Raw genomic sequence first — 59,142 nt, 5'->3', positions numbered from 1 at the left:
TGAGAAAGAAACTTGGACATAATATGTCAAAATTGATATTTTCAATTCTTGATATGATAAATTTCCAGGAAAAAAAATTTGAATGTGATGTTATTGTAGGTATATTGAGTTTCCCCCATTTTTCCAACACGAAGACCATCTCCAATGGTTGGGCTAAAAGCCAAATATTTTAGCCCGGAAAATTTAGCTTTTAGCCCAGAAACAGTTTTTCTACTCCAACCGTTCTAGCCTAAAATTTTAGCTCGGGATTATTAAAAAATGAATTTAGGCTATTTTTTTTTGTTAAATTAATTTTTTTAAAAAAATAAATATGTAGACTATCGTAAATTAAATTTATGAACATTTTAATCAAAAAAATTTAAATTCCGATAAATATTGGATGGAGTCCACTCCGATTTATTGGCTAAATTTTGGGGGGAATTTGGCCTTGGTTTAGCATTTAGCATTTAGCCCAAAATTTTCCTCTTAGGTTGGAGTAGGTTTAGCGGGAAATTTTGAAGAGTAATTTGGTTTTTAGCCCACCATTGAAGTTAGTCTAATTAGTATATATTACATATCTTTTCTTGTACTTACTAAATACGAGAAAGAAATTGATTTCTCATTTTTAAGCCCATTCTTTGTCCTGGTAGTACGATTTCAGTTCACACACACAAAAAAAAAAAAAAAAAAAAAAAAAAAACAGCCCCGGCTCTTTAAAATTTGAGGGATTAAATTGTTATTTTATTGGGCACTACTGTGAAAAATCCTCAATTTAACTCAACCCAAATCCAACTAGTAACAAACTGCGTAGTGGGTTACCTAAACTGATAGAGCTGGGCTTAAATACCTTTAGCCCGCACCATGGCTTAAAAGGATTGAACTTGCAAAAGTGGGCATGAGCATGATTATTTTTTGACATTATGGTAAAATGTCATCAAATTTATTTAAAAGATTAGTGCACCGTTCAAGGTAACATAACAACATTAATTTGGAAACCAAAAAGAAGAATTTATTCAAGGGGGAAATGAGAGATATTTTGTTCTACTACAGAGAATTATTTTATTTTTGCATTTAAAAGAATTTACATGATACATCAGTACAATCATTTTTAGGATTCCTAAGAATGCATTTATCCTTTATGTATGAAAAATAAATAAATAATAAAAGAAAGTGCTAGAATCTACATGTACACATTGGTTTTTTTCGTGATTTTTGTTGAAATGTATGCATCAAAAGGTGCATGTACGGTTTCTAAGGGATACAACTTTATCCCAATCAACCGACTTTAACGAGAAAGATTACTTTTAGGCCAAGGGGTTGATAGCAAGATCTCGAATCAACTTATTGGTCTTATGCTATATCTCAGTATAGAAGATGAAATAAATCAAAAATGAATTTTTGTTCAAGAATGAAATCTTATTGGAACTGTCAATATCCAATTCATCATTCGGAACCATATCACATGCATATTACATATTATCTAGTCTATTTATTGTGCAATATTTTTGTCAATATAAGCGGCATTTTAACCACTAGAGTAATTCACCTACTTATTTTTTATTTTAAGTTATGCAAAGAATAGTGTGCGGAAAGAAATCAAACCTAGAACCTCGGTTGAGAGGAACATAACTAGTACTATATTATATACGATAACATAATGAGTGACTAGTCTATGTATGATTTTTGTATATAATAATAGTAATAATTGTTTTCTTGTATAGTAATTTACGTACATTATACAATATACTTAGTTGTATAATTGGAATTTTGTTAATGAAATATAGAAGAAGGTTTGAACATGTAACCCTTACCTAACTTGCATGTGATATTTCTCCTTCTCCATCATTATTAGTGGACTTGGTACATATGACAACGACACAAATCATTCTTTAGTCATCAACTAACACGAAATAATTTATTTCTTTGACAAGAAGCACCATTATCGTTATCCTTCTTTTTATCACACAACAAAGTGCCCTTATTTTCTACCCTCCACTCATACATGGAGAAATTCTTAGGTCCGACAGTCTCCGTCAGCAATACAACCAAACCCAAAACCCTCCATCCGCGTTTATGGCCCACCCGCCCCACCCTTGTCTCCCACCGCCACTCTCGGACGCAGTCCACCCGGGCGAAGAGAAGGATTGCTCCATACATAAGGTGTTTTTGTTCCATCCCAGCGGCGGTATCCAAACAAATTGTACGTCATAATGTGGTTGGTTTGGATACGGCAACTGTGGCACCCTATGTACAGGAAATTTTTTCTAAAGAGGCGACGAAATGGGATAAGACTCACCACTTGTAAGCATATCGACAAGCTTAAAAAGTGGACCAACACAACATTTGCTTGTTCGATAAGTACAACATTTGCTTGAATCAACCATAACAGAAGGAAGACAGATTGACATTGCTTGGCAAAGGGGACCAACACAACATTTGATGTTATAAACTTATAAGCAATGCATAACCAACTGTTTAAACCCTAGAGGTTGCTTGTTCGATAAGTACAACGACGGTAAAAAGGTGTTCCTGTAAGTTTTGGACTCTAAGATGATATTCTAATCCGCCAGAAATAATAACATAAGAGTAGATCTGTAGTTTTTAATTAACTGATACAGGGTACTGTGGGGTTCTGTGTGTACTGGTGAGCAGCAATCTTCACAGCCTTCAGTCCTGTACCACATACATATACATTACCTGTATGTATGTAGTCTGTACAAGAAGCTATCTGATGAGATTTATTACCTCTTCTAATTCAAAAAACATTATGAAATACCTAAACTGTGGTTAATGACTTCAGCGAGAGTTTCTATGCCCTCCCGTTGAAGTCCATAAAGCTCGGGTGAGCCTGCCCATTGGCGACATTCTGGTTGTGATGCTGCTGGTGCTGGTTCTGCTGGTTGTGGTTCTGGTGGTGCTGGGTCTGACCATATTGAGGGGGAAGCCCTCGGTAAAAAGGGTTTCCATTCCCAGCCCCGGGTGGGATTTGGTTGGTTTCAATCTTAAGCCGCTGCACTTCCTCCTTAAGTTTCTCATTCAAAGCTGTAGGTGTAAAATAAAGCAAACGGAAACTATAACATAATTTTAAAAGAACTAATGGTTAAAATTTAGCACAAACTTATGAAATGAGATTCATACCATCTCTAAGCTGTGCTTGTTGCTCCAGAGCCTGTAGGCGAAGTTTGAGCTCCTTATTCTCAGCAGTTATGACAGTAGTGTCTCTCTGCACAATAGATAAGTTGTGTAAGCACAACAAGAACGTTTTGTATTGTGATTGTAACCTTTGCTTTATTTACCTTTCTAGTTAATTTTTTGTGGCGACTCCAACATCCAACTAACATAATAATTGGGGAAGACACAACATGAAAAACTCTGGTTTTAAGGTTGTACAGGTAAACTACTAAAGCTTGTGAAGAAATCAAATCTCTTATGACCATGACTATTTACAGAAACAAGGGCTGAAGTAGGAATACAATAAGAGGCTATTACCAGAAACATTGAACACCTAACATTAACAACCAACCAATATTTAAAGGGCAGAGACATGGAATATGCAGTCATGTAGCATGTCCAAAGTGTTTGCAAATTAAAGTAGATATAAATAGTTTCCATAACCAAAGAATACAGGACATGTAAATACTAAATAATAGAGACGATGTAAAATGCAAGACACCTACTTTGACATGTAAATACTAAATAATAGAGACGATGTAAAATGCAAGACACCTACTTTTCTACACATGGAAAACTAAGCAATAACAGATACAAATTTCCATCATTTAGACAGCCGCACAAACACGCATATCATTTACTGCATCTTCAGGAACCATGGTGACAATGGCTAATTTGTTGAAGAATATATAATTCAAGAAAATGTCAAATTTGAGTATCTTGGTTTGTACCCTTTCTCCCTGCTAAATCGACCAATAAGGATGCCGAGATATTGTTAGGTGTTAAACTAAAAACATTCGCCTATATTTAGGGAAAAAGAAAAAAAAAATTACTTTGATATCGGATCTGACACTTAGAGAAAAATCCTAAACTGAGACATCTGAATTACCTGAATTACGTGCTATACAAACTTGCTGTGTTTTCCAAGGACACATGCTATAAGTTAAGACTAGGGTCACACAACAAAGTCCCTTTAAAAACAGCATGGTTTTAAACTCTGCCAAAAAGCAAGGGTCCAAAACCAGACAACGGCCCTTAAAATGCTGTTCAACTGTGGCAAACTTGTTTGATTTCTTCCCAATCAAACAAATTAAGAAAAACATCCCAAGACATCTACGAGGGCTCAAGTGTCATTGTAACTTATGACTTTTCAATTCTCCTCGGCTAGTATGCATCTATTACTGTATTCATGGACATGGAGGCTGTGGGGCAGGTGTTGAGGGTTTGGACTCAAGTTCTTGGGGTTGTTTAAGTAGCTGCCCAGGTTTAAACTTTAAAGTAAAGTATTTGTTGTAGGTTATAACACCGTTTTCCCTTAATAATGTCTCTCTATTTACATCCTTCTAAATATGTAGCCGGTTCCATTTTGGATACACCAAAATATAATGCAATCAGAAGCAGACACCCAAAAAGAGAGAAAACACAAAAAAATTAACAACCACAGCAACGGCATACACAAATAGTTAGAATGTAATGGTGGTTTCTGTAGGTGATTATTCGCACCATGAACACATGATTTAAAAAAAAACGTTTCTTTGCATGTTAGGATCAAGCATGTCAAGCTTAGGGTTTATTGGAAAGATAATTACATGGAAGCATGCAATGACGCAGATTTTGACATAAGCAAATTATCACCACTGAAACCCAAAGAACACACATTATTAATGTGTACAGTGTACACTTCCTTCCTGGGTTGTCAATGTAAGTTCAAAATGTCACATCCCAGCCCGGGGGGGAATACTTCCCAGGCCCGCTCCACCACCGTAGCATGATATTGTCCGCTTTGGGCCCCGACCACGCCCTCACGGTTTTGTTTTTGGGAACTCACACGAGAACTTCCCGATGGATCACCCATCCTGGGAATGCTCTCGCGCGCTACTCGCTTAACTTCGGAGTTCCTATAGAATCCGAAGCCAGTGAGCTCCCAAAAGGCCTCGTGCTAGGTAGGGATGGGAATATACATTTAAGGATCACTCCCCTGGGCGATGTGGGATGTCACAATCCACCCCCCCTTAGGGGCCCGACGTTCTCGTCGGCACACCACGACCAGGGTTAGGCTCTGATACAAAATCATACCAAAATAAGGATCAGTCAAAGTTAAACTATCACTTAAACAAAGCACATTCTAAAAACAATAACGGCACATTTTTGTATCCTGGATCATTCCAAAATCACACCAAAACATTATCAAATCAACCATGCACCCAAACCAAACCACGGACACCAATAAACAATGAAAATAACTTCATGGCAAAAATAGCAAAGCAGAAAATACCATTTTTGCAATGACCATGCATAAAATATCCGTTAAGCCAAGCTGTGGGATCCATTGGTTTAGCGCGTAGTACTGAAAAAGTCTTGCCCAAATGATACTTCTAATTCTACAAAGCTACAAAAGTCAAGGTCTTAGGTATTATACCTGTAACAGAGTGACCTGCGCGGAGAGGGTGGTTGCCTCCGTCTGAAGCGTCTGCACCTTCCTCTCCAGCTCATTCGTATACCTCACCTTCCTCTCCTTTGACCTCGCAGCCGATTGCCTATTAGCCAATATCCTACAAAACCAAATAATTATAAAGCATCAATTTCTCATTTAATCAAATAATATCTACAAAAATAGTCCATAAATTCAACAAACACACACAAATAAAAATAATACTTGAATAATCTTTCCTTTCCCAACACAAACTTCAACCACAAAATTTAAGCAAATGTCATTTCTAACAAAAAATTTGGAGAATAGAAATACCAATTTATTTACGATAATTACAAAATAATTCAATTGCAAGCAATTTAATCGAAATTTGCAGAGTAAAAAAACAACAGAAAGCAAAAACATGATCCACTAAAGGAAAAGGGGCAACCTTTTGGCTCTCTTAGGGTCAATCAGAGAGAGCTCAGCAAGTCTCTCAGGAGCAACGGACTTCTTGAAGCCATTCAGCGTCATCACCGACGAGTCCGCATCGAAAGACGAGCCGTCTATCGAGCTACTGTGCCTGTGGTGGGGCCCAGACCTCTGCCCCCCGCTCACTTCCCTGGCGGAATCCCCCAGGCCCAGGCCGTCGAAGAAGTCGGAATCGACGGAGAGGCTCCGGAGGTGGGCAGCGGTGGCGGTGGAGCCGGAGGAAGCGGCGGGCTTGGGGGTGGAGGAGAAGGGATTGGGTGGTTGGCCCTCCGAGGAGTCGTCGGAGTCGAGGGACATGGGGATGTTGTTGTTGTTGCTGCTGTTGCCGCCACGTGGCAGGAGGGTTGGGGAGGGGAGACAGGAGAGGTCGAGGTCGGAAGGGTCGAAGAGGAGGAGGTCGTCGAAGTTGGGGATGCGGAAGGAGGTGTCGGAGTGGGCCCGGCGGTGGTGAGACCCGCGCTGAGGGGTCTCCGACATCTGCTCCATGTCAGTCGATGATGTCGGGGAGGGTCTGGAAGCAGCGCCGAAGTTGTTGATGTTGTTCGAATCCATTTTTTTGTCTTTTGGTCGTTTTTTTCGGTTGGTGGTAGCGAGTGGTGGCGGAGGGCGGTTGCCGGAGTTCAGGTTGTTGAAAGCAAAGGAGGAGAAGGGAGAAGGTTGGTAAAAGTGAGGAAAGTGCTTTTGGTTTTGGTTTTGGGTAGTAGGGTGGACTTGGAGAAGCTGCAGCTGCTGAGTAGCAAGTGGAGAGAAGGGGGGCCATTTTGGTTGTATTTATATCACAAACGCGATGCATGTGGTCTAGTTTGAGAAAGAAGTTGAAGTTGTGTGCTTGAACTGCAAATATTTGTAACTTTTTTTGTGCTTTTGAATTTTATTTTTTACCATTATTATTCTCATTATACAAAGGAACGCTCTCTTGATAATATATGAACTATATTCTACTTCAAACTAATTTAAATTTCATGAAAGAAGAATTTAGACGCAGAAAAACTACATCTGTTAAAGTAAATGTGACTACGTTTACGTTGCAATACTAACAGTTTGAGTGAAACAAAAAGCTACCATGTGGAGTGAGCAATGCATAATCCTTTAATTAACACTATTTGTTGAACGGTAAGTTAAACTCTATCCTTTTAAGAGAAATGCGTTATATTCATCAAATCGGTAAAAAGAGACATCGTACAAGAGGATACAATACAAATAGTAGGTTTGGGTATAACAACTTGTCGGAAAAAACATCATACACCAAAACTAAGCATAAGAGTTATCCCATAATAAAAGTAAATCCTCAATCAATTGGGTGGTTTTTCAGATCAATGTTGCAAGTTTTATTAACTTCAGAGATCTTGATTAACGAACTTTTGATCGAGTGACCAATTCCAAGCTAGAGTAAAAATTGAGGGACTAAATCTAAATTTTTCTTCCATGAAATGAATGTTAGGTTAAAAGCATCCTAGTGTAGATAAGCATTCCATACGAAATCTCCCTTGAATAGCTTTCCATTCTTGCATAATTACTTTCTCAATAACTTCCAAACTCTTGTCCATTAGGGATTTGGTTGAATAGCTTTCCATTCTTTTATAATTACTCTTAATAAATTCCAAACTCTTCCCATAAGGGATTTGGGTTGAATAGATTTCCCTTCTTGGGATAATCCTACTTGATTAGGTTATAATTGCTATTGGGACAACCTTTCCATCCTTGAAGATAAATTAAGAACTTATATTACAAGATACTTTAGAACATCATGGAAACAATAATCCTTACTTAAAATATCACAATTATTTAATTATTGGCCAAAGGAGACAAATCAATAAATGGACAATTTTAAGCCCAAATACATCGAATCCAAGCATTTAAAATTTCAGTCCATACTCTTACTTAACCCAAAAGAGATGCAAAAGGAATAAAAATGATTCTACTAAAATATCAGCCAAAACATCTAATTAGAAAACGAATAAATTATTTACACAATAATTTATTTCATTTTGGATTGTAAGGCCTTTAACTAAATTATAATTTATTTTTTGGGTTTTGGTTGCATGCAATTTGAGTAGTTTGCTAGTATAGTAATTTGTTATCCTAAATTTCAACGGATAATGAACTCTAACTTGTGCCAATTTTTGGAAGCGAAGTGGTAAACACCTGGATCCGGATATCCAGGAGCATACCCAAAATTGAAGTGTGCTAACCGATTATGTGTAAAAAGTATGAATAAATATTTAAAACCAAAGTCTAATACTAATTAAAACTAAGAGTGAGAATGCGCGCAGTGCGGATGAACCCGTATTATAGAGTATGTAATGTCAAAGCATAACGCAAGTATAGTAAATGTAACATCCTACATCGCCCAAGGGAGTGGAACTTGTTAGCCTTATATGCATATTCCCATCTCTACCTAGCACGAGGCTTTTTGGGAGCTCATTGGCTTTGGGTTCGGTAGGAACTCCGAAGTTAAGCGAGTTCGTGCGAGAGCAATCCCAGGATGGGTGACCCATTAAGAAGTTCTCGTGTGAGTTCCCAAAAACAAAACTGTGAGGGTGTGGTAGGGGCCCAAAGCAGACAATATCATGCTACGGTGGAGTCGAGCCCGAGATGTGACAATTTGGTATCAAAGCCAATCCCTGGCCGGAAGTGTGCCGACGAGGACATTGGGCCCCTAAGGGGGTGGATAGTAACATCTCACATTGCCCAGGGGAGTGGATCTTGTAAGCCTTATATGTATATTCTCATCTTTACCTAGCACGAGGCCTTTTGGGAGCTCATTGGCTTCGGGTTCCGTAAGAACTCCGAAGTTAAGTGAGTTCGTGCGAGAGCAATCCTAGGATGGGTGACCCATTAGGAAGTTCTTGTTTGAGTTCCCAGAAACAAAATTGTGAGGGTGTGGTAGGGGCCCAAAACGAACAATATCGTGCTACGGTGGAGTCGAGCCCGGGATGTGACAATTATCCGATGCATTGACTCATTGACCCGACCCCGTTGATTGTTGACCATCAATGTTGACTTGGGTTGACTTTTTTGGACTTTGACCAGGTCCTCTCCAATTCAGTAGATTGTTCGTTTTGGGCTCCTACCACACCCTTACGGTTTTGTTTCTAGGAACTCACACGAGAACTTCCCAGTGGGTCACCCATTCTAGGATTGCTCTCGCGCGAACTCGTTTAACTTTGGAGTTCCTACGGAACCCGAAGTCAGTAAGCTCCCAAAAGGCCTCGTGCTAGGTAAAGATGAAAATATACATATAAGGCTTACAAGATCTACTCCCTTGGGCGATGTGGGATGTTACAGTAAAAGTGAGAGTATTCACATCCTAGGTAGAATGGATAATGCTACAAACTATAGGAATAAGAATTCCTACATTGATTGGTGTGAATGTCAGAACCGCTGGAGAACCCTCACTCGCCGCAGAAATCTAGCCATAGAAGACTTGGAGGGGCGTAAAATAGAAAGTTGCGAGTGGGTAAAAAAAAGGGGTTTAATAAAACTTTTGTCTTCCATAAATACTAACCTCTCGATGTAAAACCTATATAGTTTTCAAAATTCATACTACGTATGGTATGAAAAACAAGTACTGTATGAAACAATAATTGTAAAGTTATGATAAACACAAGATCTCAACAATATAACATATACTACCAAATGTTCATCTATATACGATGATATACAAGCTAATGTAGGGATATTCTGACATGAAACAAGCTGGGTGTAATAAAGATCTAAACTATACTGCATTACAAGTGAAGTCGGTGCAAAGCGTGTCACATACAACTACAAGACATAACTGCCTAAAGCAGACTAGTATTTCTCTTAAATATCAACTAATTGTTTGTCGTCCTTTCATGCGTGCGAGAGCAAAGCTCATCTTTACGATGCCTTGAAGTAGATCCAACTAGCTGATTATTTATGTCACAAGGTGTAAGTTGGCTCTAACTAGCTGGCCTCACTAATTAAGCCTGTTTTTACTAGAAGCAGAGGTTGTGTTACTTTCCCATATTTTGTATTCGGACGATTCGTTTTTTGTACAAGTGATGATGTCTATCCGTAATCTGCAAAGTTTTCTAGACAATGACAGTTGGGTCTCTAGTCAATTTATTTACTCCGACTACAAGATGTTTAGACACTACTGGCATATTTTGCATCCAACTTGAGTCAAGCTTTTCAAGCTCAAAACGCATTTTCGAGTTCAAGTCTTCCTGCTGCGGCCTTGTTTGAATTGAAGAAGATTACTCATAGAGAAAATTCATAATCAATTAAGCCAAACAGTTGCAGCTCATTTCGAATCATGCTACATTTTTCTTAGCAATCCAAATTAAATACAATTTGGTAAACGTAATCAAGGTGAGTTGATTTCAGCAAAGTTTGGGGTTAAAACTCTTTAATCATGATCATTATCATGATTATCAATCATATACTGATATACATATACATATATGTTTATGTATAGTTCTCAGTCAATTAGTCAGCAGACAACAGCCAGATTCTGATACCTTTGGCCAGCAACAGCTTCTTTCATGGTTTCGCCCTACGCCACAACGCACATTGGTTTGATCAGATTCCAAAACAGCAGGAGCCATTCTTCCGAGCTGTGCAATTTTAAGAACAGAGATGATTTGATCTTTCACTTGTTTCAGACTTTCGGTTTCATTCTAAAACTAAAAGAAAAGGGGAAGAAAATAGTTTTTAAAAACAGGAAGAAAAGTATTGTTACCTTTTCAAGTACCGTTTGAAGGAATTGGATGGTTAACTGGGCGTAAGACAGTCATATTTCAACCCTTTTTGGAGTGATTCGTTGGAAGGGATAGATGAGCTTTCACTCGATCCTGCCCCATATAAATGTTCAGTTATTTTCTCCATGCTGATCGAACTTTGCACATGTGCTGAGTTGTCGATAGGCTTGTAAAGAGAACGACTTTTGATGGGGTTGTTGAGGTCTTGTGCATCTTGTTCATTCACCAACCGCACCCCACACTTCTTAGCTTCAAACATTTTTTGGTTTCTTCCCTCGAACAAAAGGTCTTGAATGAAAACTCAAATTTACGAAAATCACCTTTCCAGTAATTATTAGGATCATAGCCCTTAAAGCAAAGATAAAGTAACCAAAGGTGATCTGACTGAACCTGGCCGGCTTTGTAATAAATCCCTTTCACAAGCAAAGATGTTTTCGATCCGTCAATGTTGGGAAAAACTTTAGAGTATACAACTCTAACACAAGTGTTGGAGAGACAACACAAGTGAACAAATTACTTGTATTACACAAACAAAATATTACAACACTCTCAAAGGACACTCTTAAGAACAATGACACTCACTCACTTTCTAGAGACAAACTCTAGAGCACTCACACTCTTACAAGACTACTTACAAGGCTTCCCACTCTCTTACTTAGCTCTTCTTAATTGATTGGTTGCTTGTTGATTTCTTGATACAAATGGTGTGGATGCCTTCTCCTTTTATAGGCATGGATGGAACCTTGGAGAAGCATGGACACACCATGCTAGAAATATCTAGATAATTCCACTAACTTCCTAAGCTAGAATTATCTACACTAATCTTGCATGTTGGTGGAAACCTCACCATTCTTCTAGACTCTTCCACCAACTTAAGAAACAACATTCTAGTCATTTCTACAAAGGACTACTTTAACATGGATAATCTAGCAAACCAACCTTAGTGAATGTTCTAAAATTCTTTATTCTAGATTTGTGTAGGTCCTTTAATGAGATGGGGTTGATTTCTTTAACAATCAGCTCTCGAAAAACATTTAATTCCACATGCATCGCATCCTAAACAATCAAGTTTGAAGGCAGTTGGGTTTTCTTGAGGTGCAAAAACAGCAGATAAAGCAAACCTGATAGCACCAAGGCTCAGCAACCCCTTTCTTAACCTGCAAGTTACCAGATAGCAATGGAGGAAGATAGGGGAAGAGAAGAGAGAGAGAGAAATGTTTTTGTAATATATTGTATAGAATTTTCCAAATAACTGTTTGAGAACAACCCCGCCAATTTGATTACATATATGTTTCCACTAACACCAAATGCCAGCTGGCCATACGACTAAAACAACTTGATTACTACTAATTAAAGTACTAGTAAGCTACTAATTGCGATCAAGATAATCATAATCGTAACAAAACCCTTCAACTTGCTTCTAGTTGGATGTACGTCATTAGGCAGCATCACAACTACTGTATCTCCCACTCTTCTATCACTGAACCACTTTGGAATTTCACTTCCAGGAGTTATGATATTGAAACTGTGAACCACAAAAGGAGGGGTTCCCTGTAACCCAAGAAACAATTATATCAGCAAAAACAGATTTTTACACCGAGAGAGAGAGAGAGAGAGAGAGAGAGAGAGAGAGAGAGAGAGTACCTGAATGAACCGCTTTAACATTGAAAATATCATATTATTGCTGGCTTGATTGCCAACCAATCTGTAGCAATTGACTGCTCTGAAAAAAAACCACCTTAATCTTCTTATATTTGGTGGATGTGGCAACACTTTTAAGCTAGTGCAATCATCAGCTGTTACAGTTAACTCTTCATTTGATGGGAGGTCTGGCAATTGTTCAAGCCTTTTGCAACTCTCCAAGTTAAAAAATTGAGATTATTTAGCCATCGAATGCTTTTAGGAAGGCTAACGAAATCGTTACCCCTAAGAGTCAAGTCCTCTAAAGAGGACAAGCAGCCAATATCATCTGGGATTGCTCCTTCACAAAGACTGCAGTCACTTAGATCTAATTTGCTTAGGCAATACAAATAAACTAAAGTAGTCAGCACCAAACCCATAGGGTCATGGCTCTTTCCCGAAAATAAGCCTAAACGAAGGAACAAATTCCATGATTTAGGCGGTGGGCCTTCACATCCACGTAGAGATAGTACTTCGAGATTCTTCATACGAAAGAGAGATGATGGTGCCTCTCTTATTGTAGTTCCACTCAAATCAAGCTCCTCCAAACACTTAATTTCCTCCAAATTTTCTGGAATTGTCTCAAGTTTTGAGCATCCAGACACGTTGAGATTTTAAAGAGACTTCACACTGCAGATGGCAGTAGGAAGACATAACAGACTTATACAATCTTTGAGATCCAACGAAATAAGCCCAATCAGATGATCAATTGAAGAAGGTATTTCCTGAACACCAGTCCCCTCTAAAGAAAGCGTTGATAACATTTTCATGTTTCCCACAAATCCAGGAACCCTTTTCAGTTTTGATCAGCCTGAAAGAATAAGAACTTCGAGAGATTACATTTCTAGCGCAACGGGAAGACCCCGAAGACCATTACAGTTTCTAAAATTCCAAACTTTCAGCCTTTTAAGAACTGTAATGGATAGGTGAATCTCAACTAAATTCGTGCAAGATTCAAGCACCAGCCTCTCAAGATTTTGAACACCTGTAAAATCTGGGGTTGCGGTCAAGTTTTGAGAGTAACTAAGATCGATATGTTTCAAGCAGGACATGTGCTGTACAAAACATAAAAGGTGACATAACCATTAGCTTGAAAACACAAATGAACAAAAAAGTGTATAATGGCTTTTATCAAGTCTCTTACCTTTATTCAACTCCAAAGTCGATCAATTTTACCGTGATGCAAACAAAGTTCAGAAAGTTCGTCTGGTTGAAAAGTTGGTGGGAGGGAATTTGAAGGATAACAACTCCAATCAAGCACTCTCAGTGCATTGGAAAGATATTTGGGGCCAACAGAAAGGTTCAAATTATGAAGTTGGAGAAACTTTAGTCTACTTATCTTAGAGAAGCTTTCAGGATTCCACTGAGCTTGTTCTAATTCAGGCAAGCGTAAGACGATGCCTTCAATTGCTTCTGTTCCCTAATAAACAAGAAGATATGGAAAGTTAATTTCCCAAGGCAAGTTATATATATATATATATATATATATATATATATATATATATATATATATGTTGAAATAAACTACGGTGCTATCCATGGTGGTATTTCTCGTACTTACCGTATTCTTCATGAATACATGGAAGATGTCCTTATAAAGCCATAGCCTACTACGTTGACCGGGCTCTTCAAATGATTCTTGTCAAACAATTTCCCATCCCATTTCTTGTGTCAAATCATGCATCATCACATACCCATCCATAATAGTTGAAGGAGATTTCTCAATGAGAACATCTATCACAATACGAGCGCAAAATCCACAATTTTCTAGTACTTCAATTGCTAAGTGCCTTGTCATTCCCAGTATGGAAACATGCAACATCAAGAAAAACTGTCTTCTCCATCTCATCAAGGCCATCATAACTTATTTTAAGTGTTCGGAAAATTGTTGCATTGGGAGCTTTCTTTAACTTATCCAGTGCACTACTCCAGGCATCTTTCTTGCTTTTATACAAAGATGATCCCAAGATCGTAAGAGCTAAAGGATGACCTTCAGCATAATTTACGAAACACTTGGACGGCTCCACATAAGCGTCTTCTGGCTGATCTGTTTTGAAGGCTTTCAAACTAAAGAGATGAAGAGCTTGATCAACATTTACTCCCAAAACCTCATATATTTTATGTATACCATGCTCGATTAGCAAATCCTCATCTCTTGCTGTAACGATGATTCTGCTTCCCCGACCAAACCAACCTATCTTTCCAGCCAATATTTCAAGTTGGGTTAATTGATCAACATCAAGAAGAATGAGAAGAACCTTTTTATTAGATAAAAGTTTCTTTGTCATAGCACTTTCACTATAAACATCCCAGACTTGTGTAGTTTTCTCCTTCAAAACCAAGGAAATAAGTTGGTTTGTAGATGAGATAAACCAAATCTCGAGGAATGCTCTCTAATATTGGCAAGAAAGCTGCTAACTTGAAACTCATGGGAAATTCTATCATAAACTAGTCTAACAAGGGTTGTCTTACCCATCCCGCCCATCCCCCATATCCCTATAAAGCGAACATCATTTGCACAAACAAATAAAAGCATATCTATATATTTCAATCTAAAATCAATTCCGACTAAGTTCTTTGTTGAACCTGAGAGTGTGTATGTAGGATGCACCTTTTTCCATACGACTTCGACAACCTCTTTAATAAGCTCTGTTTCGTACCTACAAGAAATTCAAGTAAAAAAAAAAGTCACCAAAGGAGGTTCAAGGAACACGACACCCGAGTATATATTGATCATGGTAACTTTGCTTACCTATTGCTTACCTATTGTTTGAAGTCCACCTTGCGAGATTACTCACTTCCATTAAAGCAGCTCTCCACCGATCCAGCTTCCATTGGCGTATGTTAATAATGTCTTTTTCATGCTTTGCGAAAGCTTCAGCAAAAGCCCCCCTTTGATGTCGTACGTCAGAGGGATCAACATTGTAAAAGATTGGTAGAATTATCTCCCTCTTTGCGATGCATTGGAAAATCACTGCAAGTTCATCTAAGCACCAAGTTGAAGAGGCATAGTTTGGTGAAAGAACAACGATAGCATACTGAGATACTTTGATTACACTACGAAGCTCAGGAGAGTTAAATGTCCCTCTTTCAAGTCCTCGGTCGTCCTTGAAAGATTTGATTGCACGCCACTGTAATTTATCATAGAGATGGTCTGTGAAACCCTTGCGGGTGTCTTCACCCCTGAAACTCTGAAACACATTATATTTCCATTGACGGACTGAAGGGACATTTATCCTCCTTTGAAAAGGGAACCAATCCCTCTCCTCCATCTCCTCCTCCAAGAAGTTCATTACTACAAGCAGTTTTCCACGTTCTTCTTTTCTTTTTTTTCTTTTTTTTTTTTTTTAAACAAAAAAATTCAAACCAATCAACAAAAGAATAGAGATAAATGCAGGAGTTAATAGAACAAGGGAAGTTCCACTTTGTCTTTGGTGTGGTAGGTGAAACTGAAATAGGAGAGAGGACTTTCGTCAGTCAGATTAAACAGATTCAACGCTGCACGTGCAGCCAAAATTTTTATTTATTTTCTATTTTTTGGGGAAAGTTGACTTCTTTTGGTTGAACAAATTCATTGTTATCAATGAAAAATAAAAGAAGGCAACTATCTCACACACTACAGCAAACTAGTCATACATTATTAACCGTACATAATACAATACATGTTTGGATTATAAATAAAAATAAAGCCTGCTATGGGCTTTATTTATTTTTATTTACACAAAAGTTACATAACTTCGATCCACCAATTTCTAAATTGAAACTACGTTCAGACGATCATTTCATTTTGCCCCAACTTGTCCAAAGCATTGGATAGAAGTCTCTCATAAGCGTGTTTACGAGGCAAACGACCAAAGACTGGAATATCTTGTCCACTTAAATGCATACGTACACATCATCTGACACGCTGAGGTCACTACCGCGATTGTCTAACTGCCTCAAGACATAGTTGAAGGCCACCTACTAGGAATTACAGTCACTGTTAGTACCACATGAACGACCTACCCATGTTTCAACTTAATGATATGAGTGAGGTTGCTCCTTCTCCATTGTCTATAAATAGAACCAGGGACCTTCAAGCTGATGACCTTCGTCAAATTCAATCTCTACGATTACACAATACCTTGAATCAATCAACCCAACTTCTTTTTAGCACAAGCCTAATTGCAAACAATCCATGAGATCTTAAAATTTTACTGCTTGATTTGCCACTTCGTGGTATGATTTGTTTGATGTGCAATTCCAACCACTTGATTTCCTTGAGGCACGCGTTTTGCACTAAGTCCAATCTAACACCAGTGATCTCGGTGGACTCTTCTAGCATTATTTTGCCCTTCATGACTTGAATCTTGCTAGAGTTTTATTGATTTCATTACATTTCCCATCACTTTACATTTCAAGCTATATAGCTCGGCCCATCGGCCTAGATTTTACTTTTGTGAACGTTTGTAACTTGACTCCATCATGAAATAATTACATTCTGTTTCTTGTTTAAGTTTCTATTTCATCTTTATTTACTTTGTAGGCAAACATACATGAAGCTACACTGAATATTAAGTCGTCGTTTGCTAGAGGCACAAAAAGAACTTAACACAACCAGCGTCCCCCACTCAATGCACAATATTTTGGTTTAGAAGTCATATTAACACGCAACCTTCGCACATACTCAAACACAAACACTGTATGTTGGCAACCTCCAGCAGTGGCACGCCTATTATCTCTTTCTCTCGAGCCATCTCGTGACACTGAAATCGAAAACAAAGCTTTAGGCAAATGCATGTGGGACCCCGTGCCTAAACTCCGTCCGAGTTTTGGCACTAGCAATAGAATCCCATTATGTTGAAGTTATAGGAGAAGAAGGGAAAAAAAAATACAAACAAATAAACAAACTCAAAACTAATGACGAATAAGTCTCGCCTTGCAAAATCCAGAGTTAATGACATTATTAGTCAAAACTCAAAACTGAACATGAATAAATTGAATATCAAAGTGTGCTACGAACAAAACTACCAAATAATAAGAATATAATAAAAAAAAAGATGCCAAGATGGCTACATAACCCAAAGAGACTACATCGTAACTAACTTATTCTTTTATAGAGTTACAAGATGTCATATATATAGAAAATTGGCATAACCCTAATAGGCCCGAAAACGAAACTCTAATACTAAAGGGCTAGGCCCAAAAAAATCAACATTAACTAGGCCCAAAAAATCAAACATTAAAATAAACCTAAGACTAATATTTTCTAACACCCCCACTCATGACGGTTCATGATATGAGTTTGGCACTAGATCTGGATGTAAGCTCAATTATGCTAATTTCTAATGCCAACTCCAATACGAAATTCCATTGATGCAAGTGCAAGATTCCAAAGTGCCAGTGCAAGATTCCAATGCTAGTGTAAAATTCCAATGCCAGCCAGTGCAAAATTCCAATACAAGTGCCAATACAAAATTCCAATTCGAATTGGTGGCAACTAAGGTTGTCAATGTCGAACTTTGTCTTAATTAATTTATACCTCATTTCCTTGAACATGCTCTTACAATATAGAAAGAAACAAATTGGTGGCAACTAGCCAACTGCAACAGTGTAAAACTGAATAGATAGGAAGAGATAAAGTAATTCCGAGGTGTAAGATAAGAGGGAAATTCATTGAAAGTAACGCGAAAAAAACTGCAAGTTGTCAACTTGTCAGGATTCCTCCATTTATCTCGCCTTCTCTCATTTTTCTTTCTTGATTGGTTTAGAGATTGAGAAAAGAAAAAAGAAGTGAAAAACTGCTTGTCATTAATGACCTTCTTGGAGGAGTTGACCGTTGGAAGCGCCTCCGCATCTGCTCCGTCAGCTCGTCGATGGAAATACGATGTGTTTTTGAGTTTCAGGGGTGAAGACACCCGCAAGGGTTTTACAGACCATCTCTACGACAAATTGAAGTGGCGTGCAATCAAAACTTTCAGGGACGACCCAGAACTTCAAAGAGGAACTAGTATTCATCCTGAGCTTCTTATGGCAATTCAACAATCACGGTTTGCGATTGTTGTTATTTCGCCAAACTATGCTGCTTCCACATGGTGCTTGCTTGAACTGACAAAGATTCTTCAGTCCATGGATGAGAGTGAGACCATCCTGCCAGTTTTTTACGATGTTGATCCCTCGGATGTCCGACATCAAAAGGGGAGTTTCGCTGAGGCCTTCATTAAACATGAGGAGAAGTTCAGGGAAGACATAGAGAAGGTGCAAGGGTGGAGAGATGCTTTAACAAAGGTGGCTAATCTTGCAGGGTGGACGTCAAAGGATTACAGGTACGAAACAGAACTTATCAAAGAAATTGTGGAAGTAGTGTGGAACAAAGTTCATCCTACATTGACACTGTTAGATTCTTCGGAGAAGTTGGTCGGAATTGAATTTAGATTAAAGGAAATATGTTTGCTTTTGGATATAGCGGAAAATCATGTTTGCTTTATAGGGATATGGGGGATGGGAGGGATTGGTAAGACAACCCTTGCTAGACTTGTTTATGAAAAATTCTCTCATAACTTTGAAGTTAGCATCTTTCTTGCTAACGTCAGAGAAATTTATGCAAAACATGGTTTAGTACATCTACAAAAGCAACTGCTTTCACAAATCTTGAAAGATAAGGACGTACAAGTTTGGGATGTTTATAGCGGGATTTCTATGGCAAAGAGTTTTTTGTGTAACAAAAAGGTTCTTCTCATTCTTGATGATGTAGATCAATTAAACCAACTAGAAAAGTTGGTTGGAGAAAAATACTGGTTCGGTTTAGAGAGCAGAATCATTGTTACCACTAGAGATCGACATTTGCTGGTCGCACATGGCATAGAGAAACAATATCAAGTTGTAGAATTAGACGAGGATGAAGCTTATCAGCTCTTTAATTGGAAAGCATTCAAAGAAGATGAGCCTCAGGAAAAATATTTGGAGCTCTCTAAGCAGTTCGTTAAGTATGCTGGAGGTCTTCCATTAGCTCTTAGAACTTTGGGGTCTTTTTTGTATAAAAGAGATCCAGATGCATGGAGTAGTGCATTGAACAAACTGAAGCAAACTCCTAATTTAACAGTTTTTGAAACGCTAAAAATAAGTTATGATGGACTAGATGAGATGGAGAAGAGAATTTTCCTTGATATTGCATGTTTCCATAAGTGGTCTGACAAAGAGCGAGTAATTGAAGTACTAGACAGTTGTGGATTTTGCGCTCGTATTGTGATAGATGTTCTTGTTGAGAAGTCTCTCTTAACTATTTCTGGCAAGAGTGTCTGTATGCACGATTTGATACAAGAAATGGCATGGGAGATTGTTCGACGTGAGTCTTTTGAAGAGCCTGGTGCACGAAGTCGTTTGTGGCTTCGTGATGACATATTTCATGTGCTCACAAAGAATACGGTAAGAAGTTATTTGTAAATATAAAGTTTGGATAGCAGTATAAAACCTTAATGTTACACAGTACTATGAGACTAGTGGAATTAACTTTTCCTTCATTCCTGTTTATTAGGGAACAAAAGCAATTGAAGGCATTGTCTTACGCTTGCGTGAATTTGAAGAGGCACACTGGAATCCTGAAGCCTTCTCTAAGATGTGTAATTTAAAGTTGCTTGACATTGATAATTTGAGACTTTCTGTTGGCCCCAAATATCTTCCTAATGCCTTGAGATTTCTCAAATGGAGATGGTATCCCTCCAAATTTCTGCCGCCAGGTTTTCAACCGGATCAACTGACTGAACTTAGTTTGCCCCATAGCAAAATTGATTGCCTTTGGAATGGAATAAAGGTAAATATATGTATAGAATAGTATTCATTCAGCAATTTTTTATCTTTTTGGTTCGAATACTTTGTAAGGCTTTTTGGACGGTGATCTCTACCTTTTTCATGTTTTGTGCAGTACTTCAGAAAGTTGAAATCTATTGATCTTAGCTACTCGCAGAACTTGACAAGGACTCCAGATTTCACGGGTCTTCAAAATCTTGAGAAGCTAGTTCTTGAAGGCTGCACAAATTTAGTTGAGATTCATCCATCCATTGCATCTCTCAAATGTCTCAGAATTTTGAATTTTAGAAACTGCAAAAGTATTAAGATTCTACCAAGTGAAGTAGAGATGGAAACTCTTGAAGTATTTGATATTTCTGGCTGCTCAAAAGTTAAGAAGATTCCAGAATTCAGTGGACAGATGAAAAATGTATCAAAGCTTTATTTAGGTGGGACTGCTGTTGAGGAACTGCCGTTATCATTTAAAGGTTTGATTGGGAGTTTAGAAGAACTTGATTTAACGGGAATTTCTATAAGAGAGCCAGTTTCCTCGATCGGTCCTATGAAAAATCTCGACCTATCATCCTTTCATGGATGTAATGGTCAACCACCTCAGCCACGGTTCTCATTCCTCCCTTCAGGCTTATTCCCACAGAAGAGTCTTAGCCCCGTGAATCTGGTGTTAGCTTCTTTAAAAGATTTCCGTTCTTTAAAGAAACTAGATCTAAGTGACTGCAACCTTTGTGAAGGAGCCCTTCCTGAAGATATTGGCTGTTTGTCCTCTTTAAAAGAATTAAATCTTGGAGGAAACAATTTTGTTAGCCTTCCCACAAGCATTGGTTGTCTTTCTAAGCTTAGTTTTTTCAACTTGAACAACTGCAAAAGGCTTCAACAATTACCAGACCTTCCGTTAAACAACAGAATATATTTAAAAACGGACAATTGTACTTCCTTACAAATGTTGCCAGGTCCACCAGAGCTGTGCAGATTACGCCGGTTTGTCTTCTCTTCTGTCAATTGCTTGAGACTAGTTGGTTATCAAGGTTCGAACAATATTATATATTCAATGCTAAAGCGATTCCTACAGGTACTCTCTCTCTCTCTCTCTCTCTCTACCTCTCTTTATCTTCCTCCATAGTTGTGTGATATGGTGGTTAATTTGAATCGTACAGGAAATCCCTCATTTTGTTGACCGTTTTAGTATTATAATTCCTGGAAGTGAAATCCCTGAGTGGTTCACTAATCAAAGTGTTGGACACTCACTAACTGAAAAGCTACCTTTGCATGCCGGTAATAGCGAGTGGATGGGGTTTGCTTTGTGTGCTGTTTTTGTATCTCACGAGAATCCAGCTGTTGTTCGTGAAGTAGATTATTTGCAAAATTATGCAAACGAAATTTGTTGTCAATGGAAAATTCCTGGTTCTCAGTTTGAGGGTGTGTCTTTTTATAATCGTCTAGACCAGGTTGTATCAGATCACCTGTTGTTAGTCCTTTTGTCTAGGCAGCACTATAATTTTTTGGAGGAGAAACGCTGTCAGATTAAGTTTGGTTTCAAAACCAGACGTGCTGTTGGAAACAAGAAATGCTTGAAGGTGAAGAAATGTGGAGTCCGTTCAGTGTACGAGCAAGATGCGGAAGACCTCAACAGAACAATGAACCTGTCCAACAACAACAATTCTCTTCACGAGGATGTGCACATTCCACATTGTGATTTTTGACGTATCAGCAAACATACAAGCTGCCTCTGTTAAGTGAACATAAAAATCCAGGAATGAGGCAGGATCGAGCAGAAGTAGTAACTTCGACAAGGAAGGAAGCAATCCGGAAAAGATTAAAAGAAGGGACATGTCTCTGTATCTATTCGGAATCTTTTGTTCTTGTAAGTTCGTATGTTATGATCCTATGGAGTGAATCGTTCTTTCCCTGATGGCCATCTCGGAATCTCAGTAAACCTAATGCATTTTAGTTTTATCCTTGGATTGATGGTAAAAATGTTAAAATTTGTATTCAACGAATTAAGGGCTAAAGAGTACACATATTTTATTCATTGATAACAATGAATCTGTTCAACCAAATGAAGTCAACTATCCAACAAAAATAAATAAATTAAAGAAGAAAAGATAATTGGCAGCATGTGATGTGCTTTGGAGCATTGAATCTGTCCAATCTGACTAAAAAAGTCAAAAGAGCCTCTTTCTCTCCTATTTCAGTTTCACCCAACACACCTAGACCAACTGGAAGTTCCCTTGTTTCTGACACGAAGCTAGCCTCTCTCTACCTTCCTGTTTTTTGTTGGTTGTTTTGGTGTTTCTTCGTTTAAAGAAAAAACGAAAAAGAAGTTGTCAGTAACTCATCAATGAATTTCTTGGAGGAAAGAATGGAGAGGTGGGACCGTTCCCGGTTTCAAAGGGAGCTGCTCGATGGAAGCGCCTCCGCATCTGCTCCTACAGCTCGCAGATGGAAATATGACTGTGTTTTTAAGTTTCAGGGGTGAAGACACCCGAAAGGGTTTCACAGACCATCTCTATGATAAATTACAGTGGCGTGCAATCAAAACTTTCAAGGACGACCAAGGACTTGAAAGAGGGACATTTATCTCTCCTGAGCTTCGTAGTGCAATCAAAGAATCTCAGTTTGCTATTGTTGTTCTTTCGCCAAACTATGCCTCTTCAACTTGGTGCTTAAGTGAACTCGCAATGATTTTCCAATGCATGACAAAGAGGGGGACAATTCTGCCAATCTTTTACAATGTTGATCCCTCTGACGTACGACATCAAAGGGGGACTTTTGCTGAAGCTTTCACAAAGCATGAAAAAGAGCATAAGGAAAACATGCGGCTGGTGGATCAGTGGCGAGCTTCTTTAACGAACGTGAGTAATCTCGCAGGGTGGACTTCAAACGATCGGTAAGCAAAGTTAACATGAGCAATATATACTCGGATGTTGTGTTCCTTTTACCTTTTTATTTATTTTTTATTTTTTATTTTTTATTTTTACTTTAATTTCTTGTAGGTATGAAACAGAGCTTATTAAAGAGGTAGTCGAAGCCATATGGAAAAAGGTGCATTCTACATACACACTCTCAGGTTCAACAGAGAACTTAGTCGGAATTGATTTCAGATTGAAATATATAGATATGCTTTTATTTGTTCGTGCAAATGATGTTCGCTTTATAGGGATATGGGGCATGGGCGGGATGGGTAAGACAACCCTTGCTAGACTAGTTTATGAGAGAATTTCCCATAAGTTTCAAGTTAGTAGCTTTCTTGCTAATATCAGAGAGCGTTCTTCGAAATCTGGTTTAGCTCATCTACAAGATCAACTTCTTTCCCTGATTTTGAAGGAAAAAACTACACAAGTTTGGGATGTTTATAGTGGAAGTGCTATGACAAAGAACCTTTTATCTAACAAAAAGGTTCTTCTCATTCTTGATGATGTTGATGAACTAAACCAACTAGAAATATTGGCGGGAAAGACGGATTGGTTTGGTCCGGGAAGCAGAATCATTGTTACAACAAGAAATAAGCGTTTGTTAATCGAGCATGGTATAGATAAAACATATGAGGTTTTGGGACTAAATGATGATCAATCTCTTCATCTCTTTAGTTTGAAAGCCTTCAAAACAGATCAGCCAGATGATGATTATGTGGAACTATCGAAGTGTTTTGTAGATTATGCTGGAGGCCATCCATTAGCACTTAAGATTTTGGGATCTTCTTTGTATAAAAGAGGCCAAGATGCTTGGAATAGTGCGTTGGATAAAGTAAAGAAAGCTCCTAACGCAGTAATTTTTGAAACTCTGAAAATAAGCTATGATGGCCTTGATGAGATGGAGAAGAAAGTTTTTCTTGATGTTGCATGTTTTCATACTGGGAATGACAAGGAGCGAGTAATTGAAATACTAGAAAATTGTGGCTTTTGTGCTCGTATTGTGATAGAATGTTCTCATTGAGAAATCTCTTTTAAGTATTTTGGATGGGTATGTGGTGATGCATGATTTGACACAAGAAATGGGATGGAAAATTGTTCGACAAGAATCCTATCAAGAGCCTGGTCGACATAGTAGGTTGTGGCTTCATAATGAAATCTTTCACATATTCATGAAGGATACGGTAAGTAAGAGAAATATGCGTTCTGTATAGCAGCCAAATTAATTTGAATATGTATAAAACTTGCTTATGAAATTAACATTCCCTTTCTTCTTGTTTATTAGGGAACAGAAGCAATTGAAGGCATTGCCTTACGCTTGCCTGAATTAGAACAGGCTCAGTGGAATCCTGAAAGCTTTTCTAAGATATGTAATCTAAAGTTTCTCCAACTTCATAATTTGAGCCTTTCTGTTGGCCCCAAATATCTTTCCAACGCCTTGAGATTTATTGACTGGAGTTGGTATCCTTCAGAATCTCTTCCTCAAAATTTTCAACCAGCCGAAGTTTCTGAACTTAGTTTGCATCATAGCAAAATTGATCGGCTTTGGAGTGGAATGAAGGTTAGAGAATTGAATAAAAGACGTTATACATTTTATGTTTTTTGTTTATTTATATCTTACCAGCTAATGATTGTGTCATCTTTTTATATTATCTACAGAACATGTCCTGCTTGAAATATATCGATCTTAGTCACTCTCAAAACTTGACTGCGACCCCAGATTTTACAGGTATTCAGAATCTTGAAAGGCTGGTGCTTGAATCTTGTACGAATTTAGTTGAGATTCACCCATCCATTGCAGTTCTTAAAAGGCTTAAAATTTTGAATTTTAGAAACTGTAATGGTATTAAGAGTCTTCCAAGTGCTCTAGAAATGGAATCTCTTGAAGTTCTTGTTCTTTCTGGCTGCTCAAAACTGAAAAGGGTTCCTGAATTTGTGGGAAACATGAAAAAGTTATCAACTCTTTCTTTAGATGGGACTGCTATTCAGGATGTGCCTTCTTCGATTGATCACCTAATTGGGCTGATTTTGTTGGATCTCAAAGATTGTAAAAGTCTGTTATGTCTTCCTACTGCCATTTGTAGTCTGAAGTCTCTTAAAAATCTAAACGTGTCCGGATGCTCAAAACTTGAGACAATTCCGGAAAATTGGGAGAAAATTGAGTGTTTGGAGGAGCTTGATTTGAGTGGAACTGCAATAAGAGAGCCACCGTTATCTCTCTTTCTTATGAAGAGCCTCAAAGTACTATCTCTACGTGGATGTAAAGGTCCACCGCTTAAATCATGGCATTCAGTTCCTCCATTTTGGCTTATTTCCAACAAAAAACCCTGACCCCATGGGTTTTGCTTTGACTTCTTTAGATTATTTGTATTCTTTGAGTAAATTAGATCTAAGTGACTGCAGTCTTTGTGAAGGAGCAATCCCAGATTATATCGGTTGTTTGCCCTCTTTAGAGGACTTGGTTCTTCGGGGTAATGACTTCGTTAGCCTTCCTGCAAGCATTAGGTGGCTTGATAGTCTCAAGTTTTTGAACTTGGACAGTTGCAAAAGTCTTCAAGAATTACCAGACCTCCCATCAAATGAAGAATTAACTGTAACAACTGATGATTGTACTTGCTTAAAAGTGCTGCCGCATCCACCAAATATAAGTAGATTGAGGTGGTTTTTTTTCAGAGCAGTTAATTGCTACAGATTGGTTGGCAATAAAGCGAGGAATAACATGATATTTTCGATGTTACAGCAATTCCTTCAGGTACTGTCTCGCTCGCTCGCTCTCCATTTATCTTTCTAAAAGTTGTTTTTCCTGATATAATTGTTCCTATATATGCTACAGGGAACCCCTCCTTTCGTCATTCACAGTTTCAATATTGTAACTCCTGGAAGTGAAATGCCAGAGTGGTTCAATATTCAAAGAGCGGGAGATTCAATAATTGTGACGCTGCCTGATGATGTACATCCAACTAGAAGCAAGTTGATGGGATTTGCTTTATGTGCTGTTTTTGCACCACAAGAAAATCCAGCTGCCCTTGAAATTGATTCTTTAGAATGTCATGCATGTGGAATTAAATGTCTTTCGACAGTAACTGGATCGATGAGTGGCAAAACGTCTTTGCTTGTGAAAGGGGTTTATTATCATAAAGCCGGCCAAATTCAGTCAGATCACCTTTGGTTACTCTATCTTTCTTTTAAAGGCTATGATCCTAGGAATTATTGGAAGGGAGGTTTCCATCAAATTGAGTTTTCATTCAAGACCTTTTGTTCGGGGCCAGAAACCAACAAATGCTTGAAGCTGAAGAAGTGTGGGGTGCGCTTGGTGAAAGCAGAAGACGACGACAACTCCTACAATAGCATTTCTCTTTATGAGCCTATGGAAGACCCTCATTGTGCTCTCCCCGAATCAGCAAATGCAGAGAGTGCCATCCATATGAAGCGAACAACTGAACATTTTGATGGCGCGGGATCAAGTGGGAGCTCATCAATCTCTACTAAGGAATCGGTTAACAAAAGATTGAAATATGACTGATCGTCTTGTGCCTATTAAATCATCCGGTTTCTCCAAACAGTGCTTGGAAGGGTAAAATGCTTTTCTCAGAATTCATTTCAGTAAACCATTATCTCACTACTCGTTGCAGTTATTAGTACTGTACTGAATTTCCTGATTTTTAAATTTAAAAATTCATTTTCTGATTTCACAAGGTGATTTGCTACCTGCCCATTGGGGGCTAGGCAATATATAATTTCATTGCAACTTAAGTAGTGTTTAGTAGCCATATCTTCATGTAATTCAAATGCACAACCACACCTTTTCTCCCTCTACCTAATTGCTTGTTGACTTGCTCTGGCGCCCAAAATAAAGCAGCTTCCTTTAACAAATATAAATTCATTGAAAGAATCCCTAAGCAGTACCATTGGATCATGAAACTAAAACCAATGGTAGAGAAAATCATCTATGTTCTTAATGTATGCGAAACGATGTAGAAAATATGGCTCCTAGAGTTTCGGAATTAGATAAAACTAAAATATGTGTGTGGCGTTGTACAAAACCTGTGTCGTAACTTTGAATGACTTTGTTTGAGTTAATATTTGAACATTGGACTTCGATGAAGAAAAGCCCAAGAATACCTGATTAAAGGAGACTTGCCTGAAGCCTAACACTAAGCCCATAAGCAAATTGAAGCCTTCTCAGCCAAAATACAAGCCACGTGCTTGCCATTGAAGTGACAAGTGATAAAGACTAACCTACTACCAGCCAAAGAACACTTTTCAGTGGCATTACAAGTAAAAAACTGATGACTCACTACCTTTCAAGTGCTTTCGGGTAAGAACAAAGTTATAGCAATCGGGCTAATCTGCCTATAAAAGGAGGAAGAGGCCCCATAGACAAGGACACTCAACCAATCAAACAAACAAACATACAAACTCTGCTCTAAAGCCAGATTTGCATCCAAAACCTAATATCAACCCAGATTCAGTCCTTTTTAGCGACAAGCTATCTCTTGTTCAGTTTAAAGCTTTGCTATCTCCCTTAGTGGCGTAATATCGATTCCCTTGTGTAAACTTGTTTATCATCCATCCCTTTTTAGCATATAAACCCCTATTAATTCAAAGAGAAGCGATTGCAAGAGGTTCAACCTTGCCATACAAGGTGAAATCTTGCTCGAAGCTTTTTGCTTGTTATCTAAAGTTGTAGATCTATTACTTAATGCATTTTCATGTATGTATTCAAGCTATTTCCATCAGTTTTCCTATTTTAAGAGTTCCATTTGCATTTGGATCTGGTTAGTTTAATAGATATGTTATCATTAAAATCAATCAAGAACCAAGTAAATGACTTAAGGGGATCTGGACTCCCTTCATTCGAACATACAAGACTATGAACTAAAAGTCCTTATTTACAAGGCAAGAAAAAGAACTTAATGTGGACTTAATCCATCCACGACAATCCTTTGATAACAAGGAGTCCGAGTAACTTGGGGCGCAAGTAATCGACTTAAAACACACTTGTTCTACATCTTCTATACTGAGATAGCAGTGGCATACCTAGCACTCAGTTAGTTTTGATTGCGAGTCTCAAGGCCTACACCTAAGGCCCCACAAAGGCACCTTTCAGAACTAACTTTGTCCTCTTCTTATAGCACATCAACAAGCAAGAGCCCGACTACACCTCCAAAGTGCCAATCCTTTAGGGAGCTATGCTGAGGTCTAAGAAGCCTTCTCCAGAGAAATCTTCACCCAAACAGACTTCACAACAATTTGCTCAAGTCTTGGGGAAGAAATCAAAGATCATCCGCATCTTTCCTTGAGCTCTTGGAAATATGATGGTTTCATAGTGTTTTCAAGCCTTGCCATATTTCTCGGTGGAGACTGTAAATGTTTACGTTTGGTCTTCAACTTTTTTTGTCAATGCTCAAGTTCAACCATTTTCGATGTTGCAGTTTGCGGAAATGAAGTAACTAAGTGCAATATATAACAGTTCTACTTGAAACCTGCAACATATTAATGTAGGGCCTAGTCCTTTCTATTTTGCCACATCTTTCTTCTTTCCCTCTAGAATTCTCATCTCATGGATGGAGATATTGGACCCTAATTTCTTCTCTCTTTTTTGTGAGAAATGTGAGTAGGAGTTTTTGACACGCCCCGACCCCGATATTCCCCGAATACCAGGGTAGGCACGTGCTGGCCGACACCCGAGGGTGACGAAAGCCATTTATTGAGTACAAATGCTGAAAACAAGGGATAAATAAGGTTTATAAATATAAAAGAATAATGAATATGTAATTAAGGACCGTGTTCAGAGCACACCACTAATCTAGAACACTAAAAGAAAAATAATATAAAATTGAATGAAACAAAGAAGTGGGTCCTACACCGAGAGGACTCGAAGATGCTGATGCGGAAGTGCCTGGACGTCGGGATTGTATGCCTCGATTCTAAGTCCTGAAGGGGGCGCAAAACAAACATGAGTGGACCAAGTTGATATATATATAATAAAACAGTTATCAACATACTAACCCCCAGGTTTTATGAAAACACCTATATATAATGATAAACATAGGTTTTCCGAAACCTAGCATGTCGTGCAATGTCTCAAATCATAATTCGCATAAATAATAAACACTAGTGAATGTCCGATATAACACTTCAGGCCCCATGCCGACTCCCCGTCTCTGAGCACGTAGTCAGAGGAAAATACACTTCAGGCCCCGTGCCGGCTCCCCGTCTCTGAGCAGACAGTCAGAGGAAAACACACTCCAGGCCCTATGCCAACACCAAACCGTCGCCCGGGACGGACCGGATCTATCCCTACGTCCCGTAGCGGAAAGGACCACTAGGTAAGTACAAAACCAGTGAACATACATATATTGAAAATCAACTTCATAGTATAAAGTCATCCATCATCTATACTATAAAGAGGTGTTCTAAACATGTTCTAAATATCATATCGTCATCCATCAGATATTCTACAAGAACATGGGTTATAGGAAAAATAGTAATAATTCAAACTAGCCTCAGTAAGCATGTTATCTCAAAACGTTTCATAAAACATAATCGTAAAGTCATGCTTTTCTGTGTATGCAATTCTACCATTAAAACATGCATTTTTAGAAGGGGTCCACTCACAGTACTTCGCCGTCGAAAAGCCACGTCATCTAGCGAAGAAGGAAACGCCATCGATAATTGCCCCTAAGCACATAAATGGTATATTTAGTCAAACTCTACTCAAACGATTGAATTTGGGAAAACGGACATCGGAAACGGGTTCAGGACGTCGAAATTAGCCTAGGGGGGGTCCCGCACGAAAACCGAAAAAGTCAACCCCGAGGTCAAAGTCAACGCTGACCGTTGACCGGGTCAACGGTCAACGGGTCACTGGTCACGGGTCAACGGGTCACGGGTCATGGATCACGGGTCACGGGTCAGGGTCATGGGTCTTAGGTTATGGTTTTGGGCTAGGGTAATTGGGTTTTGGGTTAGAGTAAATGGGTTTAGGTAATTGGGTTAGGTTTTAGGTGGGTTGGGTTTGGGCTAGAAGGAAAATGGGTTTGGGTTGGAAACCTCACGGCCCAATGGCAAAATTAAAAAGGGTAATGGGTTTGGGCTTGGCAGGAAAGGCCCAAAGGCCTTGGGTTTGGAGTTCGCCGGATTTCCAAGGAGGGAGAAGGCCGGACTTCGGCCGGAGAATTCCCAAGCTCCGTTGGAGCTCAAAACTTAACCAAAACATGTCATTCAATATACCAAATTGAAGCCCCGAAGGTAAGGAATCGAAATATACCCTTGGTTCCCGTCATTGTGGCCGGAGTTGGCCGGAAAACAGCCTGGAAGCCACGGGTGTCCGCCGGAAACTGGGTAAGATTCAAATGAGCATAACTTCTTCAATACTCAATGAAATTGGGTGAAACAAAAAGGAAAGTTGTAGTACTCAGCGAGACGAAGAGATTGATACCTTGCATGCCGGCCAACTCGCCGTGGTTTGGCCGGAAATCGCCTCGAAAGGGACGGTGCTCGCCGGAAAACTGGGAAATGTCTCCGAGGTGGTTTCTTCGTGGTTTGACGTCCAAAACACAACCATGGGGTTCGAAAAGAGCTATAGGTGTGGGCTTGGGTGTGTGTGTGTGTGTGTTCTTGTCGGACCGAGAGGGGGGGATGGAGAAATCACAGAGGAAGAAAGAGAGAAGAGAGAAGAGAGACTTTCAGAAAAAAGGAAAAGGGAAAGGGATAGGGAACCGGGAACAAAACAGGGTGGGCCCCTTGGGCTCACCAATTAAGGCTCAAAAACAATTTTAAAAGGAAAGGTACCCTCCAAACTTAGTAAAAATACAAAAATACTCATTTTCTTACGTAAATCCTGGAACGGGATGTTACAGTTTTGCTGTTCGGTTGAGTTTGTAGAGCTGTTATTTGTTAGACATTCTCAGTTCCTGTCGTCGTCTTATATATCGTTCCTTCTTGTTAAGCATTCCAACAATGAAAGAAAATCATGGTTATTGTTGTGTTTCATATAACTGAAGAAAATAATGATGAAATGTGTTTAATTATTCTTCTTTGTTAATTAAGCTTAAGTTGATATCTGTTAATATGAAAAAACTAGCAATATTTGGAAGACTAAACAAATTTATTAGTGTTAAATTTGGATGAAGTGGAAAATCTTAGTTGGACATCTGAAAGATCGAGGAAGACTAAACAAAACTTGGGGACGAGTTATCGAGCAGTAGAAGCGTATGACATCAAATTTGGACTCGTCCAAATTATTACATGGTGCATCATCATATTTAATTCAAAGATGGTTCATATTTTCATTTAGGTCATGATTAGTATTAAATTAAGTTCATGCATAGTTTTAAGTCATGGTTCATGTATGAACTTTAATAAAGGTAGTTAACCTATTCATGGAAGGTTGTTCCATGTGTCGACTATTTAAAATCCCTACACATGTACGAAAATGAATGATTCAGAAATTAAGAATTACTTTTAAACTTGGTTTATTGAAGAGTGTTTTTCTTCCTATCCTCAAGCTCTTTGAGTGTTCACTTGTGGTTTCTCTTTGATCTCTATTATCCGATGTCAATGTTGCAGTGTGCGGAAATGAAGTAACAACTGCATTTTATAATAGTTGTACTTGGAACCTACATTATATTATGTAAGGTCTAGTCCTTTATGCTTTGCCACTTTTTTCTTCTTTCCCTCCAGAATTTGGTTCTCATGGATGAATATTGGAACCTAATTTCTTCTTCTTTTTTTTTTTTTTTTTTTGAACGTGAGAAATGTGAGTCGGAAGTTTGTTGTTATTGCATTTAGATTAGGGTTTAAATTTCTTCTATTTTTTGTGAGAAACGTGAGTTAGAATTTTGTTGTTATTGCATTTAGATTAGGTGACACACCCAACCCCGATATCCTCCAAATACCTGAGGTAGGCACATGCTGGCCGACACTCGAAGGTGACGAAGCCATGCTAAAATGCATGTGAAGTAACGAACATAAATAAAACTTATAAATTTAAATACAATGCTTATGCAATGGAGAAATGTGTTTAGAGCATACAACTAATTCGAGACACTAAAATAGGACTAAAATAAAATTGAATGAACAAAGAGATGGGTCATACACCGAGAGGACTCGAAGATGCCGATGCGAAAGTGCTTTGATGCTTGGATTATACGACTCGATTCTAAGTCCTGAGGGGGCGCAAAACAAAACATGAGTGACCAAGTTGATATGCAGGTAGTAATAAAGCAGTTAATCTTTAATGTACTAACCCCCAGGTTTAGAAAACTCGTATAGCATAATAAGTAATCGGTTTTCTGAAAACCCTAGTGACACGCCCCGATCTCGATGTCCAGGGGACATCGGGATGGTCACATGTTGGGTGACACCCGAGGGTGACGAAAGCCATTTAATGAATGCATGTGTTGAGAACATGTGAAACATGCATATAATTTTGCGCGAACCACTCAATGTAATATTCAAATACAAACCTTACTAAAATAATATAATAATTTTCAACCATCAGTAAAAATGATAGTGATAATGTATGACACGTTCATAGCATACATCTAATTCAGAATACAAGTGGAAGGTGCTATTACAAGTGATGTCAAAGCATAGAGGATGTCACGATATCACTCGTAGGGGAACGCCTCGTAGCTCGGATCGTATGCCTCGTTCCTATGTCCTAAGGGGGCACAAAACAAACATAAGTGGAACAAGTTGATATATAAATAGTACAAACATAGTTATTTCACAACGTATTAACCCCCAAAGTTTATGCAAACTCATATAGTATAATATGTAATAGGTTTTTTGAAAACCCTAGCATGCCATAAAACCTTTCATAAAACATATATTACATATGGTGTGCTAACTAGTGGTATCAAAATCGCATGAAGGCTCTACATCACGCGCCCGTAGGCAAGACATACGTCCGTAGGCAGAACCTACACCATGCGCCCATAGGCAGAACATACACCACTCGCCCATAGGCAGAACATTAACCACTAGATAAGCACAAAACATTGATAAAACTCTGATATAACGATTGCATTTCAGAAAACGAACTTTAAAAATGGATCTAGGACGTCAAAATTACCTTAGAAGGGGTTCTGACCGAAACCTAAAAATGTCAACAAAAAGTCAACTGTTACCGATCAATGGTCAACGTACAGAGTTGACCAGAAGTTAATGGTCAAACGGGTCAGGCCAATGGGCTAGGTTAAAGGCTAGTCAAAGGGCCGGGTCACAGTGTTTGGGTCACTGGCTAGGTTTGCGTTTAAGGCTACCAAGCTGAAGACCCAAGTTTAAACGGCCTAAGGCCTAAGTCCAAAAGGATTTGGGTTGACTTGGGGTTAAGGTTCGGGCTCACACGGGCTTGGGCTTAAAAGCCTGACCCAAAGTTTAGATTTGGGTTGGGCTGCAAGGTTGGGTCGAGTCCCAACCTAGGTCCAGATCTAGGTCTGAGGGATTTGGGTTGGGTTGACTTGTTTTAAGGCCGCGCTTTGGCCGGTTTTTGGCTAGTCTTCAAACGCTTGTAACTTTTTTGTTGCTAAAACAAATTAAGTGATCCAAACATGAAAGTTGTAATACTTTATGAGATAAAGAGAATGGCACCTTGCACGACGGCCAACTCATTGTGGTTTGGCCGAAAAATGGCTCGAAAAGGGCGGTGCTTGTCGGAAAGTTTGGAAAAGCTACTCCGAGCTATTTTATGCAGTTAACACGTACTGTACAACTTCAAACAAACTTTTATCTAACCTTAAAACACATCCCAAGAGTTTCTAGAAGCTTACCAATGTCGGAAATCATGAAAACATGTCGGGGAAGATGATGAATAGTGACAGCATTACTAGAGGGTTCTTCAGCTTGTCATGAGGTTCCCGAAGCTTTTCTGTCCACGTTGCATTGGTTTGGGGTTGCTATGTATATGTGTGAGTCAGTCACAGAGAGGAGAGGGAGAGTTTGTCTAGAGAGAAGGCACGGGAAGAGGGAGAGATAACGAGAAAGAGGGAAAGTGAAAGAGAGAGAAAGAGAGAGAGAGAGAGAGAGAGAGAGAGAGAGAGAGAGAGAGAGAGAGCTTTTTCAGAAAAATAAAAGAAAAGGGAGAGAGGGGGACTCACGGGTCCAAAAGGAAAAGAGGAAAGAGGGGGAACCAAAAAGGAAAATGGGCGCTTTTTCAGAAAAATAAAAGAATAGGGAAGATGAGGACTCATGGGTCCAAAAGGAAAAGAGGAAAGAGGGGGGGAACCAAAAAGGAAAATAGGCCCCATATGGCACGCAAAATAAGATCCAAATAGTAACCCTTTTGAAATAAGTATCCCAAACTTAGTGATAAAACACAAAATTTGGGACAGGGTTTCACACCTAGCATGCCATAAAACCTTTCACAAAACATATAACGTATATAGTGTGCTTAGTAATGGTATATATATATATAAGGCATATATATATATATATATATATACAATATTTGATTCGCCCGAAGGCATATAGAACACTTCTTCATTCATCTGAAGGTTCTACATCATGTGCCCGTAGGCAGTATCATTCACTCGTATGCACTACATCTCCCAGCAGAAGCCAATATAAGTATCTTTCGCCCGTAGGCCTTCATTTGCCTGTAGGCTCCTATAGCACCCACCTAAAGGCATGTAAGTATCAATCACCAGTAGGCTTCTACAACACCCACCCTAAGGCATATAAGTATCACTCGCCCGTAGGCAGAACATACGCCCTTAGGCAGGACCATTCGAATAACCACTAACTAAGTACATAAGGACATTAACATAATATTTCTAATATATATATATATATATATATATATATATCTTAATCGGAGTTCAGTAGCTAAAATGTCATATCGTAAAATCACGTTCTCAAGTATGTATATAGTCATCCATCATATATACCAAAAGGAATGTAAGGTTGATAAAGCATGTTATTGATAAAGCATGGTAACCAATTCACTCATAAACGTTGCATAAAACGTAATAAAAAAATCATGCTTTCCATGTATACATTTCTAATAGTAAAATATGTATTTTTGGAAGGGGTCCACTCACCTTACACCGTTGGCGAAGAGCCGTGCAAATAAGGGTGGATGGAAACGTCATACACAATTGCACCTAAGCACATAAAGGTACCAATTAATAAAACTTTATCATAATATTTGCATTGGGGAAAATAGACGTCGGAAACGAATTCAGGACGTCGAATTACCCTAAGTGGGGTCCCGGGTAAATTTCATAAAAGTGAGCACAAAGAATATTGCAGAGAATATTCCTTAACAGAATATTCCATCTGGGTTGGGCTGGTTCTAATTAGGTTTTGGGCTTGGGTTGTTAGCACTGTTTGAAGGGAAAACTATAATTTACTTTAAATGAGGGCAAATACAAGAAAGACTTACATGTCATGGGTACACTACTTGATAACCATTCCTGTCAATAAAATCATGACATGTGTAAGTTTTGTACATATGTTAGGGTGTCATGGTGGTGGTGACATGCCGTATAAGTTGTTCTCCAAAACTAAGGAGAAAAGGAACGCAATATTAGTAGGGGTAAGCATTTGAAACGGTACAAATACCATTCCATACTGTTTTGATACGGTTCAGTTTTGTTAAACCCCAAAAATAAAAAATTGACTATAGAACCTAACTCAATTATACTGACGATTGTTGTACCAAATATGGAAACAGAGCATACCGAACAAAAATCGACTTTATGTCTAAATATTTCTGCATTTGGGATATAAATGGGCAATAAATCTATAATATTTGGAGCAGGGGTTAGGGCAAAAGGTTGGACGGTTACAAACTTAGAAAAAAATTTGATGATCTTTTTATTTTCCCCCTAAGTTTGGGAATTTTTAATGGTTTTTTTTTAGCCAAAATGGTCTTTGAGATTTACATAACACATCACTTTGGTCCTTGAGATTAAAAATCAATAGAATTGGTTCCTAAGATTGTCTACCATCCATTATTTTGGTCATTCTGTTAAAAACTCCATTAAGTGGTCCCATAGCTCATACCGAAAACTAAGAATTTTGGTCGGAAGTTTGGGCAATTTTCAAAGCTTTGTAACTTAATCGTTTCTTAACCAAATTCGACTCCTAATATATTAAAATTAAGATAGGAAAGTGTTGAACAAGATTATACCTATTTGGAAGCCCAATGATTGCTGGAGATGGTCGAAAAATAGTCTGAAAGGTGACTGGTCTGCGGGAAAACTGGAAAGCTTGCCAAAAATTGGGTAAACTTTAAACATTTATAACTTCTTCAATACTCAACGAAATCGAGAGATTCAAACTGAAAATAATACTGCTTGACAAGACGAAGAGAATGGTACATTTGTCAACAGCTAACTTACCGTGGTTTGGCTGGAAAACTGCTCGAAAGTTAGCCGAATGTACAATTCTCTTCGTCTTGTCAAGCAGTATTATTTTCAGTTTGAATCACTCGATTTTTTTGAGTATTGAAGAAGTTATGAACGTATAAAGTTTACTTAGTTTCTGGTGAGTTTTCTAGTTTTCCTGCGGACCAGTCACCTTTCAGGATATTTTTCAGCAACACCATTGTGTGTTAGCCCTCCATTCTCTTTGTCTCATCGAGAAGTATGATTTTCATTTTTGAATCACTAGATTTCGTTGAGTATTGAAGAAGTTATGAACGTTTAAATTTTACCCAGTTTCTGGCGAGTTTCAGTTTTCCCACGGACCAGTTATATTTTAGGCTATTTTCTAGCCAAACCATGGCGAGTTGGCTATCGAGAAAGGTATCATTCTCTTCGTCTCATCGATAAGTATGATTTTCACTTTTTGAATCATTCGAATTCCTTGAGTATTGAAGAAGTTATGAACATTTAAAGTTTACCCAGTTTTCGACCAGTTTCCAGTTTTCCCGTGGAGCAGTTATATTTCAGGCTATTTTTCGGCCATCTCTGGCAGCCATTGGGGTCTTGTTCAACATTTTCCTATCTTCATTTTGATGTATTATGGGTCAAATTTGGTTAAGAAACGATTGAGTTACGAAGCTTTGAAAATTGCCCAAACTTGTTAAAAATCTTAATTTCCGGTATGAGCTCCGGGACCACTTAACGGAATGACCAAAATAATTAATGGTGGACAATCTCAGGGACCATTTCTATTGATTTTCAATCTCAGGGACCAAAGTGATGTATTATGCAAATCTTAGGGACCATTTTGGCTAAAAAGCCTTCTTAAATTTTAAGCTTTGCACGACGGAAATCATATATTTCATAGTGCAAAGTAGATAAAATTCGTCAGGTCAAATACAAATTTTTCCGGGTAAGGCTCAAATTGTCTCCCAAAAATTTTCCTAAAAAATCCAATTTCACTCTAAATTATGGGTTTACTTGATGAAATGCTTGGATTTTTGTTGGGCAAACTTTATTTCCGACTGTGCTATTTTTTGCTCTTGCCCGAAAGCAACTGGAGGGTAGTGAGTCATCAGCATTTTTACATGCTCTGCCATGCAGAAAGTGCTTTTGGGATGAGAGTAGGTTGATTTCCATCGATTTTCACTTCTCTTGTAAGCACCTAGCTTTTGCATTAATGGGAGAGCGTCACATTGTCTCGAGATAGGTAGCTGGGGCCTCAGGTGGGCCTTCTTACTTTAGTCCTTTTAGGTTTTCTTTACGTTAGGCCCAAAGTTCAAATATTGACCTAAACAGAATCCCCTTTAATCATTGTTGAGGCTGTAATCCTAGGCGCTTATAATGATGAAATAGCCGTTGCACATGCACGCCATCCCTCGAGACACCGTTCGAAGCAACCATTGAGTAACCGCGCCTTCGCACTAACCCAATAATTTCAATCGTCAGTTAACCATTTATTATATAATCCCTACTTAATCCCTTCTAACAAAGCTCCAAAGCCATCTCGAGCCTTTGAATTTCCAGAAATCCCAGTATACTCTTGCCTCCTTAGTTCTTCAATTCTACTCCCTAATCTAAACTTTTCTCATCTTTCCCTCAAACTTTCCCAATGGTACCCAAAGTTGTTCAAACCCAACCTCTCTGCGAAATTGGTGAGAGGATTTCCATTATGCGCCCCTTGCTTAACGACCTTCATCGTCCTCGGGCATGTCTGTAGACACTTTCTTTCTTCGAGGAGGGAGGAGTACACTCCTTAAGACTTGCATGGACTTCAGTGTCATTGAGGAGTAGCCAAGCTATTTTAAACGCACCGGTAGATTCCACTTGTGAATATAAAGCTATATTATATTGAACTGATCTCCACAAGCCCAGACATCCCCATAGCTTATGCCTTTTTGATCACTTTATCATTATAGGTGTATGCTTCGAGATCAATTACCACGGCTTCTATGTCGAAGATTTTGGTAGGACTCGGGAAAGAATGCTCCACGATAGAGGCAAAGATTATGGAGGCATCCTCTAAAATTGAGAGGTTGGAAGAAAAAATCGTTAAAATTAAAGATGCACCCAGCGGGAAACCATAGCTTTCAGGCCATTTCCCGACCGTTTTCTGGCCACAGGATAGGTACAACATTCATCTCCTCCGTAGCTTCATTTTGATCTATGGCATGACGTGTAATTGTAGAGTTTTGGGTTGACCGGAGCTTGGAAGCTCTGGCATTCTTCTTCATGGAGACCTACCGACCCACGACCTTAAAACGGGTCGAGCCAGACCCATCACCCTTAGATCGCCCCAACTTGTTGGGCTATGGAACCTGGCCTTTTGGTCAGCCCAACCCCGTTTACCCTAGACCCCAAACCCTCAAGCCTAAGCCTAGTCCTAAGCTACCTAAACCCAATTGTACTCGACCCAAACCCAAAGTGGAACCAGATCCAAACCTTGGGCCATGCAACTGGCCCAAACCCATTTGAGAACCGACCCAGCTCGTTGACTCGGTAGTTGACCCAACTCGGATGAAATATTTTGTGGAATATTCTAAGGAATATTCATTCTTGTGTTGACTTTTTGTTGCCTTTTTCGAAATTTGCCCGGGATCCCTGTTAGGGTAATTCGACGTTCTGAATCCGTTTATGACGTCCATTTCTCGATTTTCTATCATTATGGTATATTTTTATTAATTGGACCCTTTATGTGCTTAGGTGCATTTATTGTGGCGTTTCCGTCGTTGCTAGTTTGCGTGGCTCTTTGACGGCGAAGTATCGGTGAGTAGACCCCTTCTAAAATGCATATTTTACTACTAGAAATGCATACATGAAAAGCATGATTTAATGGTTACATTTTATGAATAAATTGGATTTACATTTCATGATTATCATGCTTTGTTGATAATATTCTGGAATACCATGCTTTATCGATTTTACATTCTTCGTAGTATATATGATTGATGACTATATACTACGAATGTGTTTTCTGATATGATAGTTAAGCTACTAAGCTCCGTTGAGATATATATATATATATATATATATGGGAAATATATTATGTTCAATGACTTGGTGCGTACTCAGTGGTTACTATTCTGCCTACGGGGCGAATGATATTTCTATTAGCTTTGGGCTAGGCATTTATAAGTAGATGGCTTCGGGCCAGGAGATATATATATTGGCTTTAGCCGGGAGATATATTGCCTACGGACGAGTATGATACCGCTATTTAGCACACTTTATATAATACATGTTTTATGAAAGGTTTTATGGCATGCTAGGGTTTTTGGAAAACCTACTACTTATTATGCTATACTAGTTTTCATAAACTTTGGGGGTTAGTACGTTATTGAATAACTGTTTCAAGTATTTCTTATATATCAACTTGGTCCACTCATGTTTTGTTTTGCATCCCCTCAGGACTTAGAATCGAGGCGTACAATCCCGAGGTCAAGGCACTCCTGCATCAGCATCTTCGAGTCCTCTCGATGTAGGACCCATTCGTTTATTCTTTCAATTTCATATCATTTCTTTCTTAGTACTCTAGATTAGTGGTATACTCTGAACACGTTCCTCATTTTCATATTCATTATATTTAAATTCATAACTTTTATTTATGTTCATTACTTCTCATGCATGTTAGTATGACTTCTTCACCTTCGGGTGTGGGCCAGTATGTGCCTACCCTGGTGTTTGATGTATATCAGGGTCGGGCATGTCAATAAGTTAGCCATAATAATTTGATATGCATTCACAATCTACGGAAGTTAAACCTATACATCCTATGTACAACTGCGAGGAATACCACTGGACTAAGTGGCACGAATCCAAAATCTTATTAGTTTAATACTTATTTTTTGCAATGCCCCCTGAAACTCGATTTTGATCTTATTTTGCACCCTAAAACTCAAAATTCGCCACTTTACACCCAGGAACTCAATATTTGCTTGATTTTGACGAGATTTCTTTGCCACCAAAATGGTGTCGAATGTGCTGACATGTCGGTCGTTTTGTCATATTTGGCATTGTTGGACACTAAAGTTGTAGGATCATGATTTTCTAGCAACTTGGGTAGCAAGAAGGACCAAAGTGTCCATAGCCCATGAAGTTCATACAATGAGACTAGTAAGGCTTCCTAGTCAAAATGGGAGTAAGCTATCCTAACGGGCTGACTAGTTAGAGGTGTAGTTAGATAGCTATTCCGCAACATGTATTACTTGTCTTCCAAGTATGGAAATCCTAATTTAAGTTAAATTATGATATCTTGGAGATTAGGCAACGTAATCACAATCCTAGGAGGATTGGATTGGATATATTATCCTATATTCCCTCATAGATAGTCTTTCAATTTAATTGGGATTACTCTTCTTACAAGAACTTTCAAGATCTCTATAAATACCTTAATCTGATTATTTATCTCTCTAATTTGACACTCCCCATATGGTCTGATATTCTCTACAAGACTACGATACACATATTCTCTATATGTTTGGTACAATCTCACAGATCCCATATACGCCTAACAAAGACAATGGTGAGGTTGGGCTTTACCCAAAAAAGCTCTATCCAAAACACATACATGCCAAATAGAAATCAGATTGAATTTGGATTTATCTGATGAGGAGCAAGCCTAAGGTGAGCAAGAACTCAGTAAAGGAAGGGATGAAGAGGGAGCCGAACTCCCAAAAGGTTACCAACCTCAGGGTGATCAACTAGGTTTCCCTTTCGATGTAGGCACTCAAATTATGATGTCGGCTGAGATAAGATACTGCTTCTTCAGTTCCTCTAGCCACGAATGAGTTATGATGTTGGAAGTATTGTCAGCAGTATAATTCGCAACGTCTTAGTAATAAAGATTGATGGAGAAACTGACCCAATATCAGAAATAAGGACAGGGTTCCCCTGCCTATTTAGGTCCAACGCATCAGCTAGGCTAGATGACACCCCTAGATAGTAAGAGGAATCCAGAATGTTATTCCCAATCGTCTCTTCCGATGGCGCACGGTCGGAGTCATTCCTCAGGTTCTGCTCGTGAGTTTCTCCAGTAGGTTCTTCAAGAATAAGAAGGTTTTCTAATCCTAAGGGATGTTGCGCACTTAGCTGGTAAAAGAGGTTACTACCAAGTCCGACAGGCAAGTAGTCTTCGAGGGTGTTGGTTGCATCTATTAGGGCGTCAAGGTCGACATTGTCGATCCTAAACGAGTAGTCATAGTCTTACACCTCATGATCGATGTTCGTCGAATCTAGGGCAGTCGTCATCGCCTATGCTTGGTATATCTGGGAAGAGCACACCTCATCCTAATCAAGGAAAGTACCAATGTGCGAAACTAATTGGAGTAATGTCAACAAAGAAGGCTGGGGATTCTTCGAAGCAAATTCTTGATCACTAGGAAAAGCTAGGATTGGGGTGGGGGGGTGAGATTCTGTAGAGTTTTGTTTCTAGAAAAAAAGGAAAAATGATAGTAGGTTTCTTGGGAAATGGATTACATACCCTAAGCAGCCTATCATGGCCGTAAGAAAGGAAACACCAAGGTGCCAGGATCGTGACACATGGCTATGCAATTAGTTTGCTTCTCGAAACAAACAAGGAATGAAGAGACGACACGACGCATGAGGCCATGCTTACCTGCAACGCATTTAATGAAAGAATGCTCGAGATGAGCAACATATAGGATAAATTCGACCGGCCACAAGCAACTTCATGATCAAGATAAAGCCCTTGACCAAGGAGTTGAGGGACTTGTTAACACTAGGCCAATTTAGGTCCATCCAAGGACATAAGCCCAAGAGATGGCTAGGAAGCCCAAAGACTTAGGGGTTCTCAGCAGGCTCACTCGACCACTCAGGCCGACCAAGATACAACACGGACTAGTCAACTGAGAAAAGCACATGGGGACATTGACAACTTTATGGTACAGGTCTCCGTGAGCAAAAGTACTTGAATGCTAAACAACATGCATGCCACAACAAAAGCCTAGGACGCGACGTAAAGGTAGTTGGGGTAGTGCTAGGCAAGGTAACCATGATCCGAGTAGGTGAAAAGTTGTTAGTAGTCTGGTACAGTGGGATGGAACATTAAATGTTGGTTTGAGAGGTCCCAAAGGGAAGAGGCTTATATAAAGGGGTAGTGACCTCCATTATGGAGGATAGACAAATCAGAGAGAATATAGTGAATGTATTAGCTCAGCACAATATAGCCTTGGAATCAATAGATTGTGAAGGAACATAGTGGATGTAACCCATATTTGAATGGTGAACCACTTACATCTTAAAGTTATTTAAGTCCAATTCATTAGCCCACCTAAAATTATTTATTTAAGTTTGTTAACCTTACAGTTTTGAGCGTTAACAGTTAAGAATCCTAAGCACAAATTAAACTTAAATAAATAACATGAATATAAAAATTAGGTAAACAATTCTTTTTATAAGAACAAAACGAAGCAGTGTGGCAAATTAAGTTCGAGTCTTCAACAACAACGAAACAAACTTTGAATACAACGATGGACAGTAAAAAACATAGTATCAGGTACAACAGCATTGTACAGAATTCGGTTGGAAAGTAAAAACACACAACAAAAAGAAAATTGCTAAACGTCGGATAACCGTGAGTAATGCTCCCGTTATTCAGCACATATATCTTTATCCAACGAATATCAGGCGACAGTTTTGTGACTAGCATGTACAAATGCCTAGTAGCGGGAGGTTTAGTCAGGGGGTGACCTTTAGTAAAATTCTTTTTTTACTTTATTATTTTTTTTTAAGTTTTTCAAGTTTGTTTTTTTATTTTTTTGGAAAGCCTTCTAATTAGTAAGAGAGCTGAAGAACTTCATCTTTGCTTAATCCTTCCACCACATTCCGTATACGATTTGTGACTAGCAGTTCTGGATTCCTAGTTGTAATGATGATTCTGCTCCCCAGACCAAACCAGTCTTTCTCTCCAGCCAACAAAAATATTTGGTCTGATTGGTCCACGTCATCAAGAACGAGAAGAACCTTTTTATTAAGCACACAACTCTTGATCATATTCTTTCCATCGTAGACGCTCGAAACTTGCATAATATTTTCCTTCAGAATGGATGACAAAAACTTCTGTTGCAGATGAAGTAAACTCTTTGTTTTGGCAACCTCTCCAACATCTTCAAGAAAGCAGCTAACTTGAAAATTAGGGGAAATTCTGTCATAAACTAGTCGAGCAAGGGTTGTATTACCTGTCTCATGAATCCCTTGTATACCTATAAAGCGAACATCTTTTGCCTCATCATTTAAACTTAAATATACTTTCTTCAGTTTATTATCAATTCCACCTGACTTGGGCGTGGAATCTCCCTGCAGTTTGAATGTGGGGTTAACTCTCTCCCACACGTGCTGGACAATTTCTTTGATAAGGTCTGTTTCATATCTGTGACAAGGACAAAATTATCAGACAGTAATAATATGAATCTAATTTTTTTTTAGTACATCCAATATTTTTACATGAAGGGAGAGGGGTTCGGTTAAGCCACACAATAGGTAGTCTATTTGGTATCGAATTCGTCATTCAAGAGATTGGAACCTAAGACCTCTCACTTCTAAGTGAAGAGGAATATCATCAGACCGTAATACTGAGTGGTTGAATATAATTAAACATATCACAAGTAAATAGAGAAGAATTTAGTAAGGACTGTTTTATTGACACCCTATAATTTTGTTGATTGCACCTCACTTACTAAAAACATCCCATAAATGATTTTTAAAGTAAAAATTAATTTAATACAACAACTTAACTTGTCCAAACTACCATTTCACCCCACACTACCTAACAACAATATGTTCAACATCAAATAAACATCATATTCGTCGTTTTCACAAAGTAGTCTTCAATAACTCGTCTTTATCTTTAGTACAAAAAGAAATGTTTATTCTCTTCTGTACACCTAGGGTTTCGTTTTGTCTTCAAGAACTCGTCTTTTGTTTGTTTATTCCTTTCTGCACACCTAGGGTTTCGTCGATTATAGGGCTTTCAGGTTTTTTTGAATTTTGAAGTATTAGGTTTCCTAATGACCTTGAAAAAAATCAGAGAACCAAAGAGCAAGAGAGAGTAATTCTACAGTTCGAAAAAATAAAAGTAAAATAATTTCGAAGTATATGCATGTCCTACATACAAGTTCTTCATGCTGCATCATGTATTGAATATCACAATTATTTCAACATACCATATTCTTTTTGAATTGTCTATACGATAGACTTGTAGTGTGTTTAGAAAATAAAACTTTATTTAAAAAATATGCAAGGTTACCCTTTTATTTTCACTTAATTACCTGAACATTGTTTTTAGTTCGTGCCAATATACTGCTCGAATTAAATTTTGGGTTAAATTAGCACATGTCATAATATTTGTCATCAATTTGTTAAAAATAAATCAACGGGTTAATACACGATAATTAGCTAATTGGTACACGAGTACTAGGTGGATTGGTTGTTTTCACTACTTTTAGGCGAAAATGTTCTTTAAAAGTGGTCACATGACTCTTAAAAAAAAATGGTGAGAGATTTGACAGTTGTGGTATTTTGATATAAAAATTAGGAACCAAAAACAAAAGAAAAAGTCATGTGGTCAAGTGAAAAAACAAACCGAATCGTTTATTTTTTAAGTTGCATTTAATAGATTATTTTTGTAAAATATTACTCAAATTGGAACTGTTTCAAGCATCTAATTGAGTTAAAAAAAATTGACGAATATTATGTTCTAAGGAACATTAAAATTTTATCATGACAATTAAATGAGCAAATGATTTCCAATTGAATTGATTTTTTCCAAGGATGATCTACAAATACAGACCTAAAAAATATACCAACTCAGATAGTTAAAGTTCGAAGTGGTATGGGTACCACAACTAATCCCCACTTTCTTTTTCAAAATTAGGAATCTCTTCCCTTAAACACCTTGATTGTTTAAATATAGTCAATATAAAGTTTTTATTTATTTATATTAAGGGTAATGTTAGGGAGGATAACATCATAAACTAAATTGACAAACTATGTGTTGTCAATAGGAATTAAGTACGTTAATCAACACTTGAGTGATAATTCAATCATCAACAACTACATAATTTAGTTCACAAAATTTAGTTACAAATTTAATCACCATAGCATTATGTATTAAATTAGAGCAATAACATTAGTGGGTTAAAAGTTAATTATTAGAAAATAAAGTAATTAGTGGGAATCAAATTCGCACAATAGACATGAATTCTTCCACTATTGCAATAAAATGACATATGTGCCAATATAAATTTGTGCATGGTAGAACTAAAATGCAACATTAATTTAAATAGAATTTGATTTTCCCTTGATCTATTCAAATTAAAAGGGGTGAATATAAAAATAGAAAAGAGGAGCATCAAATTCATTTTCTTTCAAGAATTTACCTGTCCTCCTTTAACGGCCACCCGGCGAGTTTACCCACTTCTCCTAAAGCATCTTTCCACAGGCGCACATTCTTGCTCTCTTTCCCGAACGTTTTTTCATGGTCGGTGAAGGCTTTGGCAAAAGTCGCTCTTATATGTCGTACATCAGAGGGATCCACATGAAAAAAAATTGGCAAAATTGTTGTCCCTTTCTCTTTCGTGCATTTAACAATATGTGCAAGTTCGGACAAGCACCAGGTGGAAGTAGCATACTCTTTCGAAAGGACAACGATTGCAAACCTCGATTCTTCAATTGCCTTCATGAGTTCTGGATTAATATTTGTCCCTTTTTCAAGCTTTGGGTCGTCCCTGAAAGTTTTGACGTTTTTGTCCTGCAATTTTTCATACATATAGGCTGTAAAACTTGTGCGGGTGTCTACGCCCCTGAAACTCAAGAACACGTCGTACTTCCATTGACAAGTTGTGTTGCTGCCGGATGCCATTAGAAAGTCGCTTCAATCGAATAATCACTGCGAGAAATTTATTTGCAAGTTGGTAATTGTATCTCCAAACTGATGAGTTATAAAGGAATACAAAACAGGTGGTATAAATATATGCACGGCACCAAGGGAGGTGAAAGGACTGAAGGAAACTAGAGTGCAGAGGGAAGAAAAACTTGGTCTGTGCGCGTGTTAGGTGAAACTGAAAATTCGTAGAAAGAGAGCTGATGACTTTTCGTGAAAGAGATACTTCTGACTTTGGGGAAAGCGATTGAACTGGGAAACGCATAGTGGATACTAGAAATATGGCCTACACGTTGTTGAGAGATTAAAAACCGTATGAAAAAAAAAAAAAAAAACTGTTTTTGTTGAAAAGTCTCATGGGCAATGAATGCCCACAGTTTCATTTGTGAAAGTCTTCTGCATGGGCAAAGTTTTCAATGCCCATGCAAAGTGAAAGAGATTGTATAGTCAGACGAAATTTCATAAATTTCAAGATGCATTAACTGCATCAGTTTGGAGTTGCTCTATAAATAGAGCACTCCGCATGTTTTCATAGAACAGAAAATATAAGAAGAAGAAAACAAGAGAGAAATATCAGTAACAGCATCTATTCCTCTGCCTTTTATTTGTTATCCTCTTGTGCTATAAGTTTTAGTGTGGCATTTTACATCTACCTTGCACCTACTACTAAAAAGGTTATTCTCTCAAACTTTAACCATTTTATAACACGTTATCAGCACGAGTCTCTAAATATAATTATTCTCTCATCTCTCTTCGCCGAACGAACGAAAGAAAGAAAAAAATGTTTCCTTTAAGGTTTTTACTGTTCATCTTCTTCCTCTACCTCAACTGCGCCGTGTACCCTCGCGACGAGTTGTTTGCTTCATGCCTGCTCTTAGTTCTCCAACTAACGGTTACATACATCTTTGATTACTTGTTTGGTGTAGAGATTGATTACTAACCCAGTATTTATTTATGTTAATTCTACTGCAATCCAAGATGGTGCGGTACAATCGCCCATCTTGAATTGCAAATTTATTCTTACTGCCATCCAAGACGGTGCGGTATCATCGCCTATCTTGTACTGCAGATTTAATTTTACTGCAATTTTTAGGTGGAGCGGTATAATCGCACACCCTACCCTGCATATTCGAATTTACCTGCTGTTTAATTTCATTGCAATTTTATGTGGTGCGGTATAATCGCCCACGTGATGCGAGATTTATGCGCACAAATTAAACCCTCTTTTTGACAATTGTAGTATAAGTATAAGTAGGGATCGTTCTGGACCGGGGATTAGGAGGGATTGTTAATCACTTGGATTTTTGACTCAAAAACGTAAAAACAATATAAAACACTAAACTAAATTGATTTCTAACTAATTTGACAATAAAGTAAAGGGGGGATTGTGTTTGGACAATATTAAATTAAATGGACAAATTGTAATTAAAGGCAAAACGTAAATATGAATGAGATGAAAATATGGATAATGGAATAGCCAAGGGGTTCATCTCCACACATGTTATACTTGCATATAAAATTGATTCTCAGTTGGTCTTTCGATAAATTATGAAACTCGACACTCCAAGTTAATTAGGTCCGCTTAAATTAACCTTCAAATTTCCCTAGAATCATTGAATTGGATGAATATGCATCGCAAACAAATTATTCCTAACAAGTTCTCTATATGAACAGCATGATAAAGATACAAGTTAGAATCATTACGTTCTTTGGAAATTATAAGCATCGACAAGGCATTTGTAACTATGAAAAGCATGATACTCTTGCCAGGAATTCAATTAACGCGATTGTTTATAAGCAACCTCCACTACTTGTGAATATAAGTTCATAACTATTAGGTGAAATTCACTTATATTCTAGCGTCATATTTATGCATGAAAATTAAGCGCGCATTCTTAATAAATATTCATAAATAAGTTATCAATCAAGCAGTTAAACAAATTGAATCCACAACTTATGAAATTCCAACCAAATATAATCAATTCATATTGCAAGTATAACCATGGTTTCGAATCACCCCCTAGCTAACTAGGGGGATTTAGCCTCTCATGTTCGCAACAAGAAAAATAAAATTGAATTTAAACATAAAGAACAAAGGATGGATTACACCTAGAACGCCCAACGAATCCACGTGAATTGGTACGCGTCGAAGCTCCTCTTTCCTCTTCTCCTTCTGCGGCAGTGAGGTTAAATGGATGATTTGGATGTTATTTTGGGTTGGGGATGGATTTATGGAGGTTTAATGGCACGGCAATGGAGAGGAATTATGGGGGAAAGTGTGTAAGGTGGCTGCGGGAATGGATGAATGATTGCGGCCAGATTGGAATAATGTTAGGTTTTTTTTTTATGTTATGCACGGCTGATGGCAAGGAAATTATGGGATATGGCACGGCTTTCCATCATGGGAATTGGCTACGGGATGGGAATTGAATGTGAGAATCCTCGGATTAATGGGGAATTGGCTGCATATATATGATTATTCAAGTGCTACACGGTTTTTTGAAGGATTTTATAATGGGAAGTGGACAATTAGGTGGAATGGTGGATGAATCATTAGGGTTAGTGGAATGGCAATGCACGGATTGATTTCTTTTTTGGTTTATTAGGGTTAATGGCTGATTTGTTATAGGTTAGTGGAATGCATGGTTTTGGGTGGGATAATAAAGGGAAGTGCGGCAATATGGTGAATTAGGTTATGGTGGTGGAATTAATGGGGTTAGTGGAATGTGGATGATTAAAAATGGAATAATGGGCTATGGATGCTTAGTGTTATGGAGTTAGAATACACGGTTTAGGGTATATAAATGGGATAATTAGGTTGTAATAAAAAATGGGATATGGTGGCTGCAAAATATTGAAATGGGAAAAAGAGTGAATGCGGATTAGATTAGGGTGAATGGTTGATGGGTGCGGCTTCAACTTATTCATTCCTCTTTCGCTCCAAAAAGCTCCACTTTGCATCTTCTTGCACACTTTGGCCTTATAATCTGAAAATACACAAAAGTGGCCTTAAACACTGAAATAGATAAGTAAACACAACATAAATGCACGAGAACAAGCTAATTAAGTCGCATGAATATGCTCCTATCACCACGCTGCTCTGCATATTTAATTTTCCTGTTACTTGAGTGGTGCGGAATAATCGCCCATTCTATATTACATTATTTCAATGAGAATGGTGCGGTACGATCGCCCTTCTCATTCACCCTGAAAATCTCGAGCAAGAAGTTTCGACTGCTTATCATTTTGGCCTGAAGATCAAAATGAAAAATTTGTAAGAACCAGAAGTTCTAACATCATATTCCTCCAGGAATACATATTATTGCAAGTTCTTACACATCTCATTTTCTTTCAGAAAAGAAAATGGCGAACTTGGCGAAGCTTGAATTTGCTGCCCTGGATATTACTGGGAAGAATTACTTGACCTGGGTACTGGATACCAAGATCCATCTGGAAGCAGGGAATCTTGGAGATACCATCAGGGAAGAGAGCAACTCATCCTCTCAAGTTCGGGCAAAGGCCATGATTTTCATTCGCCGCCATCTTGATGAGGCGCTAAAGAGTGAGTACTTAACGGTTGAAGATCCGTTAGCTCTCTGGAATGCCTTGAGAAACTGATACAATCACCAGACAACGGTGATTCTTCCAAGGGCCCGCTATGAGTGGACTCATCTGAGGATTCAAGACTTCAAGTCAGTGGCAGAATACAATTCTGCATTGTTCAGAATTACCTCTCAGATGAAGCTCTGTGGGGATATTATTACTGAGGAGCATATGCTGGAAAAGACTCTCAACACATTTCATGCCTCCAACGTGCTCCTGCAGCAGCAGTATAGAGCGCGAGGCTACACTGAGTACAACCAGCTGATATCTGTGCTCTTAATAGCTGAACAGAATGATGAGCTCCTAATGAAAAACCATCATTCCCGACCTACTGGATCTGCACCATTCCCAGAAGTGAATGCTGCTTCTCTCGAAGTGAACTCCACATCCTCTGGTGGTGATAATCATAAACGAGGATGTGGCCACAAGCGAGGTGGATGGAATAGGAAAGGCAAGGACCATGGAGTTCAGTTTCATAACCAGGTTCCCAGGAATAATTCAGGCCCGAGCTTCAAAAATGCGAATCGCCACAAAGGCAAAGCTCATATAAACAATGCTCCTAGAAACTCTGAAGGAGCCTAACATAGGTGTGGTGGCAATGGGCATTGGGCGCGTACTTGTCGTACCCCAAAACATCTAGTGGATCTGTATCAAGCCTCCCTCAAGGAGAAGGGTGTCGAGACCAACTTTCTCGACCAGGCTAGACCAATGGATATACCTGATCCAGTGTTTGACTTATCAGGGCAGTTGAACACAACTCATCTAGATGTTTCAGACTATATTGTGGAAAGGGGAAATGAAGTATACCGGTCCGATTGAATCATTAATGTACTTTTATTATGCTGAACTTGTAGTATTTTCAGATTCAATAAAAGTGGCATGTAAATTTCTTGTTATAACTTGCTTTTAACTCTGATTCTCTTACTTAGAGAGCATGGATAAAAATTGTGGTTATTCTCAGAACATGAGAAATGGCGGAGATATTTGTCTTACAGACAGTGCAACCATACATACAATACTTCGTGATCGAAAGTATTTCTCAAGCTTAAGACTTACAAGAGTAGGGGTAACAACAATATCAGGACCTTCAGATGTAATTCAAGGTTCAGGGCAAGCCCAGATTATGTTACCAAATGGAACAATATTGTCCATACAGAATGCATTGTATGCTACTCGATCTACTCGAAATTTGTTGAGTTTCAAAGACATACGTCTAAATGGATACCACATTGAAACAAAAAGTGCAGAAAATGTGGAGTATCTATGCATTACCTCCAATGATACCCAGAAGCGTATATTGGAGAAGTTGCGTGGTATGTCGAGTGGATTATATTATACATACATAAGGACAATTGAATCACATACTGTCATGAACCAGAAGTTCATTGATTCAAAGGTTTACATGCTTTGGCATGACCGTCTGGGTCATCCAGGATCTACCATGATGCGTAGGATCATTACCAACTCTAATGGACATCCATTAGTGAGCAGACACATTGCTGCCTCAAATGATAACCCTTGCAAAGCTTGTTCTCAAGGGAAGTTGGTAATTAGACCATCAAAACTAAAGGTTGATGCTGAATCCCCATCATTTCTGCAAAGAATTCAAGGGGATATTTGTGGGCCTATTCAACCATCATGTGGACCATTTCGATATTTTATGGTTTTGGTTGATGCATCTACCCGATGGTCACATGTTTGTCTTTTGTCTACTCGGAATGTAGCCTTTGCGAGACTTCTTGCTCAAATAATTAAGTTACGAGCACAGTTCCCAGATTATCCCATTAAGTCAATCCGACTTGATAATGCTGGTGAATTTACGTCTCAAACCTTTGATGATTATTGCATGACATTGGGCATTGATGTTGAACACCCTGTTCCTCATGTCCATACTCAAAATGGTTTAGCATAAGCATTGATCAAGCGGCTTCAGTTAATAGCTCGCACTCTGCTTATGAAAACCAAATTGCCAGTCTCTGCATGGGGACATGCCATCTTACATGCTGCATCATTGGTTCGATTGAGACCTATAGCCAACCATTAATACTCTTCAGTACAACTCGCGTTTGGACATCAGCCAAACATTTACCATTTACAAGTTTTTGGTTGTGCTGTTTATGTGCCTATTGCACCGCTGCAACGCACTAAAATGGGACCTCAGCGTAGACTGGGAATTTACGTGGGTTTTGATTCACCATCTATCATTAGATATTTGGAACCCTTGACAGGTGATATGTTTACAGCTCGTTTTGCTGATTGTCACTTTGATGAGACAATTTTCCCGTTGTTAGGGGGAGAAAAGACCGTTCCAGAATAACGGAAAGAGCTGACATGGGTTGTTCCCACCTTGTCTCATTTTGATCCTCGCAGCATTCAATGTGAAAATGAAGTGAGAAGGATCGTTCATCTTCAAAGCATTGCCAATCAAATGCCAGATGCATTTAATGATGCTATGAAAGTGACAAAATCACATATACCAGCTGCAAATGCACCTGCAAGAATTGATGTCCCTGTTGGACAAAATAAAGTGGCAGCGAATGATTCATCTGGTGCACGCCTGAAGCGTGGTAGACCCCCAGGTTCAAAAGATTCAGCTCCTCGAAAGAGAAAGTCGATGACACAACTGAATCCAAATGAAGTCATTCAGGAAGAGAAAATGAATGATACATCCACAATTCATAATTATGGACTTCCAGAAAAAGAAAATGTCCTTGATGAGACATCTGTCCCTGAAGAGACAGAAGTACATGAAAGCAAAGAAATCTCTATAAATTATGCATGTACAAATGAATTGTGGGATCAGAATGAAATAATCATTGATGATATGTTTGCATTTGCAGTAGCCACTGAAATCATCTTAAGTGATGATATTGAGCCCCGCTCTGTTGATGAATGCAAACAGAGACAGGATTGGCCTAAGTGGAAAGATGCAATCCAGGCAGAATTAAATTCCTTGGAAAAGCGGAATGTTTTTGGACCAGTAGTCCAAACCCCGCCTAGTGTAAACCCCGTGGGTTACAAATGGGTATTCACAAGGAAACGCAATGAGAAAAACGAGATCGCAAGATACAAAGCACGACTCGTTGCACAAGGTTTTTCTCAAAGACCTGGAATTGATTATGAGGAGACATACTCTCCTGTAATGGACGCAATTACGTTCCGTTACTTAATAAGTTTAGTGGTTTCAGAAAGACTTGACATGCGACTTATGGATGTCATCACTGCGTATCTATATGGAGAATTAGATACTGCCATCTATATGAAAGTCCCAGAAGGACTTAAGTTGCCTGAAACAAGTAATAAACCACGAGGTATGCTCTCGATCAAATTAAGGCGATCATTGTATGGTCTGAAACAATCTGGACGAATGTGGTATAATCGTCTCAGTGAGTATTTGATCAAAGAAGGGTATATCAACAATGTTATTTGCCCTTGTGTGTTCATTAAGAAATCCAATTCTGGATTCGCTATAGTGGCAGTATATGTTGATGATATGAATCTAGTTGGGACTCCTGAAGAGCTCAATAAAACTGCTGAATATCTGAAAAGCGAATTTGAAATGAAAGACCTTGGAAAAACAAAATATTGTCTTGGCCTGCAGATCGAGCATTGTGCTAGTGGAATTTTGGTCCACCAATTAACTTACATTGAAAAAATTCTGAAGCGATTTGGTATGGACAAGGCTTATCCACTAAGCACGCCAATGGTTGTTCGTTCTTTGGACATTAAGAAAGATCCATTTCGTCCAAAAGAAGATGATGCACTGGTCCTTGGTCCAGAAGTACCATATCTGAGTGCAGTAGGTGCTTTGTTGTATTTAGCACAATGTACTAGACCAGATATAGCTTTTTCAGTTAATTTGTTAGCAAGGTATAGCTCTGCTCCAACAATTCGCCATTGGAAGGGTATCAAAGATGTATTGCGATACCTTCGTGGGACAACAGACATGGGTCTCTTCTACTCAAAGAACTCCACAGATGACCAGGTCCTTGTTGGATATGCAGATGCTGGCTTCCTCTCTGATCCGCATAAAGCCCGCTCACAAACTGGATATGTGTTTAAGAATGGAGATACAACAATCTCATGGCGCTCAACCAAGCAAACATTAGTTGCTATATCTTCAAATCATTCAGAAATACTTGCTTTACATGAAGCAAGTCGTGAATGTTCTTGGTTAAGATCAATGATCCATCATATCCGGAATTCATGTGGTCTAACTTCGAAGACAGACAATCCAACTGTCATCCATGAAGATAATGCAGCCTGTGTTGCCCAAATGAAGGAAGGATTCATCAAGGGCGATAAGACTAAACACATATCTCCAAAGTTTTTCAGTGCTCATGAGCTTTAAAAGGCTAAAGTTATTGAAGTCAGACAAATCCATTCAAATGAAAATCTGGCAGACTTGTTCACCAAATCTCTACCAAAGTGCACATTTCAGAAGTTAGTGCAAGGCATCGGATTACGTCGACTTACCAAACAGCTAAATTTGGAGAATGCAGAATCAGGGGGAGATACATATCAGGGGGAGCATCCCTGATACATGCTTGTTGTACTCTTTTTCCTTCGATTAGGATTTTTCCCACTGGGTTTTTCCTATCAAGGTTTTAACGAGGCAACATAAGCATACTTGACACTATATCAACGATCCAGGAAAAATTGTACTCTTTTTCCTTCGCTATGGTTTTTTCCCACTGGGTTTTTCCAAGCAAGGTTTTAACGATGCAACTCATGTTGATATGTGGGCATCCAAGGGGGAGTGTTGAAAAGTCTCATGTGCAATGAATGCCCACAGTTTCATTTGTGAAAGTCTTCTGCATGGGCAAAGTTTTCAATGCCCATGCAAAGTGAAAGAGATTGTATAGTCAGACGAAGTTTCATAAATTTCAAGATGCATTAACTGCATCAGTTTGGAGTTGCTCTATAAATAGAGCACTCCGCATGTTTTCATAGAACAGAAAATATAAGAAGAAGAAAACAAGAGAGAAATATCAGTAACATCATCTATTCCTCTGCCTTTTATTTGTTATCCTCTTGTGCTATAAGTTTTAGTGTGGCATTTTACATCTACCTTGCACCTACTACTAAAAAGGTTATTCTCTCAAACTTTAACCCTTTTATAACAGTTTTAAGGCTATAAGAGCTTGTTATAAAACGTTAATGGTATTTAAACTGAAAGATGTTTGAACTTTTTAAAAGAATTTTTACATGAAAAGCATAAATTGGATGAATGAAGCTTTTGAAATTCTTTGAACCACTCTCCGAATAACATGACCTGTGAAATTGTGAATGATTGATTATTAACAAAAATTAGTAAAAGAGCGCTTAAGAGTATTATATATGAAACTATATTATTTGAAAGTGCCCAGAGTTAGTTTTAAAACCAATAAAAATGCAAGACAAAATACATAGACAGAAAAGTAAAAAGTTTGTGTCCAAGAAGATTTACACTTTTTAGATTGAAAATGGTACAGTTCCTATACAAAAGGTGATAGATTTTTTTTTTTTTTCTATTTAAATGGAAGAAACAAAATTAGATGACATATTTAGGTAGTTTCTGTGGTTTTGTAGTGAAAGGTGTACTTATATACAAAAATGTAAAAGAGCCAAATACAAATTGAAAGAAAGATCAAATTATTAAGAAAATTAAGTAATTGTTAAAATTGACTTTCATCTGTATAATTTAAACTTCTACACATTTCATCGGTATAATATGGAACCAAGAATGTAAGCAATTCCATTACAATTTCTTAAACAAAAGATTGGATTTTGATTTAAACAAAGCTATTCCATATGATTACCTTTCGAAAATTTGACTGTGGCAGCAATAAGTCCACTGTAGATAAATCTGATCAAAGTGTAAGTGATCATTACTCATTTAATCAATGATGCACGTCAGATTTCACATTTAACTTATCAGCTTTGGAAATGAGGTCGTTTTGGCACACATTCAACTATGATCTAATTGATAGTGTTGAAAACCCTATTTGTCTTCTTCATTCGGAATCTGTTGAGCACATGCTGCTCCTATGCCCGTGGGTGCAGCCTGTGTGGTTTGGTGGTCCTCTCTGCATTCGTATTATTGGCGCCTCTATTTCCTCCTTTGATGACTGGCTCTCTCACCTGTTTTCGTTGCAGCTGGGGTCCTCTGAGTCTAAGTCAAGGTTTTTGTCTTAGGTGGCTTTCTCCTGTTGGTTTATCTGGAAAGCCAGATGCGACGCGGTGTTCGACGGGCGATCCCCTTCTCCATCTCACACTATTTTTTTATCTGTCCAGTGCTTGGGAAGCCTTTGCTGATGCTAACTCCAGGATCCATGGCCTTGCTCCCTCGCCTAGGAACAGCCATTTGTGTGAGGTTTCGTGGTCTCCTTCTCCTCCTTCCGTGTTGAAGATTAACGTGGATGTTGGAAGCATGTGCTTCGTCGGCATGGGTTGGCTTGGTGATCCGTGACTCGAGTCGTAGGTGTTTAGAGGTCAGAAGGATGGAGGTCCTGGCTTCTTCTGCTGCAATGGCGGAGTCCTTGGCAGTTTTGGAGGGGTGTCTTCTGGCGAAGGGTCTGAGTTTCCCCTGGGTGGTGATTGAATCGGATTCAAAACTGGTTACTTTGTGTTTGCAGGATTGTTCTTCAAGTTGTGCTTGGGAACTCTTCCCAATTCGAGATCGTATTTGGTTGGTTGGAAAGGCTTTCCAAGCTTGCTCCTGGTCTTGGATTCCAAGATCAGCAAACTATGCGGTGGACTTCGTTGCGAAGAACTTCACTCTGGAGATGTGCAATTCTGTTTGGGCTTACAGGCTCCCATCTTCTCTTGTTAGAATTTTAAATAAGGATGGTTTGCCTTGCCCTCCGAGTAGCTAGCTTCGGCTCTTGTTTTTTGGGGATGACGTGTTCACCAGCTATGGCATCGTCTATTGTAATCCCGTGCCTTTGCTCTGCCGTTAGTTCTTTTGCTGTGTTAGCCTTTGCGGCTTTCTTTGTTCTTGGCTGGCCTCTGCGCCTTGGTATTGTATCCTTGGTTCAAAAAAAAAAAAAAGGAAAAAAAAAGAGAACTGTAAAGTAGCACATTCCAGTCGCTGACATTACATTTTGAATCTTGATCTAAACTTGATGGTTAGTTGATGATCACCAACTCTAAATGAAGAGTACAATGTCAGAACCTAGACATTTAGATGTAGAATTTTACAAAATCAATATTTACTAAAATCTAATTATTTTTTTTATTATGTATGATGACTTGTCAAAGACTGAATAAAAAATGCACGACAGAGAGTCAAAATAAGTAAAAAATCTATCTTCAATTTACTATCAAATACATTTACCCAATTTTAAGAAGTTGAAATCTTAAAATTTAAACCCCATCTTGCTTAATCTTTTCTGGAGAAGCAAAGAGAGCTCTTTTTTGTAGTCTTGCCTAACTACTGCACACACATTACTGTTTAACTACTAAAACTCAAAATCTTATATTCATGAATTATACAGAACTTGATAAGTTTGACAATATAAGTATTTATCACAACCGTGACTTGCCATAGGTTGTCCCCTTTTTAAAAAGAAAAAAAAATGGAGTTCTTTTGTTTGCCAACATTTTTCCAGCAACGAACCAAAGGAAACTATAGATAATGAAACAATCAATTCAATCAAAGACACGAATTCAATCTCTATGACATCAACGAAGACAAACCATAGATGTCATTATAGACCATTTTAAATTAAACAAAGAAGGTTGTCTTACATGGTTGGACGCATGTTAGCTGATATGAAATCTATCATCTATGTATCCTACAAAACATCACCGAAAATGATAAAAAATAATCCTCACAGATGACAGTAATTTAATAAGGAGATAGACTTGTATCAAACTTACAGACAGGACAAATACATATTAAGGGGAAAATAACCAAGAATAAAAAGATAAAATTTTAAAAGCCTACCAAATAAAATCACCAAGCAATTTTCCAAAGCATTAAGTGATTTTTGGCAATCCTTCTTCGTAAATCTACAAAAAAAAAATCACATGAATAATTAAATAAGCTCCCAATAAGCTAAAAAGTTGATATAAATTAACGAAGAAAGCATTGAAATTAAAAAAATTAAATATTTTAACACAAATTAAATGATTCAAATCCTTGCTCTTTTACTTGTTTCAAGGCTTTCTCTTTCCCATGTTTCACACCAGCTTTCTTTTTTCCTTGTCGACCACCATTTCTTTTCTTTTTCTTGATCAGTAACCATAGTAAGACAAACCAGTAGAATAATTCTAAGGGACTACCTTTCGTGCTCAGATACCAAATCAATCCCCCACTCTACTTGGTTCTCAAACTTCTTAACCTTTTTCACAACATCAATTAGCAGATCCACTGCTTATTGTTAGACGATCAATGCAAGCTTTCTGAAATAATTGATTGTTTTTCATATTTAATTTTCACAAAAACTTGCTACCACCAAAGATAAAATCCTTTGCAACACAGAAATGGAAACACCAAGTCATCCAACACCATCCAAAACCGTAAAACAACACAACAAAGACACCAAAATTAAAAAATCAATAAATCCCACAGATTCGACTTTCACACTATAGAACACACAACTTTCACTGTGAAAACTGGATCCATTTCAACTTTAAGAACCGGTGCCTACCACACTAAACAAATCAATCATCCTATATTTCATTATTTTATTACCCATCATCATCACACCTTCCCTCCCGTTTCCCCATTTTCAGCCGGCCTTCTTTCTTCTTTCTACGAACATCATCATGACCACTTTATCTTTGCAACATCATCGTCATTATATTAATACTTTCTTTTCTTTTCTTCCCCACTTTCTTCCCGTGTCCACTCTCATTTTTTAAAAGCCAAGTGAATGCCATTTGTTTAAAACCAGAAGCAGAGCAGCCGAGAGTTTTGGGGAAAGAGCAAGGCAGAGAAGCAGGGAGAGAGGCCGAGAGTATGAATGACAGCAAATGATCTCCTTTGTTATCATGCAAAGGAGTTAGTCAGTATGCATGTAAGCTTGAGTTCTGGAGATTTTTAGATGGGTTGCTTTGTCAAAACTTGAATTATCAAGGTGAATGATTTATGTAATGTGTTGTAAATTATACTTATTTTCAAATA

General features: G+C 38.3%; 3 protein-coding genes and 1 pseudogene across 3 annotated transcripts; 1 reads left to right on the top strand and 3 right to left on the bottom strand.

Moving 5' to 3' along the window:
* Positions 1-2,380: 2,380 nt before the first annotated feature.
* LOC103957990 (transcription factor VIP1) lies at positions 2,381-6,827 on the bottom strand. Its single transcript, XM_009370217.3, is given in 5 exon segments — positions 2,381-3,021; positions 3,118-3,202; positions 5,570-5,702; positions 6,012-6,785; positions 6,787-6,827. Coding segments are annotated over 5 exon segments (1,251 nt in total). The 5' UTR covers positions 6,813-6,827; the 3' UTR covers positions 2,381-2,788.
* Positions 6,828-12,054: 5,227 nt separating this feature from the next.
* Positions 12,055-15,776, bottom strand: LOC103958043 (annotated as a pseudogene).
* A 2,307-nt stretch (positions 15,777-18,083) lies between these two features.
* Positions 18,084-26,845, top strand: LOC103958003. The gene is given in 11 exon segments (XM_048583190.1): positions 18,084-19,863; positions 19,973-20,248; positions 20,360-21,393; positions 21,395-21,938; positions 22,584-23,128; positions 23,235-24,162; positions 24,164-24,334; positions 24,436-24,711; positions 24,810-25,442; positions 25,444-25,902; positions 25,984-26,845. Coding segments are annotated over 11 exon segments (7,167 nt in total). The 5' UTR covers positions 18,084-18,252; the 3' UTR covers positions 26,674-26,845.
* Positions 26,846-42,921: 16,076 nt separating this feature from the next.
* Positions 42,922-46,406, bottom strand: LOC103958002 (TMV resistance protein N). The gene is made up of 2 exons (XM_009370225.3): positions 45,925-46,406; positions 42,922-43,916 (listed from the first exon to the last, which is right to left on the bottom strand). Exons 1-2 carry the CDS (start codon positions 46,404-46,406, stop codon positions 43,322-43,324), a joined length of 1,077 nt encoding a protein of 358 aa, XP_009368500.1. The 3' UTR covers positions 42,922-43,321.
* Between the last annotated feature and the right edge of the window lie 12,736 nt (positions 46,407-59,142).

The sequence above is a fragment of a genome, unplaced genomic scaffold, assembly GCF_019419815.1.
Source record: "Pyrus x bretschneideri cultivar Hongxiangsu unplaced genomic scaffold, Pyrus_bretschneideri_v1 Contig1, whole genome shotgun sequence".
Taxonomy (NCBI): Eukaryota; Viridiplantae; Streptophyta; class Magnoliopsida; order Rosales; family Rosaceae; genus Pyrus; species Pyrus x bretschneideri.
Note: the sequence above shows the minus strand (reverse complement) of the source record. Positions and strands in the feature narration are given on the sequence as shown.

Excerpts from the sequence above, each read along its gene's own strand:
- LOC103958002 (XM_009370225.3), bottom strand. The coding sequence starts at position 46,406 with ATGGCATCCGGCAGCAACACAACTTGTCAATGGAAGTACGACGTGTTC. Across the intron at positions 43,917-45,924 it reads TGGCCGTTAAAGGAGGACAG|ATATGAAACAGACCTTATCA; the intron begins GTAAATTCTTGA and ends TCCTTGTCACAG.